Consider the following 72089-nt stretch of genomic DNA (forward strand, 5'->3'; position numbering starts at 1 on the left):
ACGACAGCTTTTGTTTGACATACTTTATTAGAAACCTAATATTTACAAACACTTAAATGCATTCATTGTAAGTATAAGAGAAGGAACTTGTAAAATTTCCTCAATAGCATAAGTGGGGAAAGGGGCAGAGTAGCTCAGAACTCTTCAAAGAGGAACATTTCATGTATTGTAGTTATAAAAATGCACAAAAACAAAAAATAATCTACTAGTAAAAGTTGTATTAAATTTATGTACTAGTAAAATTATTTTACATGCCTTATCACCAGAAGCAGATAAATCATGAACATGAACATGAGCATGAAGTCATGACTTTATGAGCATGAAATCAGTGTCCATATATGCACATATATTACCTTAGTTTTAGTGCTGACAACTTTGCCGTAAAAGACAGTGTTTGTACCATCTCACAAACTAGAGAATATTGCTTTTTCCAGTTACTGTTCTAAAGACATATAATGGTGGTCTTTGTGTGCAATTCAGTGGTCAAGTGTGACCAAGTTTATATACTGTACTAGTAAAATTATTTACATGCCTTATCACTAGAAGCAGATAAATCATGAACATGAGTATGAAGTCATGACTTCATGAGCATGAAGTCAGTGTGAATGACATATATTACATTTTAGAAAAATCTAATTGGCTACATAGCTAATTTGGTGATCATTGTTTTTCAAATTTACTGTGACTTAAACCGGGCACTTATCTGCCGACGCGATTCTTTGAAGAACGCAACGCCGCTATGATGCATGCACAACGGACAGCTTTTAACGATGGTACATTCAGACTTTTACCAATAATCAGCGAACCATGTCAAGAGCAGAGTTGAACCCCCTCTAAATCTGCGCCTGAATACAAGTAGATATTTCAGCCTTAAGCTGTCCAGATTATCAAATCTTCTTGTACAAAAAAGTGTTATATGCCCATATATAGTCATGATATGCCTATATAAGGATGTGATGTCATTCTGACCATAGGCATGTCACATGTTTTTGAACAGGGCTTTATGTAATAAGTACATTTTTAACATCGAAACCAATCTGGGTGACTTCTACATTTCAAAAAAATTCTAATTCAGTCTACAAATATCAAGCATTTATATATAGTAATTGAATTGAATATCCTTGTGCCTTTCTCACTACCATAGCATCATTTGCATACAAAAATAGAACTGGATATTTCAGTACTTCACATAAAGTTCTAATGATTAATTATTATTCATATGTGAATAACTTTGTCAGTATTTACTCATATTATTTATTGATATTCCCTGTGTGTATGTATTTACACTTCAGCAGTTGTCTTAATATTTGTATAAAACAAAAAGTGAACCCAAACCATCTTCAATTAATTTCATAAGATATGGGATGGGGCTATTTTTAAAACGTTCAGTTCTCAGGAAAGGCATATCATAATTTCTATGTTTACAAAGTTTCATTGATGGGATATTTTTAGATTTAACACGTATATAAATCAAGGTAGCCGTTAACACTGTTAAATTATATACATAAATCATCAAAGAAAGGTAAATACAGTGTTCGAATAAAGGACAATAGTACATCGTGTAGCATAGCTCGCAACGAATGTAGTCCTGTAAATAAATGAATAAAGAAATTGTGTAATAAAATGCCTCTGGCAGGACTCGAACCTGCGACCTCTCTACACATCTATAAACGACTGCACCATACTTGCGACGAGCGCTATTAGTGGTAATGGCAGTAATGTACAGTCCTTGTGGAAACCGCTGTATTTTTGTGAGTGTAGGAGGAACCCTGGATCCAACATAAAAAAGGGGCAATGAACATTTGTTGCAAATCACCTTTAGTTTATGTGTACAAAATTTCCTGCACATATGTTCAAAACTGGCGACACTGGATGCTTTTAAAGTTGTGGTAAGAGCAAGAACAGCAGTGAGGCTCTGGGGTCAGCGCCATGCACAGACCCAATAATGGTATTTACTACTCCTTCTTATTCTACATTGATTATCGTTGGTGACTGCTTGATTGGTTCATCAAGACTTACATCTAGTCTGCAACATTTAGACATTTTTCTGTCACAACATAATATCCATTGTTATCTTCATAGACTTGAGTGTTGTTGATTTCTTCTGTAGGATGTGTCCGTGTTGCCTCCAGTTGGTTTTTTTTTTTATCAATAATACATCTATCTGCTTTGATTATTTTGGCAATTCAATTACTTGACATTGTGTCACAGATTCCACTCCTCAAAGTTTAATGTCAGACCATCTATCATTGCTTGTGTTACATTTCCTATGTCAGATTGTTGTAAAGAAGCAATGTGGTGTTTATTTGCAAAAAAGAAAATGTGTCCATTATCATTTGGCTCTGTTTTAGGCATTTCATTGATTTTGTCCTCCAGTGCTTTAATCATGGTTTCACTTGATTGCATTGCTGTTGCTTCCTCACTCTTTAATAACTGCTTAAGAAAACTCAATTTTGTGTTTACTTCAGATATAATTGTTTTCAATTCGTCCATTTGTACATCATTTGCTTGCTTTTTCCTTTTGTAGATTATCTCTACATAATATTTCATTTCATTTCCTTTATTCATGATTGTTTTAATCATTTCCTGTACAGTACTGTCAATATCTTGCAAACTTGTATCTCTACTTTCTTTTAACATTGTAGCAGTTTGAATAACTGCTTTGAGGCCTTCTTGTAACTTGTTTTTGTAGTCATGGGCAGCTTCCTCCCATATTACAGAAGTTTCTTTAAATGTTTGGAATACAACTGATATGCTGATTGGTTTGTGCTTCCCTTCCCACCCCTTGTGCTCTATAAATGTGCAATAAATGCATATTGGAGTTTATCTTGACAATACAACTCCAAAGGTTTAGAGTGACATAAACACAGTGGAGGATTTAATAAAGTGAAGTTCTGAGGAGTCATTGAGCACACATCCTCCACTCTATATAGCTTAATTGTGATTTGCCACAATTGGTAATATTTTATGATTGTCTGTAACAAGAAGAGCACAAGTAATGTCTGCACTCCTGGCAGTAGTATTCTTTGTGAGTGGATTTCCCGTACGATTAAAAATCATAACGGTACTGGGTTTGGTCTACAGGAGTTTGTGCTTCGAACAGGTCATTCCATTCATAGAAGAAGCCTTTTGATGGAGAAAGTGTACCTATAGCAAAGGTTTTGCCCAGATCGAAACTAACTCCGGCTATATAAAATTGATTATAAGATTTTAAAATATTAATCTTATTATTGTAGTAGTGATAGATACTGTACACGTTTAAATTATTGTTATTTATTTGTTATGTCATTATACAGTATTTATATTTAAACTTAATGTATTGTTTAGGTATGAATTACTATATCCATGTAAAATTAATCTTATCAATTAAAATTGTATATTTAAATAATATAGTAGGCATAGCCAAGGTCTAGCCTAGGCTAGGTCTAAACGAGTGACTATATCATGTACTTGTAGCCTATGTATGTACTTGCCGGCAAGTGTTTAACCGAAGGCATAGTATACCAAGCAACCGTAACAAGAGAGGACAGTAACAAGCACGAGACATACATAGGCTTAACAGAAAATCATTTCAAAACTAGATTTAGAAATCATATGAGTTCATTCCGAAATTTATTTATAATATCGTACTGCTGTACAATAATAATGTTCTGAGTTTAAAAAGTGCGTAGAAATAAAACAGATTGAGTCTGAAATCGGTCAAACAATAAGAACACTGAGCCTGGGCAAAATTTTACTGGTTCTTATAAAAAAAAAATGTGTAATTCACAGAAACATACAGTATTCATATTTCACTTTAAAAATATTTGTGAGAGATCCACAATCCACGTTATATCTGCCAGATTGAGTTTAAAACTTACATTGAGTCGATATACTGACAAATAACAGGCCGCTATATTAATCAACATTCAAGCACTCCTGTTAATAGTCTCCAATGTTGTCTCCAGGGTTAGGGAGTCTCATTATTAATAATCAATTCTTGGGTTGACAATCCATTTGAAATGTAATTTTTTCAGAATTTGTACAGCATTATTTTGTGTATTTTCCTCATCAGAAATCTGTAAAATTTGTCATAAAAGACGCTAGAATGCGCAAGCGCTGTGGGCTTGTGCCCTGGCCCCAACTCTGGGGCTTTGCCAGCAGATCGTCCTAACTGGGGCCCTATGCGGCCGCCAGCCTTAGTAGGCCAATTCAAAGTGATTTCCCCCTACAAAAGTATAGAATCTCCGCCACTATTGTGATACTACAATAGACCTCTTGAAAATATCTAAATTATAGATTCTATATTAAAATGTTTAATTAAATGCTTATTACCTTTAAATTCCTATGTTTAAGTGCTTACAATGCTTCTGCAATTATGAGCTTGTTTACCTCACCAATTACAGTTGGTTTTTCCCATTCTTGATGAACTACAACTTACTGTTTATCCAAACAAATTAGGTTCAAGTTTTTTTTTTATGTCAATGAAATTTTTAATCTGAGAAATAATATTTTAATAGTAAACATTAACCATAATGCTATACTTCATCTCTCATGTACCCTTTTTGTAAAATGGAATAGCCTATAAGTTAAGATTTATAGTCATATTAAATTATTAACACATCTTCAAACCAGATTATGTCAAAATAACATGAATAGGGACTACGGCATATAAAAGTTTGGAGGCGTCAGGAAACCAGCCCGTGCACAAAGCTTTGGGAAATCCCAAACACTGAAACAACACAGTTTACCCTCGCTGTTCATCAGAGCCAATTATGAAAGGCCATGACATTTATAGCCTCACTATTCGTTGACGCAATACTTTATTTGGAACATACTGTAGAACTTATAAGTACTAAAACATGCATTCATTAATAATTACTAAATAAACAGAGAACATTCAAGGAAAACACAAAAAAAGTCAACAGCTTTTTTTTCTATGGTCCTTTTAATTAAGCAATAAGACAGATATTATCTACTCATAATTGTAAAAACATTATTTCTATTTCTAACTAGAAGCAGATGAATTGTGGAGTTAATATAAGTAGCATATCATATTCCATTTTAAGAAAATCATATTGGTTTCATTATTATTAATGAATATGTTTCAATTTTTGTGCTTTACAAAAATAACACATGTACATATATTTACATGGTATTTTTGTAGTTATTCATTAACAAAATTCATTTTAGTTGATTATAGGGAATACAATTTAAACAAAAAATATAATTAAATGTATGGAGGACATAACAATCTCCATTTTTGTGCTTTACAGATAATATAACACATGTACATTAATTGACTTGGTATTTTTGTAATTATTCATTAAGAAAATTCATTTTAGTTAATTAGAATATGCATTAGATATTTTTTGTACCTATCCAGCAGCAATTTACACTTAGCCACTTACTGTACAAGAGAGGGCAGGACATAATACAAATACAGCACAAACCATATTGAAATTACAAATACTGTAAAATAATGAACTAAAAATGGTCTCAAAATAATTATAAAAATTCAGTATAGTCATAAGGAATTTTTAATTTATTCAAGATATATATATATATATATATATATATATATATATATACAAACTAATAACAAACTTTATATAATAAAATATTGTATTTATTAAATGCTTGTAGTACACCATACACATGGTTCTGAAAAGAAATGTTATTTTCTTCCCAACAAAAGCAACATTTCTTTTCACAACTATCTAACCTGGTGTACTGCAAGCATTTAATAAATTATTCCTTCGCAATGCAATCCTTCAAACAAAATATTGTAATTTTAGCAACTCCTAAAATTTGTGGAAATTTATACATTTTTAATTTTTTTATTACAAAAATATATGAAGATAAAATGGTACAAAAGATATGTATGATGACTCGAGCCTAAGAATTACCTAGGCCTATAATACAATATCGTGATGTACTGTACCTCAACCATTCCCACAGACCATAGGTCCCGCTCTCTCTTGGACAATTACTCCTCAATTGTCATTGGTGCCAAAACAGCCTTTTATCAATTACAATACAATTTTATTTTCATTTTAAACTACAGTTGTTATTAAATTATTATTTTTAATAATTTCATCATGATAGTTATCATTATCTCAATCCTTATTCGGCAAAAAAAAAACTTCCCAATCCTGACCAACCCAAATTCTCAAAAAACAATTGTCAGTTTTTTTTTAGCAAAAATATTTTTTTTTTTTTAAAGTAGCCCAAAATACTTGTTCAAAAAGTTCACTTTTCAAGCTTTCATTAATACATTTTTATACCTTCACGATCAATTGATTACTTTTTATAGCCTTCGCAACTATCAACTCTTTTTGCTATTGTTACATAATCAAAATTATGTCTTTATTCAATTTCTATTACATGTAGGTACAGTACTAAAAAGTTCTGTTGGGTAAACCTACAGCTGTGTTCTAATTTTTTTGCTATGTTGTTTGCTCGATAATTTTTGTTTGTTTCTTAAACTAAAATTTAGGTTAATTTAAAAAAAAAAAACATGTACCGTAAGCCTAGAAAGAAAATAAAACATATTTTTGACTGTTGCTATTTCACGTAATATAAAATTGCATAAAAAAAGCGACAGATTTTACAATACACATTAGTAATTATATATTTTTTATGTTTTCACCATTATTACTTGCTATAATGATGTTGTCATCCTCATCACTAATTCTTCAATACACTTGATTGCATTGCTGTTGCTTCATCACTCTTTAATAACTGATTAAGAAAACTCAGTTTTGCATTTACAATTAATACATCCAATTGTACATCATTCTTGCTTTTTCTTGATTATATTTTAAGTACACTTCAGTAATTATATATTTTTATAGTTTTGTAACCGTGTCCATTATTTGCTACCGCAACTCTCCTTGGGTGTTGTGAAATTAAGCATACTCCACCTGGATTGGTTATTCCATCTTCTGGTTTGTCAATTCTTTTGATAAAATTTCCATCCCTACTAAAAAGTTGTAGTTTTTTATCACTTTCTAATATAATGTTTTCATCCTCATCAACTAATGCTCTTCGAAAACCCACAATGCCATGCTCATCACCTTTGACAAGCACTCTCATGAACCTTCCTTCATTATCAAAAAGTTGCAATCTATTGTTGCAAGACTGTTTAGCATCTCTCTCTAATGCAAGAATATGTCCTTGATTTGTAAGCGTAACATCAGTGATTACTATTTTATTGCCTGGTGAGATCTTTCTGATCATCTTGCCACTATCAATGTCAAACATAAACACACATTTATGGTCAAAATCTGCTACATACACAACATTTGATGCATCATCTACATGGATCCCATATGGGTTCCTCAGTTTTCCCAGACCAATTGATTTGATCACCTCACCATTCATCTTAACTATTGTGATGCATTTGTTACCATCGTCACTGACTGCTATGTTACCATTTTTCATTTTGTACATTTCAAATATTTCCACACCTTTTGGTAGTGTAAACTTACCAATATATTCTCCTGATTGCTTATACTGGTACATCTTATTTGTACTACATGAAACAAACAAGCAGTCATCTTCACACTTAAATAGGCCGTAGTAATTTGTATCTTTGCCTAATTTAATACTATTTACTAATCCTTTTTTCTCTCCTTTGATTATCATTGGTGACTGCTTAATTGATTCATAATCAACACTCACATCAAGTCTACAAACACCAGGACTTTTGCATTTTTCTGTCACAACATAATCTCCATTTTCATCTTCTTCAATTTGAGTGATGTTGGGTTCTCCTGTTGGATGTGTCAATGTTGCCTTCAGTTGACTTGCATCTTTATCATATTCATCTGTTTTGATTACTTTTGCAAAACTATTTCGAGCTTGGCTTGCAGAGGCCACTCTCTTTAATGTCAAAGACTCTGCCGCCTTAATTTCCGTTTTTATTTCTCCTATGTCATGTTGCTTCAAAGAAGCAATAAGGTGTTTATTTGCAAAAAATAAAATTTGTCCATCATCTTTTGGCTCTGTTTTGGGCAGCCTGTTGACTCTATCCTTCAATGCCGTTATAACTGTTTCACTTGATTGCATTGCCGATGCTTTGTCACTCTTTAATAACTGTTTAAGAAAACTCAATTTTGTATTTACTTCAGATATTATTGTTTTCATTTCATTAATTTGGACATCATTTACTTGCTTTTTCTGTATGTAGATTATCTGTATTTTATTTTTCATTGCATCTCCATTATTTATGATTGTTTTAATCATTTCCTGCACAAGACCGTCAATATCTCGCAAACTTGTCTCTCTACTTTTTTCTAAATTTATAGACGTTTGAATAACTGCTTCAAGGCCTTCTAGTAATTTTTTTCGATAGCGATGGGCAACTTCCTCTAATGTTGCTGAAGTTTCTTTAAATGTTTGGAATGCATCTGATATGCTGATTGGTTTGTGTTTCCCTTCCCACCCCTTGTGCTCTATTAATGTGCAATGAATGCATATCGGAATTTTACATTCTTGGCAGTACAACTCCAATGGTTTAGAATGACATAAGCACAACGGAGGATTTAACAAAGCAAACTCTTGTGGCGTCATTGAGTGCACATCCTCCACTGTATGTAGCTTGTGATTTGTTGACATAGGCAGTAATTTATGATGGTCACTACAAGAAGAGCACAAGCAATGTCTGCAATCCTGACAGTAGTATTCTTCTACTTTTCCACAAACACATTTTTTGATGTGATCTGTAAATGGTTTATATTGCTCAAGGGTTTCTAACAAGTTATTCAGAAAGGTGTTTGGTGGAAGCTTCTGAAGCCCGCCCTCTGGAATGAGATATGATTTTGTGCAAGTTGGACATGTCAGCTTACCCTTCGTCTTAACCCAGTCTTCCAGACAGGCCAAGCAAAAGCTATGCAGGCATTTGAGGGATTTTGGATTTTGAAGTCTCTTAAAGCATATGGCACACTCCAGGACTTTTTCATCAATATCTTCCAGAAACTGATTAAGTTTATTTGTAGCCATCTTGATGTAAGCCTGAAGCCTGTAAATGATAAAGAATTTTAGTAATTAATATAATTTGAGTTGGGCTTAAGTTGATATATATTAGCCTCAGCATTCTGTATTTGTGTCGTGGGTCGATGAGTCGATAGAATGAACCAAGACTTGAATACGTTATGTAACGTTTATTAAACTGTGATACCAAATGTAACACAAAAGACAATAAAACCTCAGAGAAAATATAAATATGTAATGTGTCTCAAAATTATCTCTACGAGTCAAAACACAAGATGTAGTGAGCAAAGGCCTCAAATTAGTCAAGTTGCCATTCTTTAGCATTAGATATACTGTAAATCAACTCTTGTTTCAAAGTTTACATCAAAATCTTACAATACCAGGTACAGGTTGTTCCAATCGTTAGAGTTTAAATCATATTCTCCTATTGTAAATTACGAATCTCAAATTACAGCACATCTAATGTAATGTTATGCTAACTTCTCATGGGTTAAAGAACATAATAAATAACAATAACTCGGTTAATGTTGTAACAAAATTACCCCCCTACGTTGTAACAGCTCTCTTGGGCAATAGCTTTAATTAATGGGACAGCCCTGAAATACTTAGTGATTGGTCTGTCAGTCTGATTGACTGATAGTGTCCTTATATAGGACTTAAGTGCTAGTCTGTGAATAAATCCTTCCCTTCTCCCTTGGATGTTGTCAGCACTACTACTGCTGCTGCCAAGGTGGGGTGGGCCTTCTCTCCCTCTCCTCATGGTCCTTCCATGAGAAGTGGTGAGAGATGGAACGCATATACTTGTACGGGAGATTAATGAGGATAACAGTTGCTACACTCTTGTGATATCTACTTGGGTGATTGCTAGTTTACTTCATACTGTGAGTATAATCATTAAAAAAAGTCTGTTCGCTCTCTGGATAGAGAATTTAACGTTGTTTGTCATTCTGTTTTTTATTTCATCTCTTAACAACCCATTGAAAGTCAACGAAATAACACTGTTGCCTTACCACTGCCGGATCGAAGCTCGGAAGATACAAATACATTACAATATTAATCTCTCAGGGTATCAATCTCATTTGAAAAACCTTCGTTTAACTCAGTAACTTCAACAATACGAATGTTGCATCTCAACATTAACTCTCAAATGATTAGACATTGGCAACTCAAACCATTGACCACAGAATGGGAAAGTGGAGAAAACAATATCAAGGACCTTTGGGTTCCCACAGAGATCTCACCAGGCTTTAACCTCCCTGGAAAGAGGTGCAGACTGAAGAGACTGATTACTGGCCATGGTCGCACAGCACACATGCTACATAAAGTGGAACATGAAGCCAACACCTGCTTGTGATTGTGGGGCTAGTAACCAGACAGCCAAACACATCGTGGAAGAGTGCCCAAGGAGAAAACTTAATGGTGGAATTGCCCGTCTAGCAGAATGTGACCTTGTAAAAAGACAGTGGTTATTGGACCTGGATGTTGATGTGTGATTTGCAATGCATACGCGAGAAGAAGACTCAAACCATGTCACTCAGTATCAAAGATCCATATCAATGATCTACTAATGCTTAACCTCGAAACAATAATTATGTAACAACAATCACAATATCTGCGATGCTAACAATGGTATACAGTAAGTATACTAAATAGAAACTTCAGTAAAAGCACATATTAAATCTCATAGCGATTAAGTGCTCCTAAATCACAAATTAAAAACTTGAGTAACAAAATTAACTATTTATATCAATAACAATAATCAATAAAACGATCGCATTTTCACCAAAATTATCGTAATAATATACATTGTACGACTGCCTGATCATACATGGGTGCCGCCCTCTTGAGTTAATGTTTGCATCATGAGCTCCCTATCTATTGCAACAAGGTCTGACATCATGCCATGGAAGCAATCATTAGAATTAAAGTAGCAATATTAGGTATTTTATGCAGTGGCGGTGCCAGCGGTGGGCAGTGGGGCTTAAGGCCCCCAAAGGACAGGTAAAGCCCCCCCCCCTGCCGGACAGAGCTCGTCGGGCAGTCAGACCATAAAACATATAAAAATAGGCCCACACCAAGCCAACACGTCTGTCACAGTCTGCCATCCAGAGGTTGATATTCTTTAAAAAAAATCTCATTTGGGAAGGGGAACCTCCTCTCAACCCCTTCCTCCAGCTCGAGCCTACGAGCTCAAGTCCCCACTGTCGGACAACTTAGCCCCCCCCCCCAGAAAATATATCCTAGAGCCGCCACTGATTTTATGCCAAATACATAGATTCCAGGCATTTGATTGAAAAGCTGGGCAATAGTTCCAACAATGCCCTCTAATGCCTTCAATCTGTGTTGTGGTATATAAAATTTACTGGGTTTAATCAGGTCATAATTCATAATATAGCTCTCGGTGATCTGGAGGCTGTACTTACATATCTTGACTTCTCCTCGGGACCCTCAGATGCCCTCAGGCGTTATCTTGAGCTATGCCCTCTCAACCCAGTAAATATTTGTATACTGTATTATACCAGGAACTGCCATGGAAGCAATCATTAGAATGGGTATATTAGTTATTATATATACTGCCTACATAGATTGCAGGCATTTGATTGGTTAAAAGCCGGGCAAGTATTCTAACAATGCCCTCTATGATGCCTTCAATATTTGTAGTGGTATATAAAACAAATATTTACTGGGTTTTAATCAGGTCGTCGTTCATAATATAGCTCTTGGTGATCTGGAAGCTGTACTTACAGTATATCCCTCGGCTTCTTCTCTAGACCCTCAGATCACCTCGGGCTATATTTTGAACTGTGCCCTCCCTAACCCAGTAAATATTTGTATACTGTATTATATACCAGGAACTTTGCTCATCATAAGGTTGTGTACAGAAGGCAAAGAGAGGTAAAGTTAGAGTTGTCGCCCAATTTTCCTGCTTTCTGGTTAATTGTGTCCCATATTTGAATGAAATGTCCCCCTTTTCAGATTAATTTGTCCCACTTTTTAACCTTAGGGGTTTGAATATCTGGTATTATATAATTATTATATTTCTGGTATTTCTATTTTCTATATAAACAATTGCTTTTTAGCTATTTATCGTTGTCGTTGCAAGTATAAACATATTAAGACAGATGCTGACCAATGGTAGATCAATTATATTGAAACATACGTATATTATAATTGATAATATTGGGTTTCTGTGTTTACTGCCCCCACATGGGCTGTAGACACTTAGTTTTTGTCTCACTTAGGTTGTGAGAGTAAATCAGGTTTGAGAGTTCAAAGTTCAAAAAGAAGAAATGTTACAATAATCAAGTTTCCACAATTTTCAAATTATCATTTTATAACATTCTCAACTGTAGTGTTCAATGGACTACGGTGAATAAGTGAGTATGACCTTTATGACTAACGTGATCTATAAGAATATCAATATCAACAAAGTTAAGCGTTGTGAAATCAGGAATGGAAACCCATTGAGCTTAAATACAGCGAAAAAACTTGGTTTGATTAGCATAACATACAGTATCAGCGACTCGACACCGATTAACGCGGGATAGTTGAGACATACAAGGACAGGTTTAGCGGAATAGGGAAGCTGAACGATGCCATCTGCACCCTCCACATAAACGAAGAGATATACAACCAGTGGCGCAACTTCATTGCAGGATCTCATTCCAAAATTGAAGCCGAAATTAAGCACCCACCTGGATTTGGACATAATTGATGTCCATTGAGACAACTCCTTGGATCTCATCAATAATGGTAGTAACAAAACCAAAGAAAGCAGAGGAAATTCGCATATGTGTCAACATGAGGTCCGCAAATACAGGTAGGGAAAGACATGTGACGCCAACGATTGACGATATAATCGCACAATTAAATGGAGCTGTAATGTTCTCCAAAATCGATATGAATGCAGGTTACCACCAAGTACCCCTAGCCCAAAAGTCACAATACATTACAGTGTTCTCAACACACGTAGGCCTACTGTACCTTTACAAACGTCTGAGCTTTGGAGTCTGTTTTGCAGCAGAGAAATTTCAGAATATGATACAGTCAGCACTAGGAGGACTTACCAGGAGTCGTAAATATCAGATGATATTTTAGCATTTGGAAAGACAGAGGCTGCACACGCAAATAATCTCAAAGCATGCATGCAAAATGCCTGAGACAAAAATTTGACACTAAATCATGCAAAGTGTGAATTCTTCAGACGCCGCATCGAGTTCTATGGACACGTCTTTAGTGACAAAGACGTAGCACAGGATCCTAAAAAGATCGCTGCCATCGCAAAGGCTATCGCACCAGCCACATAAAGGAAGAAGTACGATCATTGCTAGGCATGACACAATATGTCGCAAGATTTATTCCGCAGTATGCTACCGTCATAACTCCCCTAAGACAGCTCACCCACAAAGACACATCATAGAATTGGGGTGAAGTAGAGCAGCAAACGTTTGAAAAACTAAGTCAATTACTAGCAAGCAGTCTACGATAATAGTTGAAGTCCTAGTGGCCTTGTTGCGATTCTAAAGCCAAGGTAAACAGCCACTAGCATACGCGATTCGCGCACTTACCGCGTCGAAACAAGTTATTCACAAACAGAGCGTGAAGCGCTTGCTGTCGTATGGGAAATACAACATTTTCACCTATATGTGGCAGCGCATTTAAGGTGATAACAGATCACAAGCCGCTCCTCCCAATCTTCAACAATCCTGCGTCAAAGCTACCGATATGCATAGAAAGATGGATTATGCTGATACGAAACAGCTCATTTGACAGAAGGTCTGGTTCCCAGGAATCGATCACATGGTCGAAGATAAAGTAAATGCATGTCTTCCTTTTCAAGCGACTACAACACAAAACTCCAGATGTCCAAGCTACCTAACAGACCTTGGGAGGAAATAAGCATTGATTTCAAAGAACTCCCCACAGGTGAATATCTCCTTTTAATCCTTGATGACTACAGCAGATTTCTCTTGGTCGAGGTAGTTAATCGACATCAATCAATCAGTACCTCAGAAATTACAGAGCCACACCGCTCATAGCTTCAAAACCAAACTTCCTGAAATAGCCCAGAAATCATATATGAACACCAGGGCAGTCAGGATCAAAAGACAAATCACAAAAGTGTAAGATGAAAGCTAATGCCAAGAAGTCAAGACCAATTAGGTCAAGGCGCATCAGAGTTGGTGATATGTTACTCAATAAAGAGAGTGGCATCTTAACATCATCTAAAACTCCATACAAAACCACACCACACAGTGACTAAAATCAATTAAACCATGATCACCGCAACACAAATCACAAAATAACATCACGAAATAACGAGAAATGTTTCATTCTTCAAGCGGTTCAAAGGCCAGTCCGAGAACACACCAACTCACAACACTGATTACTACAGTGACGACGATACTGTGGAGACACAGCCTGCAGCGTCTGACACAAGGCTCAACCCGCCAAGAAATCGGCAACCACCAGCTTACCTCAGAGACTATGTTTCTTAAACACATATTTTCATGTTCATATTCTTAACATCACAAAAAGACAATCGATAAAATGTTGTGTTGTGTGTCAATTGTTGTTGATGCTATGCATTGAAATGTTTAGTTTAAATACAGCCTATAAAGCAGGCTGTTAATATTGATTAACGTTGTTATTGTTGCACTTGAATGTCCATCTGAATGATGGGGAGAGATGTAGTGTCCAATGGACTATGGTGAATAAAAGTGAGTATGACCTCTATCATATGACCGGGATATGACCCGTACGTGGTTAGTGAGCAGAGCATGAGGGAATAAAAATTCAAGCAAGCAACAAGTATAACTGTAGTACGAGTCTTTATTATTTAACCATCATTATACACCACATTACATTTACATTTATTTATTCACAATAAATTATGTCTAATTATTGAGTCTTCATCTGCTCAGTGTTTTCATTTTCTTGAATTTATTATTTAGGCTCTAATGATTACATCTATTTATGTATGATACTAAATTTGTGTCTTAATTTTTTTTTTTTTTTTTTTTTTTCTAACCAGAAGGCCTATGCTTAAAGTGTCATAACTTTATAGGCCTCCTTCCATACTTCTGTATTTTTTTCTGTATGTTTTTACCTATACTTGTGCTGTGTATTTTTTAAGTGTGGAAAATGAATGAATAAACAGAAACCAAGGAGGTGTTAAATAAACTGAAACTGAAGTACCTAAAAAAAACTATTTATAGTAGACACAATGCATGCTCCCACTAGGGGGTTTATTTTTTTATGTAGAAGTTTGATATATAGCATTGCCAGTAATACTCAGTTTCCTAATGTGTCTATTATTAGATTATGGGATTTTGTTTTCCTGAATACCAGTAGGTGTAGTGTGCCATCAGATCTAATGAAGATTTTAATTCATTTTTATTATTCTAAATTTGGACTAAAATTATTTGTGTCATTATTTATAATAGTCCTATTGGTATATACACTAATAATTGAGTGTATATTCCCTTTAAATTTCTTGTTTCCTTGTCTGTTTGTGTGTATTTCTGGATTATGGGATACTTTTTCTGAATACCAGTAGGTGTAGGCATATAGCGTGAGTACTCAGATAATTAATGAAGATTTTGTTGACTAAATTATTTTATATTGTATCATCTATTTATAATGATCCTATTGATATTAAAATTATAAACTATGTAACAACACTATTAATTGAATGTTTATTACCTTTAAATTCCTTGTTTAGTGCTGAAAAAGTTACGTGACAGTATACTAGCGTTTGTACCAACTCTCACCAAGCTCTTGCTATTAAACAGAATGTTGGGGTATTCTAGAACTTTCTATATGATACAATAGCTGTAGGTGGTGGTATTTGTGTGTAATTGATCATGTGTGACTTGGTGATATAATAACATTACTGTATTGATATCTCCCTGAATAGTCTTCTGAGTTCCGTCTTGTTAAGCTGAAGACCATAATAGTTAAAGCACTCTGATGCTCAAACCAACTTAATTATTTTCAATTCGTACCCTATATGAAACTTTGATCATCATCACAGCACCGATTCGAGAGGTCAATGCTCTTGTATGGACATTTTGATTTGTTTCATCCGTTTGTAAAATTAACTTCCTCTGAAGATAGTCAGCAATTCTCCCACCCTAGTTAATTTCAAGGCCTTGGTAAGAACAGTGAATCATTTCTTTTCTTGTTCTCATCCCTCTCCTTTATTTCCCTAGGTAAGCTCCCGTCCTGGCCAATTTGGACACCTTACTCAGAACACATTTTTTCCCTTGTGATCCTCATCCCGTCTCCCTTGTTTCCTTTGGCATGCTCCCACCCTAGACAATTTCAAGGCCTCCCTCAAAACACATTGTTTCTTTCCTTGTTGTCATCCCCTCTCTTTGGTTTCCTTAGGCAAGCTCCCACCCTTCCGCTTTCAAGGTCTTGCTCAGAATACATCATTTCTTTCTCCTTGTTCTCATCCCTTCTCCTTTCTTTCTTTAGGGAATCATCCACCTAGCCGATTTCAAGGCCTCTCTCAGAATACATCATCTTTCTTTGCTTTTACCCTCTTCATTGTTTCCTTAGACTACCCGTCCTAGCCAATGTCAAGGCCTTTCTCAGAATTTGAAAATCCGAAATGGTCATTAAACATCAACGGTTTATTAAAGTCTATTTCAGAAGAACCAATTGCCAATCTATATAATTAACAGGGGCCGATCTAGGCTCAAATTTAGAAGGGTGGGGGAGGGGGTCCAAAATGTTTCAAGAAAACCCCCCCCCCCCAAAAAAAGAAGAAAAGGGAGGTCCGGTAGAACTTTGATTCCTAGATAGTGGGAAATGAGCTTTCCCGACTCCTATGGTGTCATTTATTGACTTAAGTTCTTCAAAATTCAAGGTTTTTCCCCTCTTGAAAACATTTAGGTAACTTTCTCATTCTTATTACAGTAAAATAAGCCTATTATGTGTGTATACATACATTTTTAAAAAATCAGTAGTTGCATAGTATGTATTTTTTTTTTCCATGAATCAATGAACTTTAAAGAGAAAAGGGGGTCCGGGTTCTCCCTGGGAAAATGTTGATTTCTAGATGGTGGAAATGAGCTTTCCCAACTTCTGAAGTGTCTTCTTAAGGACTTTTATGTTCTTCAAAAAATTCAAGGTTTTCCCCTCTTAAAAATGGTCAGGTAAATTTTTCTCATTTTTATTACAGTAAATAGCCCTATTATGTGTGTAACTGTATACATACAAAAAAAATGGAATACTGTTGTTGCATACGTATTATTTTTCTATGAATCAATGAACCCCAAAAAGAAAGGGGGTTACGGGTCCTTCCTCGGGAAAATCTTGATTTCTAGATGGTGGGAAATGAGCTTTTCTGACTTCTAATTTTCCCATTGTAACAAAAATATTTCAGCTCACGGGTCCTGAAAAGGTACTGTAGGTCTAGAAATATTTAATTTTTTATTATATATATTTTTTTCTTGTCCAAGGGGGAAGGGGGAGCAGGTCAGGACTCCTGAACCCCCCCCCCCTCAGATCCCCAATGAATTAATTATACAGTTTTAACATGAACGAATTTGATTATTTTTTATGTATGTTTTAATGTATTTATGCATCCAACAGCAATCCATGTTTGCTACTTACAGAATACTGTACATAAAAAGACTTATCGACCACCACAATAAGCTGGAAGACATTGACCTTTCAGCTACATGTAAATGAGCCTAAAATATATTTTACTTTTAAAAATGTGTACAGATAGTACCATTCATCAAATTCAATTCAATTCAATTCAATAAAACTTTATAATAGGGAAACTCATTTGGCCTTGGGAGTAAAACATGCAAACAATATCAATAAACAATTCCTCAGTTAAAAATTTGTTTAAAATTGTAGGTTAAAAATAATTATTACACTAAAACATTCTAAAATCTAATTGCTGTAGGAACTTCTATTACTGTTCACAAATTTTTTAAAGTATGATCAGATAAAAAATTCAGTTGATATTCTTTAAAACTAAGTTGTATAAAATCTCCGGATGAGCTTGAACAACACAAGTAATTCTGGATGTTTGGTTAATTGTCTCATGCTAAACACCAACAAAATCATAAAAATATTTTTTTTTGAAAAATTAACTTGCCATTTTGAAGTAACATAAAGTTATGAATTTCAACATAGAAATTAGTGTATTTAAAAAATGTCTACCCATCAGTTTACTTACAGCGAAAAATGATAGAAACACTCCCAGTCACTGGAAGTGTTTTATTATTTTTAATATAATTTTTTGGTTTAAAAATCAGGGTACACATTTTTTAAATTAAATAATTTCTATGCACAAGTTAATAATTTGTATGCTATTGCAATATGAGCAAGTTTATTTCAAAATTATTTTTGATAAAACTACTACTACTACTGAAAAGTTGTAAATTTTTTTTGCTCGTTAAAATGATGTTGTCATCCTCATCAACTACTACTCCTTGAAAATTCACTATACCATGCTCATCACTTTTGACAAGACCTCTCATGAACCTTCCTTCATTATCAAATTGTTGCAATCAATTGTTGCAAGATGACATGTGAAGATGAGATAACAGAAAGAGTGAGACCGACAACAGTTTTACAAATTTAAACCAACTAAATGTTTATTATATAAATACGAATAATATGAATGAAATAATTCTGTACAAAATACATGACAATAAACGCTCTGGTTTAGCTACCGTCGCTCACTTTAAATCTTCATTTCCACTCACACTTTCACTTCTTGGACATTGAACTTTAAGATGTGTAAAATAATTATAATGATGGAACTGACAGTGGTAACACCATAATACAACAATATGTCCTCCTTTTGTTTATTGCCTGGTGATATATCAATCAGTATCACAAAAACCAAGAACTGACTATAAGAAAAGAAGCTTATCATATACTGTAGGGGTGCAAAAATCTGGAATGATGTTGGTGAAGACCTAAAAAATGTTATTAAATGTCAATTTATTTTTTAAAATGTTTATTGCTACCAGGTAAACACATTCTTTGTGATATTGTATTCCTGTTCATTAGTTTTTGATTTTGATATTAAGTTTAGTTTTTAAATTTCTGTTAAGTACCTTTTGCTAATTTTTTTATTTTATCATGTAGATGGGTGACAGGCATTTTGTAACCAGGATGTTTCATAACACTATACTGCAGGTGCTTCGCAATCTGGACATTTTGTAACCAAGGCATTTCAGGTCTCAAAATGTCCAGGTTGCAAGGTACCAGTGGTGGAGTCGCTGGGGGTCTGGGTTACAGAATGTCAACATTTCCATATCGAATAATTGTCGTATTAATTGTATTTTTGTTCAATTAACTGTGGTAGGCTTAGACAAGAATAAAACACGCTAACTGCAAATATATGTTTTAACTTCAGTTTGATGTTTAATTCCGACGAGTGTCATCACAACTTGATCAGAACCAGAAAAAGCCAAACAAAAGAAAAAAAAACCCTGTGGAAATAAACCACAGAAAACCATAGTCATACATACTGTACACTATCAATATAGAATTGTGTCACTTACAGTAGTTTCACAAATCAAGTAAACAATGAAAACTTTGGTAAACATCACATCCAGACTATAATATCTCCAATTATTAAATGATGGACTTGTTAAAGCTGTACCTCTACATATATACATGGATATTATATAGTCCAGTAGTTATTAAAGATCACAATTAAACAAGTTAACATTCTTTCTAATTTAATCATTAATAAACGTAACCCTATTATTCGTCTCATGGGCACTGCCATTTTTTTTAACATATCATGGGCGCAGTCATCTTTGGTTACATAAGAGCGTAACCCACGTGATATAAAGTTACCTAACTAACTGCACGAACGAGCTCACGTGGCTCAACGTGATCAACTAGGTACTGATTAAACAATTTTAATTACCGTTTAACTGTGAATTAATCCAACTCTTTCAACATTATAATATAGAGATAAATGGGACACACATTATTACTGATGTGGTTATGATTCTTATTCAAACAATTTAACATGCATCTCATCACAATGATCAATGAATAGCCGTAGCACAGCACTACGGTACAACTGGTTTGAGCATGCACATTAATCGGCTCTCAGCCTAGGCCTAGTTATTACCAAGATAATTTACAATAAACCACAACTCATGAGTACAAGATAGCCATTTATCTTCAGATAACTATTCATAAATGTAACTAATCTAAACTGTTTATAATTTCAACGTACCAGAACAATTCAATGTCATCAAAACAGTACTTTGTTTTCGACGACAGTAACACATGTCTTGTTACTGCTCAGACCAGTGCAAGAAAAGGGACTGAAAGATGTGTTCGGCTACGTAGGCCTTCTAACATGATACGCGCAGTGATATATATCTATGCCCAGCGCAATACCGCAAAGTGAAAACAAACAAAAATAGTTTCTTATTATGGTATAGGTAATCACAAAACTCAGCTCCCTACATATACAAATTAAATATAAAATCTTTTGAGTGTTGCTACTTCACATCATATAAAGTATTGCATTAAACAAGTGAAATCAGCAAATTTAATAGTACTGTACAGTACATGTCAGTAATTATATATTTTTATAGTTTTGTCACCAACATCTGCCACCGCAAGTCTCCGTGGATGTTGTGAAATTAAGCATAGTCCACCTAGATTGGTGATTCCATCTTCTGGTTTATTAATTCTTTTGATGAAATTTCCATCACTACTAAAAAGCTGTAGTGTTAGATCGTTTTCTAAAATAATGTTGCCATCCTCATCAACTACTACTCTTTCAAAACACACATTATCATCATCACCTTTAACAAGGACTTTCATAAACATTCCTTTATTATCAAATTGTAGTAAGCGGTCGTTGCAAGACTCAACAAAATCTGTCTCTAATGCAAGAATATGTCCCTGATTTGTAAGGGCAACATCAATGACTCCTGTTGTATTGCCTAGTGACTTTATCTTTCTGATTATCTGGCCACTATAAATGTCAAACATGAACACACATTTATTAGGCCAGTCAGCTACATACACAACATCTGATGCCTCATCCACATTGATCCCATATGGATCCCCCAGTACTTCCTGACCAATTGATTTGACCACCTCACCATTCATCTTAGCTATTGTGATGCATTTGTTACCCTCATCACTGACTGCTATGTAACTATTCTTCATCGTGAACATTTCAAATATTTTCACACCTTGTGGTAGTGTAATCTTACCAATATATCCTCCAGATTGCTTGTACTTGTACATTGTATTTGTGAGACATGAAATAAGCAAGCAGTCATCTTCACACCTAACTACACTTTTGTGTTTACCATTCATACTTTCAGGTAATTTAACAGTATTTACTAATCCATTTTGTTCTACATTGAGTACCATTGGTGACTGCTCGATTGGTTCGCCATCAAAACTCACATCCAATCTACAAAGACCTGGACTTGCACATTTTCCTGTCACAACATAATCTCCATTGTCATCTTCATGAACTTTACTTCTGTTGTTTTTTTGCCGAATAGGATGTGTCCAGGTTGCCTTCAGTTGATTTGCATCTATATGACATCTATCTGCTTTAGTTATTTTGGCAACAATTTTTTGACCTACGGTCACAGATTTTAATCCCTTCAATGTCAGACTGTCTGCCATTGATTGTGTTACAATTCCTATGCCACATTGCTGCAAAGATGCAATGTAGTGTTTATTTGCAAAAAATAAAATTTGTCCATTATCATCTGGCTCTGTTTTGGGCATTTCATTGATTCTATCCTTCAATGCTGTTATAAGTGTTTCACTTGATTGCATTGCAATTACTTCATCATTCTTTAATAACTGTTTAAGAAAATTTAACTTTGTATTTACTTCAGATATTATTGTTTTCAATTTATCCATTTGTACATAATTTGCTTGCTTTTTCCGTTTGTATATTATCTCTACATTATTTTTCATTTCATCTCCTTTCTCCATAATTGTTTGAATCATTTCCTGCACAAGACTGTCAATATCTCGCAAACTTTTATCTCTACTTCCTTCCAATTTTGCAGTATTGTCAATAACTGCTTTGAGGCCATTTTGTAATTTGTTTTCATAGTCATGGGCAGCTTCCTCCAATGTTGCTAAAGTTTCTTTGAATGTTTGGAACAAAGCAAAGTCCTGTTGAGTCATTGAACGCACATCCTCCACTGTATGGAGCTTGTGATTTGTCGAAATTGGCAATATTTTATGATAATCTCTACAAGAAGAGCACAAGTAATGTCTGCAATCCTGGCAGTAGTATTCTTCTGCTTTTCCACAAACACATTTTGTGATGTGATCTCTAGCGGGTTTATATTGCTCAAGTGTTTCTAACAAGTTATTCAGAAAGGTGTTTGGTGGAAGTTTCTGAAGCCCGCCCTCTGGAATGGGATATGATTTTGTGCAAGTTGGACAAGTCAGCTTACCCTTCTTCTTAACCCAGTCTTCCAGACAGGCCAAGCAGAAACTATGCTGGCAGTTGAGAGATTTTGGATTCTGGAGTCTCTTCAAGCATATGGCACACTCTAAGACTTTCTCATCAATATCTTCCAGAAACTGACTAAATTTACTTGTAGCCATCTTGAATCTATAAATTAGTAATAACTTAAATGGTTAATATAATATTACTGGGGCTTTTTTTTTCATTGGGCTCTGTGGTCCCTCAGTAGCAGTCCATGCTGCAAGTCCTATTTACACAGAGAGACTGTGGCACTTGACAATAAAAACTATATGATGATAATTGTGATGGTGGTAACAGTGGTGATGATAATGGTGGTTAGTGATGATGATGATAATGTCGATGGTGATGATGGTGAATAGTGATTGTGGCAGCAACGATAGTGGTTATATTGTGATAGTGATAATTGTGGTGGTGATGATGATAATGGTGATGATGTTGGTGAGGATATTGATGGTGATGATAATAATGATGCGGTGATGATGATGAAGACCTGCCAATTTTTTGTTAAAATAATACATTGGAGCAACACAAAATAGATCTAGGGCCATAGAATGGAGGGTAACATCACAGACCCACAATTATAATTGAGGCTAAGGTTTTATTTTGTAGAAGCGGTTGGCGCATCGGTTGTGGCTTGGACTCCCAACCTCAAGGTCGGGGGTTTCGAAACTCGCAGTGCAAATTGCATGTGTCCATGGGCAAGGCACTTTATCTACAATTGCCTCTCTCCACCCAGGAGTACAAGTGGGTACCTGGTAGGTTCGAACACAAATGCGCTGATTTAAGGAGCTAGAATGTGTCTGATGGGGAGAGCTATCTAGGAGCCTAAAAAAATTTCCAGCAGAGACCAGCATGGTGGGACCCAGAGGCTATGCTGCATTGGGCCAAAAAAACAGGGCATTTTGGGGTTATTTTAGCTATTCTGAGACATTTTAACTCTTAAATACCAAACATTGTTTTTTTCATTTTCTACCAAAATCCGTATTGGTTGAACTACTATTATGGCCATGTATCCTAACAAATTAAACTTGTTTTGGTTCCCGATGGCGACCGCAGTTATGTCCGTTCGCGATCTCTCTGTAGGTTTGGCAAAAAGTTTAGCAAAAAACTTTGCTAAAATCCTGTGAAAAATTATGATGATATGGACGGGGCAGGGACTTAACTACCAATTTTACCTGGTATTTCCCACACTTGTGCTACCAATTCCTCACAAATATACTCTATACATTCTGATAATCTTCCATAGATTCCCACACTTGTGCTACCAAATCCTCAAAATACCCCTGTAAATGCGGCACCTACCCATATAGAAATATTTAAGAGTGAGCCCCCGAGAGTGGGGAATTTTAGCCGGGGATATATGTTAATACGATGCTCGGCATTGCCGGGAGGTGGCTGGGACTTTCACATACATGTAACTGTTCTGGAATTTACATCCGGCTAAGTCTCCGCTAGGCCCAGGTCCGGTGGAGGGGGATAAGGGACTACAATTGACAAGTGCATTATCAGTACTCAGTTTCCTTGTCTGTTTATTTTTAGATTTTGGGATTTTAATACGTAAGTAGGTTGTATTGTGCAGAACTTTGATCTAGAATGAAGATTTTTTTGATTAATTATTTTTTTGAAATTTTGACTATAATTATTTACTTTATCATTATCTATAATAGTCCTCTTGATATTATAGTTACAAATTATATAATAACACTAATTATTGAATTCTTATTACCTTTCAATTCCTTGTTTATTGCTGACAAGTGCCGTAGCAGTGTTTCTAATATCTCTCACAACAATGTTGGGTTTTTCCACTTACTGTTCTATATGACACAATAGGTGGCAGTATTTGTGTGCAGTTGATCAGGTATTGACGATACTAACTTTTCTGTATTGATATATTCATGTATGTGTACAGTTAAAATCCTATTACAATCAGTGGCGAACCGTCGGGTAAATTGCATGGTATATGCTAGGTATTTGGGATATCTTTTCATTTCATTTCATTTTATTCGGCATTACATTAAAATATACGGAAATACAAAAATATATCAAAATACAAGAATACAATAGCGAAAAATGTCAAGGTGATGCTTTAATTTTATTTTAAATACATCGAGTGATGTTGATTGTTTTATGTATGATGGTAGTGAGTTCCATTGTTTGATTGCTGTATAATAAAATGTTGTATTGTTGGGATGCTTAACATGTGGGATGCAAAAGTTTCATGAGCTACCTCTAGTAAAATGATTATGTGAACTATTTAGTCGTATGAAATGATTTTGTAAGTATTTTGGGCTAAGTTGATGAAAGATTCTTTAAACTTGACACAACTTATAGATTCAAATCTGTTACAAATGCTCATTAAATTTAGGATTCTCGAGGGCGCGCATCTGTCTCTTATACACATCTAGATGTGTATAAGAGACAGTAACAATACTCGCCATTTCCCAGTTACACCCCCCGCCTAGAAATCATGTTTAAGTAGTTAAAAATCACCTCAAATCACCTTATTTTGTGAGTTATCCACCTTTTCTAATCAGCGATCCCCCACTTTCAGTGGCGGCGCCAGCGGGGTGGCGGGGGGGCTTAAGTGCCCCCCCCGGACATAGCTCGTCGGGCAGTCAGACCATAAAACATATAAAAATTGGCCCACAACAAGCCAACACATGTCTGTCACAGTCTGATAGTGCCATTTTCAGCCATCTAGAGGTTGATATTCTTTAAAAACAATCTCATCTGGAAGGGGGAACCCCCTCCCAACCCCTTCTCCCAGCTCGAGCCTACAAGCTCAAGTCCCCTTTGTCAGACAACTTAGCCCCCTAGAAAATATATCCTAGAGCCGCCACTGCCAACTTTAATTTCCCATCGCCAAGCTTGTTCCATTTCAAGACCCCCTACGCCACTGATGCTTTGGCCTGCTAGTAGGAAAAGTTTGTAAGCCTACTACTATACAGAATCAGATTGCGTTTTACAGTAAAATAAAATGCATGTTATTTTTAATATCTGTGTGGTTGTAGTATCTTCTCAGTGGAGGTCCAGATTTGTGAGAAGAAGCATGCGCACATACTCTTTGAAGCACCGCTTCCATTCCAGTGTTAAATTGGCTATTCTGACGCCACCACACGGTTTTCACAATAGTAAATTTAAGCGTTGTAGAATGCTCCGACTCACTGAATACGTGATTGGCTGATATTGAAAACCAGCCATGCAGAAATTCTAATCAGCTGAGAGTACGATGTAATAGGTCCGACTGTGACTTATCCTAGATACCAAAGTAGGCCAAATATTGGAAAACTTTGCTTTACCAATGAACTGTAGCAATCCACTTGAAAAATTAAGGTTTATATAGAAGATTTTGACAAAGAAATGTTAAATAAAGTGGAAAAACTGTGCTACTATTTTTTTTTTTTTTTTGAGCCAGGGTATGCACTGCATACCTTGCTTGCCTTGTTACCTTAATACATAAATTCTACTACTTTATAAAAAATAAATATTTTTCAATGCCTTGATCAGAAAACATCCTTGTCCTCGTCCCCTCTCCATTATTTTATTAGGCTCTATTTCCAACATAACTGAGCTCAATATATTTTAAGGCCTTGCTGTCTGTAGTATATATGAGGGTGTGTGTGTGTGTGGTTGTTAGTGCTAGCTTGTGCTGATTTGTGCTAAGTAAACTTATATTATTATTTTTTTATTATTATTATCATCATCACCATAACCATAGTATATCATCATTATAATCATCATTTAGGCCCAATATAATAATTATTAGTTTTTCACTCCAGTGCCCGCATGTCTTCTATAAGTATTTTTGGGAATTATATATTTTTGTAGTAAGTAGTTAGTAGATATTGTTCAATATCTGAATCATGTATTTTACTTTGAATATCAATGCACCAGCAAACAACACAGGGTGATAATTGGCTTTAGCAAAATAGAATAAAGAGCCTCTCGATTAACTATTATCACTTTTCCATGTAGCCTTAGATAAATTTGATAAACTAATCCTTTTTTTTATTAGGCCTCAGCATATTATTATTATTATCACATTATTATTATTATTATTATTATTATTATTTTATTATCATTACGATCATCCTCCTATCCTCGTTATGGTAATCTTAATTATTATCATCATTATTATCATCATCGTCATCATCATAATCCAGTGGTTGAGTCACATTCCAGCTCTATTTATATTTTATTTGTGACAAATTTGTAATAAATAAATAAATTAATCATCATCATCATCCTTTTTATAATTACTCTTATTATTATCACTATTATTATTATTATTAATATTATTATTATTATTATTATTATTATTATTATTAATTATAATAATAAATGTTCAGAGACTGACCCTGCATATCCAGCTACTGTATGAAACGGTTTATGAAAGGCAATTTAAGAAAAACCATGACAGTATATTGTTGCTTATTGTATTTATTGATCAACTTTGTATAGGAACTCACAACTTACAAAATGAATTAAATAGATGCAGCAAAATTCTTAAATGATCATAATTATATTTTGGTCATTTAAAACAACTGTGCGTAGTACAAATATAGTCTACTATAAATTCTACTAATGTTAATGTAAACCTATATTATATTTTTTGTAAGACTATAACATTACCTAAACCTATTTTACTGTAATTTTACTACTGTAATTTTACTGGTATTATTATTTCATGCGAGTATAATTTTATTATACTATTTAAATTCTATTAGCATCTGTATTTAAAGTACTGCAATTTTATAAAGTTAAGTATTAGGTTGAGCTGAATAGCTTGATAGTTAAGATGCTTGCCTTCCCATACCAGGATACTAAGTAACAGGTGTAGGTTTGAACCCTGGCATTGCAGAGTGTTCCTAATGACCAAAAACAGCCCCACTCAATAAACCGCATAGACATACCATATACAAAGCATCATTCCATCCTATGCTAGGCAAGTTGCTTCTGTCTAATGTGAAAGAAATATTTAAAATTAAATTGTGAAAATTTAATTTCTTTTTTGACTTTTCGAAAAAAATTATTTCTTTTTTCCATTATTGTATTTTAATGTGACATGCAAATAATGTTGTACTAGGCCTATGTTATTCAGTAACTGTGTTTAAAATTAAACTTTTATTTCTGAACGATGTCCATGTGGCATTATAGAAAAGAAATAATATAAAATCTCAAGCCCATGATATAGGCATACTGTACATATTTAATGAATAACATAGACCTACAGTAGTACAACATTATTTTCATTAAATAAAATCATGGAGAAAAGAAATAATTGTTTTCGAAAAGTAAAAAAAGAAAATTATTCCAGCCATCTACAGGTGCCAAAATCAACAAATTTCTTACCTCAGCCCCAACCATGATGGGGCTGAGGTGGTATAGACCCACGCTCCATCATTTTTTTCAAATTTTGTATCATTGCCAATAACAGCTTTGAGGCCATTTTGCGCAAATTCTCCACCGTATGTAGCTTGTGATTTGCCAACACTGGCATCACTTTATGATAATCTCTACAAGAAGAGCACAAGTAATGTTGGAAATCCTGGCAGTAGTATTCTCTGCTTTTCTACAAACACATTTTGTGATGTGATCTCTAGCGGGTTTATCATATTGTTCAGAAAGGTGTTTGGTGAAATATCTGTTTGCAATGTTGACATTATTGTGTAAAAATATTATCAGTATACATTTTTTCTAGATTGTTTTAATACAACCTTTGATTTTAAAAGCAATGGTATTTAGATTGTCTGAAAAGCTTACAATATTTTTAATAGCATTTTTTAGGCCAACGATTATCTCCCATTTTCAATATTCTATCAATAAAGTTAATTCTATGAATATTTTGAATAAGTTCAATTTTTGGCCATCCAAGGTCACCATACAGTGTGGCACAAGCACTGCTTCGTGGTGCCTTTAGAATGAATCTGGCCATAGTTTGAAAGCTTAATAAAAGTTATTTCTAAACCATGTCCATATGGCATTACAAAATAGAGATGAATACCTTATGAAAAAAAAATATAATGTCCTGAACACAAAATATAGGCTTACTGGACATAGTTACTGAATAACACCCCTCCATGACAACACAGACCTTGTTCCATTACAATACAATGTGTTACCATAGAGAAAAAAAATCATCCCTCTCAGTAGTATAGGAAGCCCCCACTCCCCTTTCAAATGTGTGGTCCCATCTGGCATCTTCCCTTTATAGGTACCTTTGCCATACTAAAAAACTTGTTGAGCAAATAGTGATGCTCCAGTAGTTTAAAACTTATAGGTTCCCCTCACATTCTTACCACATCCTTTCTCTTCTCCCTACATCAGCCTCTTCCCCATAAGATTTGCTACAGATTCCTAGGAATTAAGTACGCTACCGTATATAATAAAGGAAACAGATCCGTCAGTCAAAGTCATACAACCATGGTGCGACATATCATACCCCGCAGGCCCTGCTCCCTAAACTTTTTGAGATTAAAAAAATGGGGATAAAAGACTCAGGATGCCATAATCATATTTTTGTATACCTCCCCTCTTAACCATGGTGGGACTAAGGTTGTATATACCCTCCATCCAAAGTCCCTCCCTGGGCCCCATATTTAAAATTCCTGGACCCAATACTGAATACACCTCAGTAATTATATAAATTTATAGTGTCATTATTTATCACCGCAATTCTCTGTGGATGTTGCGAAATTAAGCATAATCCGTTTGGATATTTGATTCTGTCTGCTGGTTTATCAATTCTTTTGATAAAATTTCCATCACTACTGAAAAGCTGTATTTTTCCATAACTTGCTAAAATGATATTGTGATCCTCATCAACTAATACCTCTTCAAAACCCCATGCCTCATGCTCGTCACCTTTGACAAGCACTTTCATCAACCTTCCTTCATTATCAAATTGTAATAATCCATTGTCACAAGAGTTGCTTTTTCTTTCTAATGCAAGAATATTTCCTTGATTTGTAAGGGAAACATCAATGACTCCTATTTTATTGTTTGGTGACTCTAACTTTCTGATCAGCTGGCCACTATCAATATCAAATATATACACACAGTCATTTTCCCAATCAGCTACATACACAGCATTTGATGCCTCATCCACATGGATCCCAGCTGGATCCTTCAATATTTTCTGACCAATCGATTTGATCACCTCACCATTCATCTTAACTATTGTGATGCATCCATTGCCTTCGTCACTGACTGCTATGTTACCATTCTTCATTTTGCACATTTTAAATATTTTTACATCTTGTGGTAGTGTAACCTTACCAATATATTCTCCTGATTGCATATATTTGAGCATTTCATTAGTCCGACATGAAACCAACAAGCACTCTTCATATTTTACTAGGCTTCTGTATTCATTATTCTTGTCTTTGAATAATTTAATGGTATTAAATAATCCTTCTGGTTCTACTTTGATTATCATTGGTGACTGCTTGATCGGTTTGCCATCAACACTCACATCAAGTCTACAAACACCTGGACTGTTACATTTTCCTGTCACAACATAATCTACATTGTCATCTTCGTCAACTTGAGAGATGTTTGTTTCTCCTGTAGGATGTGTCCACGTTGTCATCAATTGATTTGCTAATACATTACATCTATCTGCTTTAATTATTTTGGCAAGAATTTCTTGACCTTGTGTCACAGATTCCACTCCCTTTAATGTAAGACCATCTATTGTTGATTGTGTTACATTTCCTATCTCACATTGCTGCAAAGAAGCAATGTGGTGTTTATTTGCAAAAAATAAAATTTGTCCATTATCATTTGGCTCTGTTTTGGGCATTTCATTGACTCTGTCCTCCAGTACTTTAATTAATGTTTCACTTGATTGCATCGCTGTTGCTTCATCACTCTTTAACAACTGTTTAAGAAAACTTAATTTTGTATTTACTTCACATATTATTGTTTTAAATTCATCCATTTGTACATCATTTACTTGCTTTTTCAGTTTGTAGATTATCTCTACATTTTTTTTCATTTCGTCTCCTTTATTCATGATTGTTTTAATCATTTCCTGCACAAGCCTGTCAATATCTTGCAAACTTGTCTTTCTACTTTCGTCTAATTTTGTAGATGTTTGAATAACTGCTTCAAGGCCTTCTTCTAACTTATCTTTGCAGCATTGGGCAGCTTTTTCTAATGTTGATGAAGTTTCTTTAAATGTTTGGAATGCATCTGATACGCTGATTGTTTTGTGCTTCCCTTCCCACACTTTGTGGTTCATAAATGTGCAATGAATGCATATTGGAGTTTTACAATCTTGGCAGTACAACTCCAAAGGTTTAGAGTGAAGTGAACACAGTGGAGGATTTAACAAAGCAAAGTCTTGTGGCGTCATTGAGCGCACATCCTCCACTGTATGAAGCTTGTGATTTGCCGAAATTGGCATCAGTTTATGATAATCTCTACAAGAAGAGCATAAGTAATGTCTGCAATCCTGGCAGTAGTATTCTTCTGCTTTTCCACAAACACATTTTGTGATGTGATCACAAGCAGGTTTATCATATTGTTGAAGGGTTTCTAACAAGTTATTCAGAAATGTGTTTGGTGGAAGTTTCTGAAGCCCGCCTTCTGGAATGGGAAATGATTTTGTGCAAGTTGGACAAGTCAGCTTACCCTTCTTCTTAACCCAGTCTTCCAGACAGGCCAAGCAAAAACTATGCAGGCAGTTGAGAGATTTTGGATTCTGGAGTCTCTTCAAGCATATGGCACACTCTAAGACTTTCTCGTCAATATCTTCCAGAAACTGACTAAATTTACTTGTAGCCATCTTCATATAATTCTGTAAATTAGTAATAATTTAAATGGTTAATATAATATTACTGGGGCTTTTTGTTAATATACCGTAGAGCTCCTAGTTTTACTCAGCATTATGTAATGTTTGGATAACTGTGGGAGTAGAATTAATAAAGTTAGGACTTTCTAATCAATATCTTCCAAAAACTTATTAACTTGTCGCCATCTTGGTGACCCTGTAAATGATTAATAATTTAAATTAATATAATTTCACTGGGCTCTGTGTGGTCCCTCAGTAGCAGCCCAGTGGGCACAACTTGGTTGAAATAACGTTGATTCAACGTAATATGCAAACATTGAATCTACGTTTAATTTTTGTTGTATATGAAAGTTTGCATCAACGTAAATCTCAACGTTGATTCAACGTAAAATGTCTAAGGTTCTTTCAATGCTAATTTTTCAACGTTGGAACAACGTCAAATGACCAATGTTGAATTAACATTGAACTTTGGTTGTATATGAAAGTTTTCATCAACGTAAATTTCAACGTTGATTCAACATCAAATGCCTAAAATTGTTTCAACGTCAATGTTTAACGTTAAAACAACGTCAAATGATTAATGTTGAATCAGCGTTGAGTTTTAGTTGAATATGAAAGTTTTCATCAACGTAAATTTCAACGTTGATTTAACGTAAAATGTCTAAAGCTGTTTCAACATCAATTATTTAACGTTAAAATAACGTCAAACGATCAATGTTGAATCAACGTTGAATTTTGGTTGTAAATGAAAGTTTTCATCAACGTAAATTTCAACGTCGATTCAAAGTAGTATGTTCAATGTTAATTCAATGTAAAATGTTCAATGTTGAGTCAATGTCAATGTTTAATCCTTTAAACTTACAAAATACACTGAGTTCAAAATATACTTGACCATTTTTCTTTAATTGAAACTTGCAAAAAACATAAAATGTTATGCATACAGGCATGTTTTAATCAGAGTTTTTGTAATATAACAACAGCTACTATTGCACACTTAGCTTAATTAAGAACCTTTTGCGTTAAAGGATTCGGTTTAAATCAGTAACATTCTTGGTGATAAATTATTTGAAGCTCTACTCCATAGCCAAGTCTTTTCTTGTCCGACCAGAGGTATTGAAGCAAGGTATCCAAGAACCTTTGTGAAAGATAAAAACAAAACAAAAATATTTGAAACAAAGAAGACTGAAATATTATTTTAAAGTTTGTATGGTATAATTATATGGTAAATTTTAAAAATGTAAATACTGTACTTGAATATCATGTAGATAGTTGAAACAACTGTTCTTTCCAGAGCAATCTACATTGATATACTGCAAGCATTACTAATAATGATGCAAATACTGAAAAATATTCACTATGAACTACAGTACTGCAAACATGGACAGTTAGAGATTTCTCTACAGAGAGTGGCACTTAACCTGAAACATATATTCATTCAGTTTTATTACTTTTGATATGCAAATTTATTAAATTGAATGTTGTGTAATAGAGTACATTAACTGCCTAGGTCAATAATGGGCTTAAACTAAAACAATTTAATATTTTGCTATATAATTAGGAACAACACCAAACAACATGTGTGGATGGAGAACAAAAGTAAGTTTGAAAAAAACGTTAAGGCACATCTTTCAATAATAGAATGTGTTTTTTTTTTCAAAGATTTAAATATATTTTTCTTTAAGGGCAACTCAGACAGCATCATACTACGAAGTTAGGTGCCATTTATCGTTGAAGAATATTAAGCATTTTAAGATAATATTTACGATTTGACTGTCCCCAATTAATGTAAACTTAATAATCGCCTTTGTACGACTATAATAATCGTAAAACGACGATTAAGACAAATGTGTTTACTGTTTGTATGACTTCTTAGGTACCCAAGACTTTAATCAAGAAACAAATGGTTATTACTGTGACACAGTAGTGTAGTCACTTATTGCTGTGGGATAGTGGTATTAGCAAAGGTGCAGTATATTCTTGCAAAATTTAACAATAAAAATTATATACCTTTACTGCTTCATCATGGCTGCTCTTCCATCAGTTTTGTACCAAGAGACAAATAAATACACTCAATAGTCGGTGTTTTCACGGTGTCTACCACAAACAATATATTGCAACAAACATGGCTTCCTGTCAATGGATTGAAAACCTGAAAGAAATACCATATTATTTATAGTTAGGCCTATGCACACAACTAAAATTATCCCATATCTATTTTTATATTTCTATTATTCATTACACTAGGCCTAACCATAGCCTCAAATGTTATCAAAAGATATAGGCCTATTGTTAATTTTTCTCTTTATTGAAAGAAAATATAAAAATTTACATTATTAACATCTTAAAAAAAAAATGACTACTGATGACATGACAGTGATGTGGCTATTATACCACTGGCAGTATGTAGGCCCATGATATGAGATGAATTATTAAACACACATAATAGGCCTAGCTGTTTTATTTTTGCGCTTTGTCCATGCAACCACATTTTAACATTATATTTAGTTTAATATAGACCTATTATAGCATTTCAACACAGGACGTGGCCATTTTGCAAAGAAAGGTGTAGGCCTAGGCGATTAAAAATTACCGCTAATAATTTAAACTTAGCCCACACATCCAACTTGCAGTGTAGCCCGAACAAGTAAAATTATGCCAACTAATTCTTTACACTACCCTACAGTACTCTAGTCTAGGCCTAGTCTCTTCTACTAGCTAGGGCCAGAGGACTGGCTGGCGTATCTTAGCTAGAACAAAAGATAACCACATAATATATATAAAGCAAGCCTATACAGTTACGATATTGGGCTAGTTTAGATACACCCTATAATATAGCATACAAATATAAAGTTCCTACCATTTACTGTATTTGATAATGCTGAAATTCTTTAGTATGTAAACTTTGTATGAAGACAGCTTTACAGCAACTGATACTTCAAAAAATGAGCATTTGTTTCTGATTGGTCTGTACCTAATGACCTAATCCGAATAGCCCATTACTTGCCACACTTTCAAGGACAGAGAACCAATGTAATTACCATAATGATTAAAGATCATAATATGCTCTCATAATAAGCCTATGAGTTTTTTTATACCCCACCATGGAGGTAAACTTTAATAAATCTTGTACAATTATTTCTATGAAATTTCATACCAAGTTGAGGTTGAGTTAAAGAAATTTAAACTTGGTTGAAAAAAAAACCATTCTAAATGTTGATTATACGTTAAAATACAAACTACATTTTAATTTGACATTGAAAAGATGTTGAAATTTATGTTATTCTGCGATTTTAATATCTCAACCAGTTTTCAACGTTTTTATTGTTGAAATAATGTTGAGTAAATAATGGGTAGGCCTACTTTGTAGAAACACATAACAGATTTTCAATGTTGATTCTACATTGAAATAAAAACTATATTTAAAGTTAACGTTGGAAAAATATTGAATAAATATAGGCCTATATTGCAATTGTTATGTTAAAATCGCAACCCGATTTCAAAATGAATTTATTGTTGAAATAAAATTTGGTAAAATCTTAAACTCCGGGTTGAAAACACAACTTATTTCAAATGTTGCTTATACGTTTAAAAAAAATATATATATATATATATATATTGTAACTTGACATTGAAAAGATGTTGAACTAATGTTGTTACTGAAATTTTATTATCTCAACCAGTTTTCAACATTTATTTATTGTTGAAACAACGGTGAGTAAATAATGGGTGCTTTGTAGAAACACAACACGTTTTCAACGATGATTAACATTGAAATAAAGGCTAGGCCTATATTTAAATTTAGCGTTGGAAAAATGTTGAATAAACAATGCAATAGTTATATTAAAATGTCAACCAGATATCAAAGTGAATTTAATGTTAAAATAAAGTTGAGCAAAAAACTATATATTTTCAACATTTGTTTAACGTTGAGAAAACGTTAAATAAACAATAGGTCTTTGGTTGAAAAACATAACACATTTTTAACGTTGATTCTACATTGAAATGCAATTTTACGTTGACGTTGAAAAGATTTTGGACTTAATATAGTTACTGTAAATTTAGCCTATCTCAACATATTTCCAACGTTTATTTAACGTTAAATAATGTTGAATAAACAAGGTTTTAATTGAAAAAACGTTGATTATACATTAAAATACAAACTATATTTTAACATTACATTGAAAAGATGTTGAACTAATGTTGTTACTGTAATTTTAATATCCAAACCAGTTTTCAATGTTATTGTTGAAATAACTTTAAGTTAATGGATATATTGTTAAAAAAACCAACACATTTTCAACGTTGATTCTACATTGAAATAACAATTATATTTAGACTTAACATTGTATTGTTATGTTAAAATTTCAACCAGATTTCATAGTGAATTCAGTGTTGAATTAAAGTTGAGTAAATAATATATATTTTAACATGACACTGAAAAAACATTTAACTTATGTTGATACTGTAACTTTAAAATCTCAACATATTTGCAATGTTTATTTAACATTAAAAAAATGTTCAATAAACAATAGGATTGTGGTTGAAAAACATATCACTTTTTCAACATTGATTCCACATTAAAATGCAAGCTATAATTTAACTTGATGTTGTAAAAATGTTGAACTTACGTTGTTACTATAACATTAAAATCTCAACATATTTTTAACGTAGAAAAAACTTTGAATAAACTATGGTTTTTTGGCAGAAAAACATAACATAGTTTAAACATTGATTGTTAAAATACAAACTATATTTTAACCATTAAAAAGATGTTGAACTAATGTTGTTAATGTATTTTCAATATCTAAACCATTTTTCAACATTTATTTAATGTTGAAATAACGTTAAGCATGTAGTGGATACATTTAAAAAAATACACAACACATTTTCAATGTTGATTCTACATTGAAATAAAAATTATGTTTAGAGTTAACGTTGGAAAAATGTTAAATAAACATTGTAATTGTTATGTTAAAATCTCAACCAGATTTCAAAGTGAATTCAATGTTGAAATAAAGTTATATAAAAAACTATATTTTAACTTCACATTGAAAAAACATTGAACTTATGTTGATACTGTAACTTTAAAATCTCAACATATTTGCAACGTGTATTTAACGTTGAAAAAACTTTTAAATACACAATAGGAGTTTGGTTGAAAAACGTAAGACATTTTCAACGTTGACTCTACATTGAAATGCAAACTATATTTTAACTTGATGTTGAAATTACGCAAGCCCCCTTAAAATGTGTGGTCTTCTTTACCTCAACCTAGGAATATGGTGCGAAAAAAACATTACATTCAGTTATAATAGCATAACGGAACTGACCATCATTCATATATATAATCGGTATCTTATTCAAAAATCTCCTTCATAAAAAATACATTAGTAGCAAAAAGCTAACTTGGCGTATTTTGTACAAAAGGAAAACAAGAACGAGAAAAAGCAAAAACATCACATTAAAACAATACAAAAGCAAACCCAAACCATCGGTTCAAAAGTTCACTACGTTAAAATTGTACAATTTGAATTTTTCAATTAATTCCATTTGATAAGTGATGGGGCTATTTTAAAGACAATACAAAAAGTGAACCCAAACCATCTTCAATTAATTTCATAAGATATGGGATGGGGCTATTTTTAAAACGTTCAGTTCTCAGGAAAGGCATATCATAATTTCTATGTTTACAAAGTTTCATTGATGAGATATTTTTAGATTTAACACGTATATAAATCAAGGTAGCCGTTAACACTGTTAAATTATATACATAAATCATCAAAGAAAGGTAAATACGGTGTTCGAATAAAGGACAATAATACATCGTGTAGCATAGCTCGCAACGAATGTAGTCCTGTAAATAAATGAATAAAGAAATTGTGTAATAAAATGCCTCCGGCGGGACTCGAACCTGCGACCTCTCGCTGTCAAGGCGAGCGTCATAACCATTAGACCATGGAGGCTTCATGGTTAAACAGATTCAAATACCACCAGATACACTCCATTACACAATAAGTACGGCTAGAAACAAATAATAGCATACACTGAAATACTGTAGGGCCTATATATAATTTTTAAGTCATGTATCATGCATAGGAAAGTTGACGCCTGCAAGGCTCTGGTTTATTCAGTTATTTGTTAGTGCCTGCATTTGTTTGAGGTGCAACCATTAGGCAATCATTTTCACACTTAACTAGGCCACAGCAAGGCAATTCAACAAAAGGACGCCCATTTCCGCTCTTGAACATATCGTGTGCGAATAGTCATTTGATCTTTACTGTGGCATCGACAATCCGATACTAGTTGTTATTAGTCTATGCGTGCCATATGTTTTATGGTGTTTATTATAATTTTGGGTACTTTGAAATGTCTGTTACATCTGATTTCTTTTGAACACAAGCTTGTTAAATGCTTCTATAAACTACAATTTGATTCGTGAAAATTGACCATCAAAATGAAAATTTATAGCAATTGAAAATTTACGATTTTTATAAAATTTCATTTCCTTATATAACATTAAACTGTCATTTTCACAATGTTAGACTAAGGTGCACAAAATGAACATTTGAGTAGATACAGAACATTTATTTATTTATTTTTTCTGCTAATTGAGTCTCATGAACAACAATATACCACAACATTTGTAAAATTAAAATTGAATACCAAGATGCGATTCAAACTCACAAACTTAAGTTCTTTAGAACACATCTATAAACGACTGCACCATACATGCGACGAGCCCTATTAGTGGTAATGGCAGTAATGTACAGTCCTTGTGGAAACCGCTGTATTTTTGTGAGTGTAGGAGGAACCCTGGATCCAACATAAAAAAGGGGCGATGAACGTTTGTTGCAAATCACCTCTAGTTTATGTGTACAAAATTTCCTGCACGTATGTTCAAAACTGGCGACACTGGATGCTTTTAAAGTTGTGGTAAGAGCAAGAACAGCAGTGAGGCTCTGGAGTCAGCGTCATGCACAGACCCAATAATGGTATTTACTACTCCTTCTTATTCTACATTGATTATCGTTGGTGACTGCTTGATTGGTTCATCATCAACACTCACATCTAGTCTGCAACACCTAGACTTGTGCATTTTTCTGTCACAACATTGTCATCTTCATTGACTTGAGTGTTGTTGATTTCTCCTGTAGGATGTGTCCATGTTGCCTCCAGTTGGTTTTTTTTTTTATCAATAATACATCTATCTGCTTTAATTATTTTGGCAATTCAATTACTTGACATTGTGTCACTCTTTAATAATTGCTTAAGAAAACTCAATTTTGTGTTTACTTCAGATATAATTGTTTTCAATTCGTCCATTTGTACATCATTTGCTTGCTTTTTCCTTTTGTAGATTATCTCTACATAATATTTCATTTCATTTCCTTTATTCATGATTGTTTTAATAATTTCCTGTACAGTACTGTCAATATCTTGCAAACTTGTATCTCTATACTTGCTTTTAACATTGTAGCAGTTTGAATAACTGCTTTAAGGCCTTCTTGTATCTTGTTTTTGTAGTCATGGGCAGCTTCCTCCAATATTACAGAAGTTTCTTTAAATGTTTGGAATGCATCTGATATGCTGATTGGTTTGTGCTTCCTTCTCCACCCCTTGTGTTCTATAAATGTGCAATAAATGCATATTGGAGTTTATCTTGACAATACAAATCTAAAGGTTTAGAGTGACATAAACACAGTGGAGGATTTAATAAAGTGAAGTTCTGAGGAGTCATTGAGCGCACATCCTCCACTCTATATAGCTTAATTGTGATTTGCCACAATTGGTAATATTTTATGATTGTCTGTAACAAGAAGAGCACAAGTAATGTCTGCACTCCTGGCTATAGTATTCTTTGTGAGTGGATTTCCCGTACGATTAAAAATCATAACGGTACTGGGTTTGGTCTACAGGAGTTTGTGCTTCGAACAGGTCATTCCATTCATAGAAGAAGCCTTTTGATGGAGAAAGTGTACCTATAGCAAAGGTTTTGCCCAGATCGAAACTAACTCCGGCTATATAAAATTGATTATAAGATTTAAAAATATTAATCTTATTATTGTAGTAGTGATAGATACTATGTACACGTTTAAATTATTGTTATTTATTTGTTATGTCATTATACAGTATTTATATTTAAACTTAATGTATATTTTAGGTATGAATTACTATATCATGTAAAATTAATCTTATCAATTAAAATTGTATATTTAAATAATATAGTAGGCATAGCCGAGGTCTAGCCTAGGCTAGGTCTAAACGAGTGACTATATCATGTACTTGTAGTCTATGTATGAACTTGCCGGCAAGTGTTTAACCGAAGGCATAGTATACCAAGCAACTGTAACAAGAGAGGACAGTAACAAGCACGAGAGATACATAGGCTTAACTGAAAATCAGTTAAAAACTAGATTTAGAAATCATATGAGTTCATTCCGAAATTTATTCATAATATCGTACTGCTGTACAATAATAATGTTCTGAGTTTAAAAATTGCGTAGAAATAAAAACAGTTTTGAGTCTGAAATCGGCCAAACAATAAGAACACTGAGCCTGGGCAAAATTTTACTGGTTCTTATAAAAAAAATGTGTAATTCACAGAAACATACAGTATTCATATTTCACTTTAAAAATATTTGTGAGAGATCCACAATCCACGTTATATCTGCCAGAATGAGTTTAAAACTTACATTGAGCCGATATACTGACAAATAACAGGCCGCTATATTGATCAACATTCAAGCACTCCTGTTAATAGTCTCCAATGTTGTCTCCAGGGCTAGGGAGTCTCATTATTAATAATCAATTCTTGGGTTGACAATCCATTTGAAATGTAATTTTTTCAAAATTTGTACAGCATTATTTTGTGTAATTTCCTCATCAGAAATCTGTAAATTGGTCATAAAAGACGCTAGAATGCGCAAGCGCTGTGGGCTTGTGCCCTGGCCCCAACTCTGGGGCTTTGCCAGCATATCGTCTTAACTGGGGCCCTATGCGGCCGCCAGCCTTAGTGGGCCAATTCAAAGTGATTTCCCCCTACAAAAGTATAGAATCTCCACTACTATTGTGATACTACAATAGACCTCTTGAAAATATCTAAATTATAGATTCTATATTAAAATGTTTAATTAAATGCTTATTACCTTTAAATTCCTGTGTTTAAGTGCTTACAATGCTGCTGCAATAATGAGCTTGTTTACCTCACCAATTACAGTTGGTTTTTCCCATTCTTAGTCATGTAATTCTGTCATAGGTTGGGCTACAATGTCACTTGATGAACTACAACTTACTGTTTATCCAAACAAATTAGGTTCAAATTTTTTTTTTATGTTAATGAAATTTTTAATGTGAGAAATAATATTTTAGTAGTAAACATTAACCATAATGCTATACTTCATCTCTCATGTACCCTTTTTGTAAAATGGAATAGCCTATAAGTTAATATTTATAGTCATATTAAATTATTAACACATCTTCACACCAGATTATGTCAAAATAACATGAATAGGGACTACGGCGTATAAAAGTTCAGAGGCCTCAGGAAACCAGCCCCTGCACAAAGCTTTGGGAAATCCCAAACACTGAAACAACACAGTTTACCCTCGCTGTTCATCAGAGCCAATTATGAAAGGCCATGACATTTATAGCTTCACTATTCGTTGACGCAATACTTTATTAGGAACATACTGTAGAAATTATAAGTACTAAACATGCTGTAGTCGACCTCACAGGATCAACTTATTTCGTGGTTGAGGGTGCCAACGTTCCCAACTCAGACAATAACCAACACCAGCGACAACTGCGTACGTATCAACATGTAAATAACTTTATTACACTCCTTTGTCTCTCTGACTGTCTGTTCGACTGTCTGGTGACTAAACAGAAAGATAATAATAAAAATAAGACCGTAATAAAAATAAGAATAAAAAATGCATATCAGAAATAATAATGTAAAAGGATACCAAAATGAACTAATGCACATTATGAAGTATTTCATATTGTATTCTATAATATGAATCATAAATACACCAGCATGGAATATAGCAATCAACTATTATTAACATTACTACAATGATAGAACATTATCAATCAACATAGTAGCTTAGTCTTAATAAACAAACGATTCTATATGTGAATATATCACACCATCATAAATAAAACAACATGAATAAGAGTAATGTCAACTTCTCTATCTCCAAATACAATTTTAACTTACAAAAGCTATGGCGCAACATCAATCCAATGTAACTGATTAGCAATCATCAGGATATCTCAATGTACATTATCTTAACTCTGTAAATAAATTTATGACCAAATAATGTATAACCATATAATAGACATTGTATTGGCGTTAGGTATGTTATAATTGCGTGCCTCGGTAACGTTTACTCTCAACGTAAGACCTTTAAACTTATCATAAAACAACAAAGAAATAACATACAATAGAACTAAATTATCACAAACAATGAGTACTTTAACAATTTTACTGTTTCTTCATGGTAGATTCATCAAATTATCAACTATTTAGAAAGCCATAATACTGTACAGAACGATATAATTTTAACAACGTTCCAAGCAGTAACTCTAGAAAATATAGCACTATTAATTGAATTTTAATACTCATAATAAAGTGAAACTAATCGACGATAATCAAGTTAATCATCAAAATGTACTTATTAATAATAACAAAGTATAAACTATGAAGAAAATATAAAACATACCAAAAATTCACATGACCTAAAATTCAAATGAGTGGTCGGCAAATACACGTCATCTCCTGTACATAACCAGGACTCCACTGACCCACGCTAATAAAATTAATCTAAAAAAGCTTAATCACGTGACCGATGACGACTTAGAATATATCGCCCTCAACAATATCACCCCCTACAATAGGTTTTGGGACCTTTTTACACACCCCCCTGTAAAATTCTAAGGGAATTTTACACTAAAGATTAGCTATAGATGATCGATACACGATACAAATTTTAACAACTTGTCGCTTGAGTACACTGTTGTTGACCTTAACATCCACGCTTCGCACACGACCGTCTTTGCTTTTATACACCTGGACAACCTTGCCCATCGGCCATCTTCCCTTAGGTGTTGTCTCATCTACCAGGAGTACAAGATCTTCTTTCCTAACGTTTTCCTTTGGTGTAGTCCATTTATTCCGTTGCTGTAGAAGTGGTAAATACTCTTTACGCCAACACGTCCAAAATAAGGAAGCCAGGTACCGGACCTGCAACCATCTCTTCTTCCCATAGGATGCTGATTTGTCTACACGATTACCTAAAGGAGCGTCAGGACCCTGTCTGAGCAGTAACAAATGGGTAGGAGTTAAAGGTTGTTCGTCTCTTATATCTTGTGAGATGCTTGTTAGTGGCCTGGAATTAAGAATCGACTCAACTTCAGTCAAGACAGTGGACAAAACATCCTCACAAACTGTTTGCTGCCTCAATACACCGTACAAAATTCTGCGGACTGATTTTATTAATCTCTCCCAGGCACCTCCAAAGTGACTTGCATTGGGTGGATTGAAGTGCCACTCAAACATCTTGGTATGGCAGAAAGTCTCAATCTGATTGTTGTTAAATGACTTGATAGCTTCGGCTAAATCTCTCTCTCCACCATGAAAGTTCGTACCGTTGTCACTATATATTCTCTCAGGCTGACCTCTCCTAGCTAAAAATCTGCGTAACGCATTGATAAACGAGTCTGCATCAAGCCCTTTGGCAAGCTCCAGGTGTACGGCTCTGCTAACTAAACAAGTGAAGATACACCCGTACCTTTTAACTCGACTTCTCCCTTGTTTTACATCGATCGGTCCGAAGTAGTCGATACCTACAAACGTGAAGGGCGGCTTATTATCGGTAATTCGGTCTGCTGGTAAGTCAGCCATAATCTGCTGAACTGGTTTTGCCTGATATTTTTTGCAAACTACACTATTTCTAGTTGCACTTCTGACAGCAGAACGACCATTGATCAACCAGCGGCGTTCTCTAATTGAGTTGAGGGTTGATGCCCAACCGCTATGACCCACTGCCTCATGGTGATGTCGGATTATGAGTTTGGTGATGTTCGTTCTTGCTGGCAGTATCACTGGATGCTTCTTCTCTTCTGAAACTTGGGCTTGATTTACTCTTCCCCCTACTCTTAATAAATCTGTCATCAGAACAGGACTAAGTTTGGTGAGGCTCTTGTTAGTTTTCCAATTAGACAGTTCGGTCCGCTGCAACCAATTAAGGATTTTGGATTCACTTGCTCTAATCCCACTCACAGAGAGACTGCTACTCTTAACTCGCCTAGCCTCAGAAAGTAGGTTCTTAGCAAAACGCAGCACCCATGCATACACCCTGAGTAGTCTTGTCCATGTCGAAATTTTCGATGATAGTGCTTCCAGAACATCATTTTTGGGTTTTTCCTTGGTTGTATGGGTGAAGACAGACAGCTTAACTTCTGGATCGCCAGCTAAGTTCATATCTAAGATAGGGTTTCTTGGCCACCTTTCTTCGGAATCTAACAAGAAGCCTGGACCTGTTACCCATTTTCTCATCTGTAGGGTTCCTCTAGACCCTTCGTCTGCGGGATTATCTTCGCTCCTCACATGTCTCCATTGGTGTGGTTTAGAAGCTTCTCTGATTTTCGTGACTCGGTTTGCAACGAAGGTTTTAAATCTCTTCGTCTCATTGGTAATATACCCCAACACAATCATGGAATCACTCCAGAAGGTGGTCTCGGCGATCTTAAACCGAGGAGTGGTCTCACGTCTAACGATACTGTCTAATTTTACTGCCAAAACTGCAGCTAACAGCTCTAATCTGGGAATTGAAACTTTCTTCAATGGCGTTACCTTTGCTTTCCCCATGGTAAAGCTAACATTAACAGTATTGGTGTCTGAGATAGTTCTAACATAGGCTGCTGCGGCGTAACCCTTTTCCGAAGCATCGCAGAATATGTGTAACTGAATGTTAACAGCATTCTCTTACTTCAGCCAACGTGGAACTTTAACTTTATGTAAGTCAGTGATAGAAGAGGTCCACTGATTCCATACCTGTATTTCCTGCGGTTGTAGCTGATCATCCCACTCGGAGCTTCTCCTGCATACAGTCTGTAACAATGACTTCGCGAACAAGACAAATGGAGCCGCAAATCCGAGGGGGTCGTAAATAGAACTGGTTACAGACAAAATACCTCTTCTTGTACATGGCTTCTCCTTTAGCTCAACCTCAAACTTAAACATATCTGTCTCCGCATCCCAACTAACACCCAACGTTCTCTCGGTTGGTAGGTGATCTAAATTAACAGGAACAGATGGGGCTCTTTCAGTTTCTGGAATTGAGTCAAGAACACTACGATCACTACTCACCCATTTGGTTAAACGAAAACCACCATTTTGCAGGATGTTTCGCAATCGATGTGCCAACTCTATAGCCTCTTCAGTTGTCCCGACTGAAGTAAGGCAGTCTTCAACGTAAAAGCCATTACGAATGACATCAATTGCTCGCTTACCAATTACATCTAAGTTTTTAAGTTCTTGATCATCGGCGGTGCGACGTAACGCGTAACCAGCGCAGCAAGGAGATGAGGTCGCTCCGAATAAGTGAACAGTCATCCTGTAATCGCTAGGGGCTTTGCTGATGTCGCCGTTCTTCCACCATAAGAACCTTAAGTTATCTCTATCCTCTGGCCTGACTTGTACTTGGTGAAACATACTTTCAACGTCCGCAACCAGGGCAATTCGTTCCTGTCGAAATCGTAATAATACCTGCACTAAGTTGCTGGTCATTTCTGGACCCTTAATCAGGTTATCGTTTAATGACGTCCCTCTCCATTTCGCAGCACAGTCAAAGACTATTCTGACATTTCCTGCTTTGTGTGGATTTATCACGGGATGATGAGGCAAATACCAAGCATCTTGTCCTTGTTTGTCTTCAGCAGGTTCAGCATAACCATTGGAGATGTACGATTCAACTGTTTCGACATATTTCTCCTTCAAATCCCTGTCACCACTGAGTTTGCGTTTAAGTGAAGCCAGTCTGCTTTCCACCATAGGCCTGTTGCAAGGTAACGAATGGTCATCATATTTCCATAGGAGCCCTATCTCGTAGTGTTTGGAACTCAGTTGTTTCGTAGTTTTCGCCAGTACACTTCTAGCTCTCCTATCCTCTATAGAATCTTCTTCTATATCAGTATTAGAATTTTCCAAAGACCAAGTTCGCTGAAGTTGTTCCATCAGTTGTTCATTGGTGCATGTGATTCGATTAGATGTTATTTTCTTCTTAGTTGCAACTCCTGGGCCCATAGCACACTATCCTAGAGGAGTCTTTACTGCATATGGCTCCTTTGATTTGCCTCGTCTTTCTTCGAGCACCCAAGATGCCTCTGGTGTATCGGCACCTATGAGTAGCTCTACACTGGAGTTTTGATTGTGACATAAAGGTAAGTCTCTCAGATGATCCCATGTTTCCAGTTCTTCTTTGGTTGGGAACGCATCTTTACAGTCTGGTACAACATCTACAGAAAGAAACTTAACTGAAATCCTACTTGTTTCTTCAGGACTACTAACATTTAGGTCGAAAGAGTATCCAATCTTGTCTTCCTCTCCATTTATGGTCGAGGCTGTGTACTTCACCTTCCTTCCCACAACACCAAGTTTTCTCCTCAGCGATTCGGTGCATAAACTGGAGTCTGAGCCATTGTCTAACAATGCCCTAGTCCTGATTCTGTGGCCATTAGCTGCTACGATCTCTACTGGCAGAGTCATCAAGTAGACGTTTCGACTGTTTATCGCTGCACATGATGTAACAACTTCAGGTGGGTGTAATAGGTCGTTGTGCTTACGTGATTTACAGGTCCTGCACACTACATCTCTGCGACACTTGGAGGAAATATGGCCTGGAAACAAACACTTAAAACAAAGTCGTTTATCCTTTACGTTTTTCAACTTGTCATCATACGACATATCTAAAAATTGTTTACAAACAAACACTCAATGTTCACCATTACATATGAAACATGAAGGACTCTTGGATGTTTTAACAACATTAGCATAAACCTTAGGTTTCTCAATTTGTCTCTTATCATTTCTACCAACATGCCTACCAAACATTTTGCAAGATACCTCAGCTTGCTTTTCGATAAACTTTAACATGTCTGAAAAGGTAGGTTCTCTATCCTCCAAAATTTCATGTGCTTTGTTAGCCCATTTGTTCTGTATTACTGTAGGCAGCAAGGCCTGGATCTTTAACAGATTATTCGTACTGTTCAGATCGCTAGTGTAACCAATCTGATTTAGTGTCACATCACACTTTTTCATAGCACTAACAAGAGACCAAAGTGCCTCTCCATCCCCTACATTAATTTGCTTTCTCTTAAGCATTTCATTCATAAGAGCATTTAATATGATATGTGGTTGCCCAAATTGTTTCTTAAGAATATCTAATGCCTTATTGTAACCTCCGTCATCCATAAGAGGACAACTCTCAATACAAATTCGGGCCTTGCCCTTACAAAGCTGCAGTAAATACTGCAATCTCGTACTGTCACTAGACAGCTTAGCAGCAACATTAGTTTTGAAATTAGTGATAAACGTCCAGTAATTGACTGGATTGCCATCAAATTCTAAAACTTCTGCCTTCGGCAGTTCTAGGGCTAATTTTAATTCATTTAAGCCACCTTGACTAGTTGTGCTTACACTATTCGTGCTTACAGCACTTGTTACCTCAGCTTGTTTCTCTTTAGCGACTCACTTTCTTGCTGCTGACCTTGTCCTCCAGAATACTTCCTGGCAAGATTCCATCCAAGCTTCCTCCGCATCAAAGGATTCGTCGTCGAGCAGTTCCCCTACTCTTTGGTGAGCTACTTCCACATGCTCGAACGCTTCTTCAGATTTTTTCACGAGTTCTGATACACTGTCAACGTCTACTTCCTCTTCTTTTAGAGTAGCATTTAGCATATTCAAATACCGAGTCAACATCGCTTTCTTGTTCCTACGAAGAATTTTCAGTTCCTTCATCTTCGCCGCTAGTTCCTCCATGATTGCAACTTATAATCTGCTTAAGCTTTTTCACTGTAGTCGACCTCACGGGATCAACTTATTTCGTGGTTGAGGGCGCCAAAGTTCCCAACTCAGACAATAACAAACACCAGCGACAACTGCGTACGTATGAACATGTAAATAACTTTATTGCACTCCTTTGTCTCTCTGACTGTCTGTTCGACTGTCTGGTGACTAAACAGAAAGATAATAATAAAAATAAGACCGTAATAAAAATAAGAATAAAAAAATGCATATCAGAAATAACAGTGTAAAAGGATACCAAAATGAACTAATGCACATTATGAAGTATTTCATATTGTATTCTATAATATGAATCATAAATACACCGGCATGGAATATAGCAATCAACTATTATTAACATTACTACAATGATAGAACATTATCAATCAACATAGTAGCTTAGTCTTAATAAACAAACGATTCTATATGTGAATATATCACACCATCATAAATAAAACAACATGAATAAGAGTAATGTCAACTTCTCTATCTCCAAATACAATTTTAACTTACAAAAGCTATGGCGCAACATCAATCCAATGTAACTGATTAGCAATCATCTGGATATCTCAATGTGCATTATCTTAACTCTGTAAATGAATGATCTAAAATTCAAATGAGTGGTCGGCAAATACACGTCATCTCCTGTACATAACCAGGACACCACTGACCCACGCTAATAAAATTAATCTAAAAAAGCTTAATCACGTGACCGATGACGACTTAGAATACTGTCTCTTATACACATCTAGATGTGTATAAGAGACAGGGTTAGGACTTTCTCATCAATGTCTTCCAAAAACTGATTAACTTGTCACCATCTTGGTAACCCTGTAAATCATTAATAATTTAAATTAATATAATTTCACTGGGCTCTGTGTGGTCCCTCAGTAGCAGTGCATGCTGCAAGTCCTATTTACGGCACTTGACAAAAAAATATTGAATAATAATTGTGATGGTGGTGACATTGGTGATGATAATGGTGGTTAGTGATGATGATGATAATGTCGATGGTGATGATGGTGAAGATGGTGATAGTGATGGTGGCTGCAGCGATAGTGGTTATGGTGATAGTGATAATTGTGGGGATGAGGATGATGGTGATAATGGTGATGATGTTGGTGATTATACTGATGGTGATGATAATAACGATGCGGTGATAATGATAAGACCTGCCACATTGAATTTTTTGTTAAAATAATACACAGGAGCAACACAAAATAGAGGGCCACAGAATGGAGGGTAACATCACAGACCCACAATTATGGTTGAGGCTAAGGTTTTATTTGGTAGAATCGGTTGGCGCATCGGTTGTGGCTTGGACTCCCAACCTAAAGGTCGGGGGTTTCGAAACTCTTGCGGTGCTAACCACATGTGTCCTTGGGCAAGGCACTTTATCTACAGTTGCCTCTCTCCACCCAGGAGTACATGTGGGTACCTGGTATGTTCAAACACAAATGCGCTGATTTAAGGAGGCTATGCCGCACTGGGCCAAGAAAACAGGGCATTTTGGGGTTGTTTTAGCTTTTATGCCATGTAACCTAATTACATTAAAATTGTTCTAGTTCCCGATGGCGAATAAGACCGCAGTTTTGTCCGCTTGCGATCTCTACTGTAGGTTTGACACTTAGTTTAGCAAAAAACTTGGCTAAAATCCCATGGAAAATTAAGCTTTGATGATATGGGATAGGGCAGGGACTTAACCAGTGGCGGCTCTAGGATATTTTTTCTAGGGGGGCTAAGTTGTCCGACAGGGGGACAAGGGGTTGAGAGGGTGTTCTCCCTCCCGAATGAGATTTTTTTTAAAGGATAACCTCTGGATGGCCGAAAATGGCACTCTCGGACAGTGACAGACGTGTTGGCTTGGTGTGGGCTTATTTTTATATGTTTTATGTTTTGACTACCCGACAAGCTCTGTCCGGCGAGGGGGGGCTTGACCTGTCCGCTGGGAGACTTAAGCCCCCTGCCCCGCCACTGGACTTGGCTACTTAGCTTAGGCTGGGACTTTGACATACTGTACATGTAACCTTTTTGGGGTGTTAAGGGGACTACAATTCATAAGTGCATTACCAATACCCAGTTCCCTTGTCTGTTTACTTTTAGATTTTGGGATTTTAATACCAGTCAGTAGGTGTGTATTGTGCAGAACTCTGATCTAGAAAGAAGATTTTTTTGATTAATTTTTTTGAAAATTTTGACTATAATTATTTACTTTATCATTATCTATACTAGTCCTCTTGATATTATAGATACAAATTATATAATAACACTAATTATTGAATTCTTATTACCTTTCAATTCCTAGTTTATTGCTGACAAATTGCCATAGCAGTGTTTCTAATATCTCTCACAACAATGTTGGGTTTTTCCAGTTACTGTTCTATATGACACAATAGGTGGCAGCATTTTTGTGCAGTTGACTATGGTATTGATTTCTGTATTGATATATTCATGTATGTGTACAGTTAAAATCCTATTACAATCATGTGGCAGACCGTCGGGTAAACTGCGTGGTATGCTAGGTATTTGGCATATCTTTTCATTTCGTTCAGCATTACATTAAAATATATAGAAGTATAAAAATATATCAAAATACAAGAACACAATAGTGAAAAATGTCATTAAAAAAATAATGAAAACCACAAATTCAGAAAACAAACAAGAAGTTATAAAATATTCATTTATCAAAAATAAATTTGAGTTACCTTGAACATCATATACCACTTTAAAAAATTTATATTAACAAACGAAAACAGATATTAATGCCAGGATAACCCGTGAAATTTGAGAAGAACCAGTGTTTCCAACGTGGTCCTAAAATATCATATAGAAACAAAAATGGAGACAGACGAAAGAAGTAGTATATGATGTACAAGATAAAACAATTAATGAAAAATGAAGACCCACCAACATCGTTTACCCAAGCTACAGCATATACAAGTTATAGACTATGTGCAATATTAGAGAATTTTTTATCAAGGTGATGCTTTAATTTTATTTTAAATACATTGAGTGATGTTGATTGTTTTATGTATGATGGTAGTGAGCTGTATCTTATACACATCTAGATGTGTATAAGAGCTGATGCTTGGGACTGCTAGTAGGAAAAGTTTGTAAGCTACTATACAGAATTGGATTGTGTTTTATATTAAAATAAAATGTATGTTATTTTCAATATCTGCATGGTTGTAGTATCTTCTCAGTGGAGGTCCCGATTTGTGAGAAGAAGAGCATGCGCACATACTCTTGGAAGCACCGCTTCCATTCCAGTGTTAAATTAGGATTTCTGATGCCACCACACGGTTGTCACAATAGTAAATTTAAGCGTTGTAGAATGCTCTGACTCACTGAATACGTGATTGGCTGATATTGAAAACCAGCCATGCGGAAATTCTAATCAGCTGAGAGTACAGTGCGATAGGTCTGACTGTGACTTATCCTAGATACCAAAGTAGGCCAAATATTGGAAAACTTTGCTTTACCAATGAACTGTAGCAATCCACTTGAAAAATTAAGGTTTATATAGAAGATTTTGACAAAGAAATGTTAAATAAAGTGGAAAAACTGTGCTACTATTTTTTTTTTTTTTTTGAGCGAGGTTATGCACTGCATACCTTGCTTGCCTTGTTACCTCAATACATAAATTCTACTACTTTATAAAAAATAAATATTTTTCAATGCCTTGATCATAAAACATCCTTGTCCTCGTCCGGCCCTCTCTGCTGTTTTATTGTTTTATTAGGCTTTGTTTTCAACATATCTGAGCTCAATATATTTTAAGGCCTTGCTGTCTGTAGTATATATGAGGGTGTGTGTGTGTGGTTGTTAGTGCTAGCTTGTGCTGATTTGTGCTATAAGTAAACTTATATTATTATTTTTTATTATTATTATCATTATAATCATCATTTAGGCCCAATATAAAAATTATTAGTTTTTCACTCCAGTGCCCACATGTCTTCTATAAGTATTTTTGGTAATTATATATTTTTGTAGTAAGTAGTTAGTAGATATTGTTCAATATCTGAATCATGTATTTTACTTTGAATATCAATGCACCAGCAAACAACACAGGGTGATTGGCTTTAGCAAAATAGAATAAAGAGCCTCTCGATTAACTATTTTCAAGCCTTAGAAAAATTTGATAAAATAATATTTTTTTAAATATGCCTCAGCATATTATTAATATTATCACATTATTATTATTATTATTATTATTATTATTATTATTATTATTATTATTATTTTTATTTATTATTATTTATTATTATTATCATTACGATCATCATCATCATCCCCCTATCCTTGTTATGGTAATCTTAATTATTATCATCATCATCATAATCCAGTGGTTGAGTAACATTCCAGCTCTATTTATATTTTATTTGTGACAAATTTTTAATAAATAAATAAATTAATCATCATCATCATCCTTTTTATAATTATTCTTACTATTATCACTATTATTATTATTAATATTATTATTATTTCTACTAATTATAATAATAAATGTTCAGAGACTGACCCTGCATATCCAGCTACTCTATGAAACGGTTTATAAAAGGCAATTTAAGAAAAACCATGACAGTATATTGTTGCTTATTGTATTTATTGAGCAACTTTGTATAGGAACTCACAACTTACAAAATGAATTAAATAGATTCAGCAAAATTCTTAAATGATCATAATTATATTTTGGTCATTTAAAACAACTGTACGTAGTACAAATATAATCCACTATAAATTCTACTAATGTTAATGTAAACCTATATTATATTTTTTGTAAGACTATAACATTACCTAAACCTATTTTACTGTACTGTAATTTTACTACTATAATTTTACTGGAATTATTATTTCATGTGAGTATAATTTTATTATACTATTCAAATTCTATTAGCATCTGTATTTTAAGTACTGCAATGTGTAGGTTTAAACCCTGGCATTGCAGAGTGTTCCTAATGACCAAAAACAGCCCCACTCAATAAACCACATAGACATACCATATACAAAGCATCATTCCATCCTATGCTAGGCAAGTTGCTTCTGTCTAATGTGAAAGAAATATTTAAAATTAAATTGTGAAAATTTAATTTCTTTTTTGACTTTTCGAAAAAAATTATTTCTTTTTTCCATTATTTTAATGCGACATGCAAATAATGTTGTACTAGGCCTATGTTATTCAGTAACTGTGTTTAAAATTAAACTTTTATTTCTGAACGATGTCCATGTGGCATTATAGAAAAGAAATAATATAAAATCCCATGATATAGGCATACTGTACATAGTTAATGAATAACATAGACCTACAGTAGTACAACATTATTTGCATTAAATACAATCATGGAGAAAAGAAATAATTTTTTTCGAAAAGTACAAAAAGAAAATTATTTCAGCCATCTACAGGTGCCAAAATCAACAAATTTCTTACCTCAGCCCCAACCATGATGGGGCTGAGGTGGTATAGACCCACGCTCCATCATTTTTTTCAAATTTTGTATCATTGCCAATAACTGCTTTGAGGCCATTTTGAGCAAATTCTCCACCGTATGTAGCTTGTGATTTGCCAACACTGGCATCACTTTATGATAATCTCTACAAGAAGAGCACAAGTAATGTTGGCAATCCTGGCAGTAGTATTCCTCTACTTTTCCACAAACACATTTTGTGATGTGATCTCTAGCAGGTTTATCATATTGTTCAGAAAGGTGTTTGGTGGAATATCTGTTTGCAATGTTGACATTATTGTGTAAAAATATTATCAGTATACATTCTTTCTAGATTGTTTTAATACAACCTTTGATTTTAAAAGCAATGGTATTTAGATTGTCTGAAAAGCTTACAATATTTTTAATAGCATTTTTTAGGCCAATGATTATCTACCATTTTCAATATTCTATCAATAAAGTTAATTCTATGGATATTTTGAATAAGTTCAATTTTTGGCCATCCAAGGTCACCATACAGTGTGGCACAAGCAGTGCTTTGTGGTGCCTTTAGAATGAATCTGGCCATAGTTTGAAAGCTTAATAAAAGTTATTTCTAAACCATGTCCATATGGCATTACAAAATAGAGATGAATACCTTATGAAAAAAAAATATAATGTTCTGAACACAAAATATAGGCTTACTGGACATAGTTACTGAATAACACCCCTCCATGACAACTCAGACCTTGTTCCATTACAATACAATGTGTTACCATAGAGAAAAGAATTCATCCCTATCAGTGGTATAGGAAGCCTCCCCTCCCCTTTGAAATGTGTGGTCCCATCTGGTATCTTCCCTTTATAGGTACCTTCTCGATACTAAAAAATGTGTCATGCCAATAGTGATGCTTCAGTAGTTTAAAACTTTTAATAGGACTGATAGTATCTCCCCAGCTTCCCCTACATCAGTCTCTTCCTCATAATACCTATAGATATGCTACAGATCCCTAGGAATTAAATATATAATAAAGGAAACAGATCCTTCAGTCAATGTCGTACGACCATGGTGCGACATATCATACCCAGCAGGCCCTGCCCCCTAAACTTTTTGAGATTAAAAAAATGGAGATTAAAGAAAATTATATTAAAATTTTAAGACTCAGGGTGCCATAATCATATTTTTGTATACCTCACCTCCCAACCATGGTGGGACTGTGGTTGTATATACCCTCCATCCGAAGTCCCTCCCTGGGCCCCTATATTTAAAATTCCTGGACCCAACACTGGACACCTCAGTAATTATATAAATTTATAGTGTCATTATTTACCACTGCAATTCTCCGTGGATGTTGCGAAATTAAGCATAATCCGCTTGGACATTCGATTCTGTCTTCTGGTTTATCAATTCTTTTGATAAAATTTCCATCACTACTGAAAAGCTGTATTTTTCCATGACTTGCTAAAATGATGTTATCATCCTCATCAACTACTACTCCTACAAAACCCATTGCCTTATGTTCATCACCTTTGACAAGCACTTTCATCAACCTTCCTTTATTATCAAATTGTAGTAATTCATTGTCACAAGACTCACTATTTCTATCTAATGCAAGAATATTTCCTTGATTTGTAAGGGTAAAATCAATGACACTTATATTATTGTTTGGTGACTCTAACTCTCTGATCATCTGGCCACTATCAATATCAAATATATACACACATTCATTTCCCCAATCAGCTACATACACAGCATTTGATGCCTCATCCACATGGATCCCAGCTGGAACCTCCAATATTTCCTGACCAATCGATTTGATCACCTCACCATTTATCTTAACTATTGTGATGCATTCGTTGCCTTCGTCACTGACTGCTATGTTACCATTCTTCATTTTGCACATTTCAAATATTTTCACATCTTGTGGTAGTGTAACCTTACCAATATATTCTCCTGATTGCATATACTTGAGCATTTCATTAGTCCCACATGAAACCAACAAGCACTCTTCAAATTTTACTAGGCTTCCGTATTCATTATTCTTGTCTTTGAATAATTTAATGGTACTAAATAATCCTTCTGGTTCTACTTTGATTATCATTGGTGACTGCTTGATCGGTTTGCCATCAACACTCACATCAAGTCTACAAACACCTGGACTGTTAAATTTTCCTGTCACAACATAATTTACATTGTCATATTCGTCAACTTGAGTGATGTTCGTTTCTCCTGTAGGATGTGTCCATGTTGCCGTCAATTGATTTGCTAATACATTACATCTATCTGCTTTAATTATTTTGGCAAGAATTTCTTGACCTTGTGTCACAGATTCCACTCCCTTTAATGTAAGACCATCTAATGTTGATTGTGTTACATTTCCTATCTCATATTGCTGCAAAGAAGCAATGTGGTGTTTGTTTGCAAAAAATAAAATTTGCCCATTATCATTTGGCTCTGTTTTGGGCATTTCATTGACTCTGTCTTCCAGTGCTTTAATTACTGTTTCACTTGATTGCATTGCTGTTGCTTCATCACTCTTTAACAACTGTTGAAGAAAACTTAATTTTGTATTTACTTCAGATATTATTGTTTTCAATTCATCCATTTGTACATCATTTACTTGCTTTTTCAGTTTGTAGATTATCTCTACATTTTTTTTCATTTCATCTGCTTTATTCATGATTGTTTTAATCATTTCCTGCACAAGTCTGTCAATATCTTGCAAACTTGTCTTTCTACTTTCTTCTAATTTTGTAGATGTTTGAATAACTGCTTCAAGCCCTTTTTCTAACATTTTTTTGCAGCATTGGGCAGCTTCCTCCAATGTTGATGAAGTTTCTTTAAATGTTTGGAAAGCATCTGATATGCAGATTGTTTTGTGCTTCCCTTCCCACACTTTGTGGTTTATGAATGTGCAATGAATGCAAATTGGAGTTTTACAATCTTGACAGTACAACTCGAAAGGTTTAGAGTGAAGTGAACACAGTGGAGGATTTAACAAAGCAAAGTCTTGTGGTGTCATTGAGCGCACATCCTCCACTGTATGTAGCTTGTGATTTGCCGAAATTGGCATCATTTTATGATAATCTCTACAAGAAGTGCACAAGTAATGTCTGCAATCCTGGCAGTAGTATTTTTCTGCTTTTCCACAAACACATTTTGTGATGTGATCACCAGCAGGTTTATCATATTGTTGAAGGGTTTCTAACAAGTTATTCAGAAATGTATTTGGTGGAAGTTTCTGAAGCCCGCCTTCTGGAATGGGAAATGATTTTGTGCAAGTTGGACAAGTCAGCTTACCCTTCTTCTTAACCCAGTCTTCCAGACAGGCCAAACAAAAACTATGCAGACAGTTGAGAGATTTTGGATTCTGGAGTCTCTTCAAGCATATGGCACACTCTAAGACTTTCTCATCAATATCTTCCAGAAACTGACTAAGTTTACTTGTAGCCATTTTGATATAATTCTGTAAATTAGTAATAATTTAAAGGGTTAATATAATATTACTGGGGCTTTTGTTGATATACCATAGAGCTCCTAGTGGTACTAGCATTTTGGCCCTGTAGAAGTATGCCCTCATAATGTTTGGATAACTGTGGGTGTAGAATTAATAAAGTTAGGACTTTCTCATCAATGTCTTCCAAAAACTGATTAACTTGTCGCCATCTTGGTAACCCTATAAATGATTAATAATTTAAATTAATATAATTTCACTGGGCTCTGTGTGGTCCCTCAGTAGCAGTCCATGCTGCAAGTCCTATTTACACAGAGAGACTATGGCACTTGACAAAAAAAAAATATTGAATAATAATTGATGGTGGTGACGTTGGTGGTGATGATAATGGTGGTTAGTGATGATGATGATAATGTCGATGGTGATGATAGTGAAGATGGTGATAGTGATGGTGGCTGCAGCGATAGTGGTTATGGTGATAGTGATAATTGTGGTGGTGATGATTATGGTGATGATAATAATGATGCGGTGATGACCTGCCAATTTTTTGTTAAAATAATACACAGGAGCAACACAAAATAGAGGGCCACAGAATGGAGGATAACATCACAGACCCACAATTATGGTTGATGGTAAGGTTTTATTTGGTAGAAGCGGTTGGCGCATCGGTGTGGCTTGGATTCCCATCCTCAAGGTCGGGGGATTCGAAACTCTCGCAGTGCTAACCACATGTGTCCTTGGGCAAGGCACTTTATCTACAGTTGCCTCTCTCCACCCAGGAGTACATGTGAGTACCTGGTAGGTTCGAACACGAATGCGCTGATTTAAGGAGGCTATGCCGTACTAGGGCCAAGAAAACAGGGCATTTTGTTTTAGCTTTTCTGAGACGTTTTAATTTTTAAATGCCCAATATTGTTTTTTTATTTTCTACCAAAATCAGTTGAACTACTATTACAGCCATGTAACCTAACAAATTAAACTATACATTCTGAAACTCTTCTAGAATGTAGGCCATTTTACCAGGACTACGGCGGTATGTGGTGGGGACTTAGCCGGGGATATACATTAAAACCCTGCATTGCTGGGAGGTGTGGCTGGGACTTTCACATACATGTAACCGTTTTGGAAATTACATCCCGGGTACGTCCCCACTAGGCCCAGGTCCGGGGGAGTGGGGACTACAATTGACAAGTGCATTACCAGTAGGCCTACTCTGTTTCCTTGTCTATTTTTAGATTTTGGAATTTTAATACCAGTCAGTAGGTGTGTATGTGCAGAACTCTGATAGAATGAAAATTTTTTTTGATTAATTGTTTTTTGAAATTTTGACTATAATTATTTACTTTATCATTATCTATAATAGTCCTCTTGATATTATAGGTACAAATTATATAAAAACACTAATTATTGAATTCTTATTACCTTTCAATTCCTTGTTTATTGCTGACAAATTGCCATAGCAGTGTTTCTAATATCTCTCACAACAATGTTGGGTTTTTCCAGTTACTGTTCTATATGACACAATAGGGGCTGTCTCTTATACACATCTAGATGTGTATAAGAGACAACAAATGAAAACAGATAATAATGCCAGGATATCCCTTGAAAGTTCAGAAGAACTTGTTTCCAACGTGGTCCTAAAATATCACATAGAAACAAAAACGGAGACAGACGAAAGAAGTAGTATATGATGTACAAGATAAAACAATTAATAAAAATGAAGACCCACCAACAGCGTTACCCAAGCTACAGCATATACAAGTTATAGTCTATGTGCAATATTAGAGAATTTTTTATCAAGGTGATGCTTTAATTTTATTTTAAATACATTGAGTGATGTTGATTGTTTTATGTATGATGGTAGTGAGTTCCATTGTTTGATTGCTGTATAATAAAATGTTGTATTGTTGGGATGTTTAACATGTGGGATGCAAAAGTTTCATGAGCTACCTCTAGTAAAATGATTATGTAATCTATTGAGTCGTATGAAATGATTTTGTAAGTATTTTGGGCTAAGTTGATGAAAGATTCATTAAACTTGACACAACTTATAGGTTCAAATCTGTTAAATGCTCATTAAACTAGGATTCTCGAGGGCGCGCATCCCCCCCCCCAAAAAACAATACTCGCCATTTCCCAGTCGCATCCCCGGCCTAGAAATCATGCTTAAGTAGTTAAAAATCACCTCAAATCACCTTATTTTGTGAGTTATCCCGCTCTCCTAATCACCGATCCCCCAATTTCAGTAGCAGCGCCAGCGGGGTGGCAGGGGGGCTCAAGCCTCCCACCGGACAGGTCAAGTCCCCACCTCCACCAGACAGAGCTCGTCGGGCAGTCAGACCATAAAACATATAAAAATAGGCCCACAACAAGCCAACACATGTCTGTCACACTCTGAGAGTGCCATTTTCGGCTATCTAGAGGTTGATATTCTTTAAAAAAATTTCATCCCTTTCTCCCAGCTCGAGCCTGTATGTTATTATTATTATTATTATTATTATTATTATTATTATTATTATTATTGCCCAAGTACAAGCCCAAGTCCCCCTGTCAGACAACTTAGCCTCGTAGAAAATATATCCTAGAGCCGCCACTGCCATAGGCGTAGATCCCGGGGGATGGGGGATATATCCCCCCAATATTTGACAATTGTGAGGGATGGTCCATTGTATCATCCCCCCCAATATTTTGACTATGTATGGGATAAAATGGAGCTTTACACACTTCAAAAGACTGTCACAGAAATAATTTGCACTGTCTTATGCGCTTACAAAGATGGAAATAGCATAATGTATTAATGTTGATAACAAAATTATTCCATCTGGTACCAATCTAAGCTCTTCTTTCCTTAGATGTTAGATGTGCTTGCAAAGAGAGCCACATTTCACACTGAAGGGTGTGTACATCAGTAATGTTATGTCAATTCCCAGAATGTTTAAAGTTATATCGGTTGATGAGGAATTTATTGATTAGGCCTATAATAGCAAATTGCATAAATTTATTTTGCAAAAACAAGGTTTCCAGCTTCAGAGGGGGGCATATCTCCTGTCCGCACAAAGGTACACATTGGCGCTAACACCAGGCGCATAACAGGGGTCTTGGGTCAGAGTGGGTATTTATTTTTTTTTACTTTTTTTTTATTTCAACCATCTTTAAAGAGGGTAACCCTTCTAGTTTAGCCCAGTAGGTTAACTGATATTCAGGACCCTCTTTAATAAAATTAAAGAACAGTACAAACAACATCATTACAACATAATAACAACAACAACAACAACAACAACAACAACCAACAACCAACAACAACAATAACAACAACAACAAACAATCCTCATTAGTAATTTATCATACCCACCCCACCCCACCCCACTCCCCATATAGAAAACAATACGACATAGGGCTTATCTTATTTATAATATAGGCCACATAGGTGTGTTTGAAACTAAATATAAGCATTATCATCATGGTTTTACAAACATATTCTTTCACCATCTATACACATTGAGGCCCTTCTTTTAGGTTAAAATGATCTATCTTAAATTTGTCTTTCTTGAGTTTGGGACTATTATGTGTTTAAATAACTTAAAGGATAAAACTAAAAAAGCCCTAAAAAATGCGCGCCAAGCGCACAAAATATTTTTGTGTTTTTAATTCTAATTTCGTCGGAATTGATGAAAACTCCCTAAAATGTGCAATTTATAGAGGAAATTGACCTACAGTAACAAGAAATGCACGCAAAGAATTTGAGAATTTTAGGCACTTTCAGAGGATGCATTTGTCAAAGGGTGGAGAAAGATTTTCCAAAGATGGATATTTTCCCCTTGTCCCCCGGTGTTTTTAATTCTAATTTTGTTGGATTTGATCAAAACTCTCTAAAATGTGCAATTTTTAGAGGAAATTGGGCCATGTTAATAAGAAATGCGCGCGAAATTTGAGGTTTTTAGGCACTTTCAGGGGATGAAAGGGCATTTATAAAGGGGTGGGGAAGATTTTTCAAAGATAGATATTTACTCCTTGTCCCCCAGTGGTTACGCCATCGGGCAGCATAGATCAAAGGAGTTATGACAGTTTTTGAAGTGGAGAAGGGGTTACAGGGTGTTGTGAGTCTGGTCATTATGATATCTTCCTTTTTATTCTTGTCTTTATTTTAATTCTCTTCTCTTTTTCTATCCTTTTCTTTTCCTCTTCTTTCTCTTTCCCTCCTTTTCCCCTCTTTCTTTTCTCTTATTACTCAGCCCGGTATGACGGCTTGGTCAGCCCGATAAAAATTCTAATCAGCTGAGAGTACGGTGCGATAGGTCCGACTGTGACTTATCCTAGATACCAAAGTAGGCCAAATATTGGAAAACTTTGCTTTACCAATGAACTGTAGCAATCCACTTGAAAAATTAAGGTTTATATAGAAGATTTTGACAAAGAAATGTTAAATAAAGTGGAAAAACTGTGCCACGGTATGCACTGCATACCTTGCTTGCCTTGTTACCTCAATGCATAAATTCTACTACTTTATAAAAAATAAATATTTTTCAATGCCTTGATCAGAAAACATCCTTGTCCTCATCCCCTCTCCACTATTTTATTAGGCTCTGTTTCCAACATAACTGAGCTCAATATATTTTAAGGCCTTGCTGTCTGTAGTATATATAAGGGTGTGCGTGTGTGTGTGTGGTTGTTAGTGCTAGCTTGTGCTGATTTGTGCTGTAAGTAAACTTATATTATTATTTTTTATTATTATTATCATCATCACCATAACCATATTATATCATCATTTAATCATCATTTAGGCCCAATAAAAATGATTAGTTTTTCACTCCAGTGCCCGCATGTCTTCTATAAGTATTTTTGGTAATTATATATTTTTGTAGTAAGTAGTTAGTAGATATTGTTCAATATCTGAATCATGTATTTTACTTTGAATATCAATGCACCAGCAAACAACACAGGGTGATTGGCTTTAGCAAAATAGAATAAAGAGCCTCTCGATTAACTATTTTCAAGCCTTAGAAAAATTTGATAAAATAATATTTTTTTTATTAGGCCTCAGCATATTATTATTATTATCACATTATTATTATTATTATTATTATTATTATTATTATTTATTATTATCATTACAATCATCCTCATCATCCTCCTATCCTCGTTATGGTAATCTTAATTATTATCATCATCATCATCATCATCATAATCCAGTGGATGAGTCACATTCCAGCTCTATTTACATTTTATTTGTGACAAATTTTTGTAATAAATAAATAAATTAATCATCATCATCATCATCATCATCATCCTTTTTATAGTTACTCTTATTATTATCACTATTATTATTATTATTATTATTATTATTATTATTATTATTATTATTACTAATTATAATAATAAATGTTCAGAGACTGACCCTGCATATCCAGCTACTGTATGAAACGGTTTATGAAAGGCAATTTAAGAAAAACCATGACAGTATATTGTTGCTTATTGTATTGGATAATGTAACTTTGTATAGGAACTCACAACTTACAAAATGAATTAAATAGATGCAGCAAAATTCTTAAATGATCATAATTATATTTTGGTCATTTAAAACAACTGTGCGTAGTACAAATATAATCTACTATAAATTCTACTAATGTAAACCTATATTATATATTTGTAAGACTATAACATTACCTAAACTTATTTTACTGTACTAACTGTACTTTTACTACTGTAATTTTACCGGTATTGTCATTTCATGTGAGTATAATTTTATTATACTATTCAAATTCTATTAGCATCTGTATTTTAAGTACTGCAATTGTATAAAGTTAAGTATTAGGTTGAGCTGAATAGTTTGATAGTTAAGATGCTTGCCTTCCAATCCCATGGGATACTAAAGTAACAGGTGTAGGTTTAAACCCTGGCATTGCAGAGTGTTCCTAATGACCAAAAACAGCCCCACTCAATAAACCGCATAGACATACCATATACAAAGCATCATTCCATCCTATACTAGGCAAGTTGCTTCTGTCTAATGTGAAAGAAATATTTAAAATTAAATTGTGAAAATTTAATTTCTTTTTTGACTTTTCGAAAAAAATTATTTCTTTTTTCCATTATTGTGTTTTAATGCGACATGCAAATAATGTTGTACTAGGCCTATGTTACAGTAACTGTGTTTAAAATTAAACTTTTATTTCTGAACGATGTCCATATGGCATTATAGAAAAGAAATAATATAAAATCTCAAGCCCATGATATAGGCATACTGTACATAGTTAATGAATAACATAGACCTACAGTAGTACAACATTATTTGCATTAAATACAATCATGGAGAAAAGAAATAATTTTGTTTTCGAAAAGTAAAAAAAGAAAATTATTCCAGCCATCTACAGGTGCAAAAATCAACAAATTTCTTACCTCAGCCCCAACCATGATGGGGCTGAGGTGGTATAGACCCACGCTCCATCATTTTTTTCAAATTTTGTATCATTGCCAATAACTGCTTTGAGGCCATTTTACGCACATTCTCCACCGTAAGTAGCTTGTGATTTGCTAACACTGGCATCACTTTATGATAATCTCTACAAGAAGAGCACAAGTAATGTTGGCAATCCTGGCAGTAGTATTCCTCTGCTTTTCCACAAACACATTTTGTGATGTGATCTCTAGTGGGTTTATCATATTGTTCAGAAAGGTGTTTGGTGGAATATCTGTTTGCAATGTTGACATTATTGTGTAAAAATATTATCAGTATACATTCTTTCTAGATTGTTTTAATACAACCTTTGATTTTAAAAGCAATGGTATTTAGATTGCCTGAAAAGCTTACAATATTTTTAATAGCATTTTTTAGGCCAACGATTATTTACCATTTTCAATATTCTATCAATAAAGTTAATTCTATGGATATTTTGAATAAGTTGAATTTTTGGCCATCCAAGGTCACCATACAGTGTGGCACAAGCATTGTTTTGTGGTGCCTTTAGGATGAATCTGGCCATAGTTTGAAAGCTTAACAAAAGTTATTTCTAAACCATGTCCATATGGCATTACAAAATAGAGATGAATACCTTATGAAAAAAAATATAATGTCCTGAACACAAAATATAGGCTTACTGGACATAGTTACTAAATAACACCCCTCCATGACAACACAGACCTTGTTGCATTACAATACAATGTGTTACCATAGAGAAAAGAAATCATCCCTATCAGTGGTATAGGAAGCCCCCCTCCCCTTTGAAATGTGTGGTCCCATCTGGTATCTTCCCTTTATAGGTACCTTCGCCATACTAAAAAACTTGTTGAGCAAATAGTGATGCTCCAGTAGTTTAAAACTTAGATAGGTTCCCTTCACATTCTTACCACATCCTTTCTCTTCTCCCTACATCACCCTCTTCCCCATAAGATTTGCTACAGATTCCTAGGAATTAAGTACGCTACCGTATATAATAAAGGAAACAGATCCGTCAGTCAAAGTCATACAACCATGGTGCGACATATCATACCCCGCAGGCCCTGCTCCCTAAACTTTTTGAGATTAAAAAAATGGGGATAAAAGACTCAGGATGCCATAATCATATTTTTGCCCCTCCCCTTTGAAATGTACCCTTTATAGGTACCTTCTCGATACTAAAAAATGTGTCAAGCCAATAGTGATGCTCCAGTATTTTAAAACTTAGGACTGATAGTATATCTCCCCAGCTTCCCCTACATCAGCCTCTTCCTCATAATACCTATAGATATGCTACAGATCCCTAGGAATTAAATATATAATAAAGGAAACAGATCCTTCAGTCAATGTCGTACGACCATGGTGCGACATATCATACCCAGCAGGACCTGCCCCCTAAATATTTTTAGATTAAAAAAATGGAGATTAAAGAAAATTATAATAAAATTTTAAGACTCAGTGTGCCATAATCATATTTTTGTATACCTCACCTCCCAACCATGGTGGGACTGTGGTTGTATATACCCTCCATCCGAAGTCCCTCCCTGGGCCCCTATATTTAAAATTCCTGGACCCAACACTGAATACACCTCAGTAATTATATAAATTTATAGTGTCATTATTTACCACTGCAATTCTCCGTGGATGTTGCGAAATTAAGCATAATCCGTTTAGACATTCGATTCTGTCTTCTGGTTTATCAATTCTTTTGATAAAATTTCCATCACTACTGAAAAGCTGTATTTTTCCATCACTTGCTAAAATGATGTTGTCATCCTCATCAACTACTACTCCTCGAAAACCCTGTTCCTCATGTTCATCACGTTTGACAAGCACTTTCATCAACCTTCCTTCATTATTAAATTGTAGTAATTCATTGTCACAAGACAGAGTACTCTTATATACTAATGCAAGAATATTTCCTTGATTTGTAAGGGTAAAATTAATGACTCCTATTTTAAGTTTTGGTGACGCTATCTTTCTGATCAGCTGGCCACTATCAATATCAAACATGTAAACATATTTATATTTCCAATCAGCTACATACACAGCATTTGATGCCTCATCCACATGGATCCCAGCTGGATCCTCCAATATTTCCTGGCCAATTGATTTGATCACCTCACCATTCATCTTAACTATTGTGATGCATCCATTGCCTTCGTCACTGACTGCTATGTTACCATTCTTCATTTTGCACATTTTAAATATTTTCACATCTTGTGGTAGTGTAACCTTACCAATATATTCTCCTGATTGCATATACTTCAGAATTTCATTAGTCTGACATGAAACCAACAAGCACTCTTCACATTTTACTAGGCTTTTGTATTCATCATTCTTGTTTTTGAATAATTTAATGGTATTAAATAATCCTTCTGGTTCTACTTTGATTATCATTGGTGACTGCTTGATCGGTTTGCCATCAACACTCACATCAAGTCTACAAACACCTGGACTGTTACATTTTCCTGTCACAACATAATCTACATTGTCATCTTCGTCAACTTGAGAGATGCTTCTTTCTCCTGTAGGTCGTGTCCACGTTGCCATCAATTGATTTGCTAATACATTACATCTATCAGCTTTAATTATTTTGGCAAGAATTTCTTGACCTTGTGTCACAGATTCCACTCCCTTTAATGTTAGACCATCTATTGTTGATTGTGTTACATTTCCAATCTCACATTGCTGCAAAGAAGCAATGTGGTGTTTATTTGCAAAAAATAAAATTTGCCCATTATCATTTGGCTCTGTTTTGGGCATTTCATTGACTCTGTCCTCCAGTGCTATAATCATGGTTTCACTTGATTGCATTGCTGTTGCTTCATCACTCTTCAATAACTGTTTAAGAAAACTCAATTTTGTATTTACTTCAGATATTATTTTTTTCAGTTCATCTATTTGTACATCAATTTCTTGCTTTTTCTGTATGTAGATTATCTCTACATTATTTTTCATTTCATCTCCTTTATTCGTGATTGTTTTAATCATTTCCTGCACAAGACTGTCAATATCTTGCAAACTTGTCACTCTATTTTCTTCTAATTTCACAGATGTTTGAATAACTGCTTTGAGGCCATCTTGTAACTTGTTTTCATAGTGATGTGCAACTTCCTCCAATGTTGCTGAAGTTTTCTTAAATGTTTGGAATGCATCTGATATGCTGATTGGTTTATGTTTCCCTTCCCACACTTTGTGGTTTATAAATGTGCAATGCATGCATATTGGAGTTTTGCAATCTTGGCAGTACAGCTCCAAAGGTTTAGAGTGAAGTGAACACAACGGAGGATTTAACAAAGCAAAGTCCTGTGGAGTCATTGAGAGTACATCCTCCACTGTATGTAGCTTGTGATTTGCCGAAATTGGCATCAGTTTATGATAATCTCTACAAGAAGAGCACAAGTAATGTCTGCAATCCTGGCAGTAGTATTCTTCTGCTTTTCCACAAACACATTTTGTGATGTGATCTCTAGCAGGTTTATCATATTGTTGAAGGGTTTCTAACAAGTTATTCAGAAATGTGTTTGGTGGAAGTTTCTGAAGCCCACCTTCTGGAATGGGAAATGATTTTGTGCAAGTTGGACAAGTCAGCTTACCCTTCTTCTTAACCCAGTCTTCCAGACAGGCCAAACAAAAACTATGCAGGCAGTTGAGAGATTTTGGATTCTGGAGTCTCTTCAAGCATATGGCACACTCTAAGACTTTCTCATCAATATCTTCCAAAAACTGACTAAGTTTACTTGCCATCTTGATATAATTCTGTAAATTAGTAATAATTTAAAGGGTTAATATAATATTACTGGGGCTTTTGTTGATCATAGAGCTCCTAGTGGTACTCAGCATTTTGGCCCTGTAGAAGTATGCCCTCATAATGTTTGGATAACTGTGGGAGTAGAATTAATAAAGTTAGGACTTTCTAATCAATATCTTCCAAAAACTGATTAACTTGTCGCCATCTTGGTAACCCTGTAAATGATTAATAATTTTAATTAATATAATTTCACTGGGCTCTGTGTGGCTTGGATTCCCATCCTCAAGGTCGGGGGATTCGAAACTCTCGCAGTGCTAACCACATGTGTCCTTGGGCAAGGCACTTTATCTACAGTTGCCTCTCTCCACCCAGGAGTACATGTGGGTACCTGGTAGGTTCGAACACGAATGCGCTGATTTAAGGAGGCTATGCCGTACTGTGCCAGGAAAACAGGGCATTTTGGGGTTATTTTAGCTATTCTGAGACGTTTTAACTCTTAAATACCCAATATTGTTTTTTTTATTTTCTACCAAAATCAGTTGAACTACCATTATATACAGCCATGTAACCTAACAAATTAAACTATACATTCTGAAACTCTTCTAGAATGTAGGCCATTTTACCAGGACTACGGTGGTATGTGGTGGGGACTTAGCCGGGGATATACATTAAAACCCTGCATTGCTGGGAGGTATGGCCGGGACTTTCACATACATGTAACCGTTTTGGAAATTACATCCCCGGGTACGTCCCCACTAGGCCCAGGTCCGGGGGAGTGGGGACTACAATTGACAAGTGCATTACCAGTAGGCCTACTCTGTTTCCTTGTCTGTTTATTTTTAGATTCTGGGATTTTAATACCTGTCAGTATGTGTGTATGTACAGAGCTCTGATAGAATGAAAAATTGTTTTGATTAATTTTTTTTTTGAAATTTTGACTATAATTATTTACTTTATCATTATCTATAATAGTCCTCTTGATATTATAGATACAAATTATATAATAACACTAATTATTGAATTCTTATTACCTTTCAATTCCTTGTTTATTGCTGGCAAAGTGCCGTAGCAGTGTTTCTAATATCTCTCCCAACAATGTTGGGTTTTTCCAGTTACTGTCCTATATGACACAATAGGGGGCAGCATTTTTGTGCAGTTGACCATGGTATTGATTTCTGTATTGATATATTCATGTATGTGTACAGTTAAAATCCTATTACAATCATGTGGCAGACCGTCGGGTAAACTGCGTGGTATGCTAGGTATTTGGCATATCTTTTCATTTCATTCAGCATTACATTAAAATATACAGAAGTACAAACATATATCAAAATACAAGAATACAATAGTGAAAAATGTCATTAAAATAATAATGAAAACCACAAATTCAGTAAACAAACAAGAAGTTATAAAAATATTCATTTATCAAAAATAAATTTGAGTTACCTTGAACATCGTATACCACTTTAAAAAATTGATATTAACAAACAAAAACAGATATTAATGCCAGGATAACCCTTGAAAGTTCAGAAGAACTTGTTTCCAACGTGGTCCTAAAATATCACATAGAAACAAAAACGGAGACAGACAAAAGAAGTAGTATATGATGTACAATCCAGTCCTAGAAGTGTTGCAGAAAATTAACCAATGAAAACAGTCAACATAATATAGCCAGTAGGGTTTTTTATTTTATTTATTTATTTTATTTCAACAATCTTTAATGAGGGTGGTCCATCCAGCCTAAGCTGATCATTAGGGACCCTCAATACATATAGTAAAACAAAAAAAAAGAGAGTATGAAACCAATTAATTTACAGTAAAATAAATAACAACCTCTCAATTCAAAATTTACATAAGAATTAATTTAAAATCATTAAATAAAAAACTTAATATAAGAATTAAAATTAAATTACAATTAAAGATGTAAATGAATGAGCAAGATTAAAAAACAGTTGTCTCCCGGTGTACGGCCCAATCACCACAGAAGGACCCAACTGAAAGTAAGTCTTCTCCTAGTCTTTCGTGGGCTATCCTTGGTGTTTACACCAAGTAAATCCAATCCCGGAAATGTTACAGAAAATTAACCAATGAAAACAGTCAACATAATATAGCCAGTAGGGTTTTTAATTTAGTGTTGGTGATTAAGTTAAAAAGTACCAGTAAACAAACTTAAGGACATGATGAAACAGTACTGAAAGTGTGAACTAAGTAAACACTGATAGTTCTTTTGGATGCTTTCAGTCCATTGTTCTTGAATCTGAAATGCACATTTTGTTTTGTTTTATTATGGAATAAAGTTTACCTTACTTAAGTAATGGGTTGAACCGTCTAATAGCGAAAGCCTCTTTAAGCAATAAATGCGACCAGTTACTAGAACTGTCAATAATCCTAGTGCTATTAAACATCAACCCTAACGAATTACATGGTTTACAATCATCATTGATATTTGGTAAATCATGCATGTCAAGAATATAATAAAATGTATCATAAGATTTAACATAGTCAAAAGTTACATTAGTAGCCTTAACAGCGTAATTTTTTCAGTTTGTTATTGGTATTTATTACTTAACACTAAATTAAGAATCCTTTTGGCTATATTATTATATTGACCTTTTGCATTGGTGAATTTTGTAACTCTTCTAGAATATCTGTTTGCAATGTAAACATTTTGTTTATTGCTGATGATGATCTAATAAAAGATCGAAATATTGAATCACGATGACGAGTCTTTACTTTATTTGGAGCATTTATACTAATTAAAGTATAGAAAATCGATTGCAGTCTGGACACTTTAACATAATTTGATACATATATTTATTGAACAAAACTGAATTTTTTATAACACTTGCTATAGACCTTCTTCAGCTGTAGAAGGTAGCAGGTAATTGTGGTTCCTATGATTATTATCAAGTATTTTTCTTAATCATTTAGCTCTGAATTAAAGTCATTTTGAAATGCTGCCACCTAGATTTTGAAAACTCAATGAGATGAGAGGAATAAAGATTTCTAGAATTAATATGTCTGTTTGCAAAACAGAATGTAGGGCTTTTCCTAATTTATGTTTTTTATGAAAAAAAAGTACAAAGACCTTCTTCAGCTGTAGAAGGTAGCAGGTAATTGTGGTTCCTATGATTATTATCAAGTATTTTTCTTAGCAAATCATTTAACTCTGAATTAAAGGTATTTTGAAATGCCGCCACCTAGAGTTTGAAAACTCAATGAGATGAGGGGAATAAAGATTTCTAGAATTAATATGTCTGTTTGCAAAACAGAATGTAGGGCTTTTCCTAATTTATGTTTTTTATGAAAAAAAAGTACAAAAAAAATAAAATCATACTAAAGATAATTATGAAGTAAAAGAAAAAAACGTAAAAACCAGATTCAAACTATGGCTACAGTTACACAGTTACCCGACACTGCGGAGGACAGTGCATTTTTATTTTGTCTACTTTGCGTAATGTTGTAAATCGAGGGTGAAAATATGCATTTCATGGTAGATAACATAGCTCAAGCTACTTTGAAAAATATTTTAGAAAACGTACATTGCGTTGACATAGAGGTTATATATTTATACTGTTTATTATTCAAAGTATGTGGAATGACATCATGTACACATTTTTGATGTGTCTTAGAACAAAAACAATTTTATAAACTTCTGCTCATTTCCCACCTACATTTTAAAATAGGAAGTTTTCAATTGCAGGATGGCGGTAGGACCTGGAACATAAGGCAACACTTTTTTTATACCTTGATTTGCCAACTTGCTTTTTTAAAGATCGTCAGAGGAGGGAGAAAAAAAATAAAATTTTGTTTTGTTATTTAGCTAATGGCTTTGCCAAAACGTTAAACCATTCAGATGGAGGAGAAAATAAAAATAAAATTTTATTATTGAATGTAGGGGTGTAGTAATGGGATGGTTAAATGCTTGAAATTTACATAATTAAGAAGACATATACACATCTTATTTTGGGAAATTTCAAGGCACCGGCGGACGTAATAAAATTAAAGAAATTCCTAATTCTTTCATGACAGTGGGTGCGCTAATTGCCCAAAAATAAAATTTTTATTTTTATTCAAAATCATTAATATTGGCGGCGGGTTTGCTAAACAAGGTATAAAAATAGTCGTGTCTATTAACGTCACTAAGAAATCATCTGCACATGCGAGAAAGCAGAGTCCTTGTTGTCCCTAGGATTCTAGAACGTAGTTTGGCCTGAATCTACATTGTGCCGAGAACATAGGACGGTCACGGATGAGTGAGTCTGTTCTAGCGTATCCTTGTCGCGCTAATCAAAAGCTTCCTATTAAATTAATCTACATACGTAGTCATTACCATTGTTAACAATATACGTTTTTTCATTGATATTTAGACTGTTACTTGCAAAAAGTTCCGATATGAAACCTTCGGACGTTCTTTACGAAATGGTGAGCTGCTTTGTGAGTAAGTAAAACATTTTTAAATATTATATAGCGTGAAGCTCTGTCTACACTATCAAAGTTTCTTTGACAAAACATGTTGTATGCCCATATATAGATATGATGTTCCCATATATGGTCAGACCATATTTAGCAAGGCATGTCGCATTTTGTCAAATATAATTTGATAGTCCAGGCCGGCTTTAAGCGTTTTAAACTATAAAATTTTCTTTCTTTTTTTTTTTAAACTGATTATATAGTTTTCCATTTTTTTATTACTAGTACTTCTTTTTATATAAATTATAGTTTACTGAAATTTCATTTGTCTGTCTATCAAAAATCTATAGTCCTATTAATTTTAATGTTATTGTTCAAAGCATATTTGTTATTTAAACTTTAATAAAACTGTTTTTCTTGTTAGTGCATAAAATCATTGAATTTCAATCCATTTATAAATATCTGCAAAAATATCTCACAGAAATTTTAGTTTGAGAAATTGTTGAATTTACAAAACTTCTATTGGATAATTATTTCAATTCTAAATTGGCTTATCTATATATATTTCCTCCAATCAGATTGATGCAATGTTTGAAACCTGGCTCTATCACGAAGATCAATCGTCTACCTACAGTACATGCGGAAGTGGTAAATATTAATTGTTTAATAAATTAATAATGGGCTACCTCATCAACATCTGCCATTCTTTAACTGTCATATTGGTCACCTTAAAACTTGAGGTGATAATTGTTCCTCTTTTTTTTTCTGCGACCAAGCTTTGAAACCAACTACTGTGCGAGAGACTGTGTGACTCTTTTCTTTCTTTCTTTTTTTTTTCTTTTGTGCACTTGGTCTGGTTTCTCTGCGCATAGAGATGATCTTGTATTATCTATCCGCTTTACAATATATTACCATTACCATAATAACTGAATGAAAGCTTACATATAGCCGATATCCATTAACTATATGGCGTATGAGGATGAAACTTAGATCGTAGGCAATTATAACGAAAAATATTAATGTTTGTGGCTGGATTTGAGGTAAATAAAGGTATTGAATAATGTAATTTTACTACTCCTTGACAATTCAATTGTTTTACCAACCAAGTCTTTGATATAAAGTCATAAAATTTATACTTCAATGGATAAATAAAGACCTTTTCTAAAACTTTAAAATATATTTATATAAGATTTAGAAAAGGTTTATACTGCAATCGATAAAAAAAAACTTTTTTTTTATGATACAGTATGTAACATATCTTATACATACTGTCAAATCTTGAATTCAAG

General features: G+C 34.5%; 7 protein-coding genes across 9 annotated transcripts in view; 1 reads left to right on the top strand and 6 right to left on the bottom strand.

Annotated features, from left to right (window-relative positions):
• Positions 1-6169: 6169 nt before the first annotated feature.
• LOC117103707 (tripartite motif-containing protein 2-like) lies at positions 6170-15759 on the bottom strand. Of its 2 annotated transcripts, none has more exons than XM_033244313.1 (2): positions 15682-15759; positions 6170-9004 (listed from the first exon to the last, which is right to left on the bottom strand). In XM_033244313.1, the coding sequence occupies exon 2, from the start codon at positions 8983-8985 to the stop codon at positions 6814-6816; it is 2172 nt and encodes a 723-aa protein (XP_033100204.1). In that variant the 5' UTR covers positions 8986-9004; positions 15682-15759; the 3' UTR covers positions 6170-6813. The 2 variants fall into 2 exon arrangements, with proteins under 2 accessions (XP_033100204.1, XP_033100203.1); XM_033244312.1 differs by lacking the exon at positions 15682-15759 and adding an exon at positions 11400-11700.
• A 3594-nt stretch (positions 15760-19353) lies between these two features.
• Positions 19354-24227, bottom strand: LOC117103686 (tripartite motif-containing protein 2-like). Its single transcript, XM_033244286.1, has 2 exons — positions 24186-24227; positions 19354-22585 (listed from the first exon to the last, which is right to left on the bottom strand). The coding sequence occupies exon 2, from the start codon at positions 22576-22578 to the stop codon at positions 20554-20556; it is 2025 nt and encodes a 674-aa protein (XP_033100177.1). The 5' UTR covers positions 22579-22585; positions 24186-24227; the 3' UTR covers positions 19354-20553.
• Positions 24228-27764: 3537 nt separating this feature from the next.
• LOC117103666 (tripartite motif-containing protein 2-like) lies at positions 27765-40438 on the bottom strand. 2 transcript variants are annotated; one of them, XM_033244263.1, is made up of 2 exons: positions 40403-40438; positions 27765-31262 (listed from the first exon to the last, which is right to left on the bottom strand). In XM_033244263.1, exon 2 carries the CDS (start codon positions 31254-31256, stop codon positions 29091-29093), a length of 2166 nt encoding a protein of 721 aa, XP_033100154.1. In that variant the 5' UTR covers positions 31257-31262; positions 40403-40438; the 3' UTR covers positions 27765-29090. The 2 variants fall into 2 exon arrangements, 1 of the variants encoding a protein (XP_033100154.1); XR_004444633.1 differs by lacking the exon at positions 27765-31262 and adding an exon at positions 38433-38880 and having other exon boundaries at positions 40403-40433.
• Positions 40439-42207: 1769 nt separating this feature from the next.
• Positions 42208-44127, bottom strand: LOC117103697. The gene has a single exon (XM_033244302.1). The coding sequence runs from the start codon at positions 44125-44127 to the stop codon at positions 42208-42210; it is 1920 nt and encodes a 639-aa protein (XP_033100193.1).
• Positions 44128-44244: 117 nt separating this feature from the next.
• On the bottom strand, positions 44245-45564 carry LOC117103698. Its single transcript, XM_033244303.1, has one exon. The coding sequence runs from the start codon at positions 45562-45564 to the stop codon at positions 44245-44247; it is 1320 nt and encodes a 439-aa protein (XP_033100194.1).
• Positions 45565-46251: 687 nt separating this feature from the next.
• LOC117103699 lies at positions 46252-46731 on the bottom strand. Its single transcript, XM_033244305.1, has one exon. The coding sequence runs from the start codon at positions 46729-46731 to the stop codon at positions 46252-46254; it is 480 nt and encodes a 159-aa protein (XP_033100196.1).
• Positions 46732-71378: 24647 nt separating this feature from the next.
• The window catches only part of LOC117103668 (LIM and calponin homology domains-containing protein 1-like), a gene marked incomplete in the record, with an annotated part of 69871 nt that continues 69160 nt past the window's right edge, over positions 71379-72089 (top strand). The window contains 1 exon segment of the mRNA XM_033244264.1: positions 71379-71448. Coding sequence (XP_033100155.1) covers positions 71383-71448 — 66 coding nt within the window.

This window comes from Anneissia japonica, unplaced genomic scaffold (genome assembly GCF_011630105.1).
Source record: "Anneissia japonica isolate Jap-2015-1 unplaced genomic scaffold, ASM1163010v1 scaffold288058_len748972_cov163, whole genome shotgun sequence".
Lineage (NCBI taxonomy): Eukaryota > Metazoa > Echinodermata > Crinoidea > Comatulida > Comatulidae > Anneissia > Anneissia japonica.

Excerpts from the sequence above, each read along its gene's own strand:
- LOC117103686 (XM_033244286.1), bottom strand. The coding sequence starts at position 22,578 with ATGGCTACAAGTAAATTTAGTCAGTTTCTGGAAGATATTGATGAGAAA.
- LOC117103666 (XM_033244263.1), bottom strand. The coding sequence starts at position 31,256 with ATGAAGATGGCTACAAGTAAATTTAGTCAGTTTCTGGAAGATATTGAC.
- LOC117103697 (XM_033244302.1), bottom strand. The coding sequence starts at position 44,127 with ATGGGGAAAGCAAAGGTAACGCCATTGAAGAAAGTTTCAATTCCCAGA.
- LOC117103698 (XM_033244303.1), bottom strand. The coding sequence starts at position 45,564 with ATGGGCCCAGGAGTTGCAACTAAGAAGAAAATAACATCTAATCGAATC.
- LOC117103699 (XM_033244305.1), bottom strand. The coding sequence starts at position 46,731 with ATGGATGACGGAGGTTACAATAAGGCATTAGATATTCTTAAGAAACAA.